At 35.2% G+C, this 72,089-nt stretch overlaps 2 protein-coding genes across 10 annotated transcripts; both read right to left on the bottom strand.

Annotated features, from left to right (window-relative positions):
• Nucleotides 1-25,628: 25,628 nt before the first annotated feature.
• Nucleotides 25,629-53,835, bottom strand: LOC114291564 (sterol 3-beta-glucosyltransferase UGT80A2). Of its 9 annotated transcripts, none has more exons than XM_082883440.1 (20): nt 53,573-53,835; nt 53,250-53,451; nt 51,493-51,996; nt 50,690-50,906; nt 50,485-50,556; nt 50,281-50,391; nt 49,931-50,122; nt 49,621-49,782; nt 42,889-43,131; nt 38,247-38,358; nt 36,488-36,658; nt 35,264-35,327; nt 35,000-35,057; nt 34,693-34,867; nt 32,240-32,370; nt 31,257-31,359; nt 31,048-31,124; nt 27,004-27,051; nt 26,531-26,680; nt 25,629-25,987 (listed from the first exon to the last, which is right to left on the bottom strand). In XM_082883440.1, the coding sequence occupies exons 4-20, from the start codon at nt 50,852-50,854 to the stop codon at nt 25,799-25,801; spliced, it is 2,223 nt and encodes a 740-aa protein (XP_082739566.1). In that variant the 5' UTR covers nt 50,855-50,906; nt 51,493-51,996; nt 53,250-53,451; nt 53,573-53,835; the 3' UTR covers nt 25,629-25,798. The 9 variants fall into 9 exon arrangements, 4 of the variants coding, with proteins under 4 accessions (XP_082739566.1, XP_082739567.1, XP_082739563.1 ...); XM_082883441.1 differs by having other exon boundaries at nt 51,493-51,552; nt 53,573-53,787; XR_014338193.1 differs by lacking the exon at nt 51,493-51,996 and having other exon boundaries at nt 26,946-27,051; nt 53,573-53,822.
• LOC114297335 (uncharacterized) lies at nt 40,999-41,879 on the bottom strand. Its single transcript, XM_082883445.1, has one exon. It carries the CDS (start codon nt 41,390-41,392, stop codon nt 41,042-41,044), a length of 351 nt encoding a protein of 116 aa, XP_082739571.1. The 5' UTR covers nt 41,393-41,879; the 3' UTR covers nt 40,999-41,041.
• Nucleotides 53,836-72,089: the final 18,254 nt, after the last annotated feature.

Below are 72,089 nucleotides of genomic sequence, written 5' to 3'. Positions count from 1 at the left end.
CAATTGTGTAATAAGTGTGTGTGAGTATGTGTATGTCTTCCAACCCCACTTCTTTCTTCCCTTTTATTTACCAGCTTTCGATGGTTAATATTAGAACATATTTAAATTAGCATACCTTAAGTTATGCATGCGTGCATTCATACATTTGTCTTGCATGCATCGGACTCGGCGCACCATACTAACTGCATTTGTGTTTCAATTTCAAATTGAATACGTGTTAGTTGTAGCATTTCACATGTCATTTTAGAATAGTGGTAAAAACCATCTTTTCTAAAGCCCACTTGAGGGTGGCAAAACCTGCATTTTAGCCTGCTTACGAGTAGCAAACTGCTTTAAAAAACAAACATGAAATGTTTTGTTCTAACTCAAGCGATTCAGTCTATACTTGTATGTTGTGCGCATCACATAGTAAATTTAGGCTAATACTTGTATGTTGTGCGCATCACATAGATTTGGACTTTTTGGTTCAGATTAAGAACCGTGACAATTTGAGAGTACTGAACTGTAATGAGCCCAAAACGAACAGAACGGGACTCATTCTCCCGGGGTGTTCGGGGACATCTACACCTGTGATATTATTTTATCTTATTCATTTCATGCAATCCTGAGTACCCGTGACTTTGTGTACCTGTGATGTAGTCACGGACGCGGTTGTCAGATAAAATCTTAATTGTAGGTCGTCCTTTTCACAATGCAGTCCTTTCATATTCAAGCAGTGAGTTGTCAAATTAATCAGTAATGCAGTGAGTTGTCACATCGCCACATTAAAACAGTAAGTAGTCACTTTGAACTGACGATTTTAGTACAAATTGGTGTTTTCAAAACATTATAAATTAAATCATAAAATGAAACAGCGGCTTTAATTTTCTTTGTTTTAAAGTAATACTGTTCATAAACAACTATGAAGCAGAGTGCAAGTAAATACACAACCTTCCAACTCACTTCGACCTACAAAACTACCGTTGATTTTTTCACCAAAACAATGTTCAAAACACAAACAAAACAAAATAATAAAATGGCCACCTGATATGTAAAGAAGATTGGCACTGCAGCCTATATTTTATCTTATTTTCACTTAACGAAACTTCTCAGTCATCCCCTTTTCTCCTCTTTGCATTTTTTGCTTCTTTTTGTACTCGGTAAATTACATTTCACTCCTTTATATAATTGTTTATCAACACTATTGCCATGTGGTCGTATTATGTGACTTAGATGAATTCTGAAATGTGAGGAAAAAACAAAGCATCTAAGTCGCGCTGCAATAGTCACATGCATCACTACATGTGAGGAAAAAAGTCACAAAGTATATAATTTACAAAGTCAGAAAGTCACATGCATCACTGCATCACTGAATCACTACATGAAGTCACATGCATCACTGTATCACTGCACAAAATCACATGCATCACATGCAGTGAGGAAAAAAAGTCACATGCATCACTGTATCGCTACAAAAGACACATAGCATCTGAGGAAAAAACAAAGCATACAATTTATTATGTCTGTTAAAGTCTTTGCATCACGGATGAATGTTGGACGTATTACTGCGCCGAGTTACAATTTATTATCGTACCATAGCTATTGTGCCCATGTGAATTTCTGCAATTCATAATGGGATGGGGGTGTGTCAGAACAAAACAACAAAACAATTAGACCCTTTGTGTTTAAAAAGCTACCCTATACAATTCCAAATAGATTCATAAACCTTGAAGATAAAATATTATAGAGTTATAATGTATTGAAGATTAATTTGTATTAGAGTTAGAATGAATGGGTTTTTTTGATGTATAGAACTTGAAAGTGTTACAGATAAAAGCTAGCCTTGTATGCAGACAAGAACAACACCGACTTAAATCAACACATAGTTAACTTCAAATTAAATTGGTCAAATTTCTTCAATTAAATTAAATGAAATATGTAAAGTGAAAAGTGAAATTAAATATATTGTCAAGGCAAAATAAATTGAATTACATTTGTAAGCGAAAAAATGATGGTCTCATTTCTAAGCGGATTTGAACTTTGCTTAAAAGTCGAAATTAAATTTCTTAAATTTCAGATATGCACTGAGTAGTAAATAAAAGTCGAAGTGACAACTCGTATAAAGTTGATGCATAGTTGTTCAGGTCATAAAAGTTGACGTGACAACTCTGATGCATAGTTCTTTACAATAAGTTCAAACATACAGCTACCATGCGTATATGTGGTATAAATATCGCATCATACCACAACAAAAGTTTTATAACTATTTCGAGCGATATCATCATGAGATATACGGTGGTTGATCTATATTCAGCAATGGATCACTATTGGGTTGCAGATGGAGATGAATTTCAATACCCATTAAATCCAAATTTGCGTTATTCACATGCCGCCATCAATACCATAAGAGCTGAGTGGGAATTTTGCATAACTCGAGCAAACGTTCTCGTTGAGCTATGTCGTGAAGTTAATATTAAATTTTCTCGCCGATTAGCCATGCGTATGCCAACTGACATTCCACAGTTGTTGCAAAGGGCATTGCATCGTATCCGCGATGAAGTTAATCGCATGACTTAACGTTTGCAAGGGTCCAAACTAATGAAGACCGCAAATGAGCGTGCCGAAGATGGGTTAATGGATGATGCACACCAGTACTTCGCCTGGAGCATGGATGTTATGTATGAATCTGATATTGAAATGTCAGATGATGATGATAATGAATGAAATTGTTTGGATGAATGACCAAACCATTTATCTTGTAATGGATTTGTAATGCTTATCCACGACTTATCAATGAAGGGAGAAATTTTAATAGTTTTTGAATAGTTCTTGTAATTCTACAAATAACAAATACCTTTGCTTTCTTTCCGTTATTGTTATTCTGAAGAACGCTACTTGAACTAGGCTTTCATGATTTCATGCATTATTGATGTGGAATATAATGATGATATTGAATGAACTTGGTTGCATGTATGACCAAACGTTTTCATTCAGTATAATGGCTTTGCAATGCTTATACATGAGTTATCAATAGGAAGAGAAATTCGTAACGAATCTTGACATGTGTACTTATCAATGTAGTGATTTCATAAATTTCAGGTTCATATAACAAATAGTTGAAATACATCCGTAAGCTAGACGAACAACGACATTGTCTTACACTCCAGTAACGAAGATACAACACAACATAGAACATTGTTTACGACATTATTTCGCTCAATCACTGTCAATTCTCTGTTGCTTGCTTCTGCCATTTCAATGCAGTAAGTTGTCACATCGCCACAGTAAACTGTTTTCTAGTGGTTGCTTTTTTAATACAGTAAGAAGTCACATCAAACTGACGATTTCAGTACAAATTGGTGTTTGCAAAAAATTATAAATTAAATCATAAAATGAATCAGAGGCTTTAATTTTCTTTGTGTTAAAACAATACTGTTCATAAATAACTATGAAACGGAGTGCAAGTAAATACCCCCAAATGTCTTGAAATGCCCACGAGTTAAGTTACATGAGATAAAATCGAAATTATTTTCTCAGTTGCAGACAGCACTGTGAAACACACCCACAGTGAAGTACCTAGATGTAGAACATATACCTCAGTCAAAAACTTATGTTGCTTGGGGTTGTTCGAATACTGAGGGGAGTAAAGTTGAAATACAATCTCAAACCGGGCATGAGAATGAGTCACCCACAATCAAGTAAGAAGATGTTGAGCATGTACCTCAGTCAAAAACTTTTGTTGCTTGGGGTTCTTCGAATACTGAGGGGAGTAAAGTTGAAATACAATCTCAAACCGAGCATGAGAATGAGTCACCCACTAATATTAGGAGTTGTAATAAAATAGACAGTCCAATGGTAGCAACGAGTTGGTTGTTGACAAAAATCAGATTTTGGGGAACGACACAACGTCAAAGGCAAATGGTTGAGGGTCCAATATAGAGAGTTGGGGTTCTTTGAGTGAAGAGGGCTACAGTGATGATACGAATGAAGGAATGTGTGGTTGGCAAATTAAAGAATTTGGGTGCTAGAGAAACTATTTATTATTACAGAATTTGGGTCCAGTTGGTGGGTTAATCTATTCTATTATTGTGTTTTTGTTTTCTTAATGTTGTATGTGTGTGTGCGCGCACATTGTTTAAAAAAATCAATGTTCTTCAAATTTTTATTATATTATCAAGTTTTGTACCTTTTTTTTTTTTTTTTTTTTGGGTAGTCTTATGTAATTTGAAATTTGTGTGTTTGTATTTAAAAAAAAATGTTCTTAAATTTATCATTATGTTATCAAATTCTTTGGGAAAAAAGGTACAGAATAATAAATAAAATTATATAGTTTTATTTATTTTGTGTTTTTTGTAAAGAAATGATTATTTAGTTTAAAAAAAATTATTTAAAAAAAACACTGTATAAAAAATTATATAGTTTATTATTGTAAAACGAAAATCCACATGGTACCAAATGCAGCACAACTTGAATCTCTTATGTATATAACCACCCTGTTTAAATCCATTGTGACATCATGATTTCAATATTTGAAGTATTTAGGAAATCATCAAAATAAGTAAGAATCAAAAATTGTAAAATTATATTTTCGAATAAATAAGTATGGCACATTTACATCCTCTGTACAAGTTTGATTTACAAAAACTATAAATAAAAAAAAGTATACACTCCATATCACACCCGCTAATGCCCTAGCCTGCCCCCAGTCCTATAACCCCAACCGTGGACCTCCCTCCTCGGTCTCCTACGGTAGACTTTGTGAATATCTGGCTCCCCCAATCGTAAATGCGTATCCATTGGCACTCCCTCCCTTGCATGTGGCCCTCCACTGATTGCCTGTGGAGCCTGTGAGTGTAACCCTCCCTCTCTTGCATGTGCTGCCCCTGATCCTGTCTCTGGCCGAAGATCGGATACTGCCGTGAGCTGTGAAACTCCCTCATCTGGTGCAACTGTATCACGATTTGCAACTGGACCTCGACCTCGACCTCTGCCTCTGCTCGCACCCCGACCTCAGCCGTGATGTCTGCCATGACCATAACCTCGGCCTCTCCCTCACGCTCTTGGGGGGGGGGCTCAATATGGGCCTTATTCTCAACGTGGAAGATGTCAATGAGAACTGCATCATGTGTACTCATGGTCGCGGTCGAACTAGTCCCCACAAAAGTAGTTGTATGTAGTGTGGGACTATGTGATGTACATGTATCAACCCCAACACTACAAACACCTGAACTGTCTGGTGGTGGTAACTAGGTGGGTGGGGTAACAACGTCATGCATGTATCGGGGCGGTGTCCAATCAGGGTCAGCTACATAAGGTATGCCAGTACACTGGGTAGGATGTACGTGGAGGCAATCTGGACATATGTGTGGGGTAGTATGTGGTGGGGTGACAGATGTCCAAGGAGCTGATGTGGCCAGCGCTGAAGTGGAAGGCGCTGACGTGGACGACGCTGATGTGTCTGGAGCAGCTGCTGCACTGTGTACACCGTAGTGGCCAAAATGCAGACGATCTCCCCGATGGGCAAGCTGGATCGCCTCGTACAATAAGTCTCGAATCTCTGCAACGGCCTACAACGCATGCTATCTATCACGTCTGAAAAGGGCGTCCTCAGCCAAGTGATATGACCTCCCAACTCCAACCACCTGAACAAAAATTCGGACATATTAGGCTATAGTTGACTCAAAGTAAATCAATTATGATCTTAATAATTATCTGACACATACTATGATACTCACCAATGCCTCAAGATAATGGTCAACTCCCTGATATCCGGACTCAGACAGGTGGCTCAGATTACCGACTAGTAGGCGTGTATGTTGCCGATACCACAACATGTAAGGGTCGGAAGAGGGAAGCACCTCATCGCTCCAGTCAGCCTGTACAATACAGTCTCGACGGGCATCCCATAACTATATATATCGCATATAAAACAGACTCCAGTCAGTGCTAGCTTGGCCATGCCTATCAGTGACGTGTAACAGCCACTCGGTATCGAACCGATCCGGCACGGACTGGACCCGACCAAACTATCGAAGGACACGATAGGGGAGATGCCACTCAACCACGTCAAAACAAATAAGTGGCACTCTCGCCATATATATCTCCTGACCTAGTCGACAGTAGTCGGGGAGCGTACTGAGGACCCCAGCATAAGGCTGCTAGATAAACTACAATAACGACAAGTATATTAAAATTCGCTCATGAACTCAAAACATATACAATGAACAAGACAACTAAAATTGAGAGCAAAATTTCATACCTCACCCTCGATCATCTAATCGAGCTGATCTCTATAAACTACGACTACGTGGGTCGAGACGACCTCATGGCCCAAGTCAACCCTCCACCGGCTACCTCGCGGTCTGGGTGGCAACTACATGTCTCCCTCACCCATGGGAAGCTCACCAGGACTAACCACTTGCTGCCTAGACGGGCAATGCGAATCAATCTCTCTCATGCCCAAGTCTGCAATACAATAGTTTGAGCGCAATTACAATACTAATATATGTCATACAATATGAATTAACATGTAACAAAATTCTTACTAACCTGTAGCAAGACAAGTGGTCCTCCGATCTACTTTGCACCTACCTGAGCTGCTCGACATAGCATCCTATACAAGCATGCCAAAGCCGCGCTACCCCAGCTATACTGGCCAATCTCGTCAATGTCTCTCAGCAGTGGCAAGTACATCAGCTTGAGCAGGTTCTGTGACTTATCAGGGAGAAGTACCCCTCAATAAGCCACATAATATATGCTCGGGCATACTGCTGTACCAACTTATCTGGAGCATGATCTTTATCTGGAGCATGATCTGGAAGAGGACCAAACTGCTCGGCCAGCCACCTCACCCTCAATCTACCTGCCTGTAAGTCTGCAGGTGTAAGTGCTACTCCCAATAGCTCAACACATAGGGCTATCCACTGCTCCCTCGTCAATGATGGGTCAACTCCAGTAACTGCTCACCCATCAATTAGTAGACCATATAGGACAGATACGTCCTGCAATGTGACGGTGGCCTCCCCGATCAGGAAATGGAATGTATGAGTCTCTGTGCGCCACCTCTCGACGAGAGCAGTGATGAGTGGGTGGTCCAGTCGAATATGCCCGATACGATACACACCATAGAATCCCGCGCGTAGTATATACTGCAAGACTCTATGGTCCAACGAATGCTCCCACAATCCAGAATCTGCCCGGTGGCAGGTCAACACGGTGCGTGCCTCGTCCTACATAACAGAATGACTAGTTTAAATAATAGCATTATCACGTAATATAAAACAAAATGCAGGGTATTTTAATTGTAAGCGTAAAGTCCAACAAACGTTATTGCATACCAGACGCTCCCATATACTGTCAGCCCGATGTGGCTGACTGAACAGTGGGACCTCCTCAGGTACATGTGCCATGAAGCTTGTACAAGTGAAATACTAGATCATAACAATAAAAATCTCATTTAATCATAACAGAAAAACTGTAATTATTCCATAAATTACAATTTGTAAAATAAAAGTATACTCAGCTATTTCAAAATTTAAATTTGTGTGATACTATATATGGAAGCAATTCACTAAAATGTAATTAATTTTTATTTCAAAAACCTCTATTGGTTAACTATAATTTAGCTATAACAATTAAACTCTAATTAATTCCATACATGACGACTTCAAAAAAAAAAATGTGCTCGGTTATTTTAAAATTATAAATTTCTGTGCCACTAACATGGAAGCAATTCACTAAAATCTAATTATAATCATAAAAAAAATCTAATTATTCCATAATTTATGATTTTTAAATATATATATATATATATTTGTATTTTAAGATTTAAAACTATGTGTCATTAAATATGATAAAAATTCAACAGAACCTACCGTTATGTATGCTAAAACTAATATAGAAATCTTTTCGAAAATAATTTTAGGGCCTCAGTTACATAAGCTTAATAATGACCATGAACATAGTGTATTAACATGTGGATAGTTTTCCTACATAAATATTTGCCAAAAAATTGAATGAGAATTTTTTTTTTCCAATAATAGGTTGATGATTACATTCATGGCATATTTTACAAAACTTAATTATTAATTTTGTAATGCTAGAAGTTTGAATAAATTATAAAATTTTTAAATTACATAAATTTATTCATAAATTTTAAATGTGAACAATGGTTGCAACATTCGAAAATACTAAATTTTTTCATATATGTAACGCCCTAAAAATTAACCCATTATATATATCATTGACATTCATTATTTAAAGAAGATAATCTATTAATTCATTCATCAGAGTATTACAAAATAAAGCATAACATGTATCATCGAATAAAATGCCCTACAGGCTTACATCTTTCCAAGCCAACACTTGGATACCAAAAAAATATGAGTTCTAACTCAATACAATAAAAGCCCTAGGCTTGAATGTTTACATGTACTTATAATTTAAGACAGTCAACTAAAAGTAGTCTTCGGATTCCAAGTCCTTCCAAGCTAAGTCCTTGGAGGTAGCTTATCCCCTGAACCTGAAAATGATGTTCCCATAAAGGGTGAGCCACAGCCCAGTAGAAATATACTAAACCACATATAAGCAATGAATAAAGCAATGGCATTCAACAGATGGTTAACCAAGATAGTCCTTTACTTCATTTTACAGTCTTATAACACTATTGTCTAAAACTCATTTTACCTTCCAATTTTATCAACATGGCTCAGAACCTGGCCAAACTTACAACAGTGAATTACATATATCATATTCACATTCTTCCATTATCAACAAACAAATGAGACTCAAGCTCAAATCAAAACACTTCATACTTCCAGATTGATACACATTTTGGTGCTGTATCAATAAAACACTTCTATAAATAAGCACACATAAAAGTGATGCTAATGGAGTCCATCCCCTATCTCCTCCCAAACAAATATCCGGTTTAGAGGTCCATCCCCTATCTTCCCCTAAACCGTGGAGTACATCCCCTATCTCCTCCCACACACAAACAATGTATGCAAATGCAATGCTCAATCAATACACGTATTTTCTGTATCAATGCCACAGTCAAAATTAATGACTTAACCAATGTGATTAGTTTCAGTTATTCCTAATTCACATGCAATATCTACAACAATCACGACTATCCTCCACCGATAGCCCAAAACAGTTATTTCTAAACTGAAAATAACCATGTCAACAATTCAATAGACAAATGATACAAATTATCCAATTATGCCAATTAATCAATGAGTTTCCCAATTCCATGAATTTAACCATCTTTTCCCAATTCCATGAATTACTTATACAAATCAATTCAATAATTCAACTAGGTTTTTTCCCAAAATTTATCAAAGTATTCCCAACACATTAAAATACCAAAACTTAGAACGTAACCTATAAAATGGAGTAGGAAATCCCGACCTCGAAGAGAGTAACCCGAATGGAGAAGATGGAGATGAATGCCCAAATACAAAAGTGCTCCAAATTGCCAAAAGTTCAGATTAAATGGAAGCCCTCAACTCCCTCTATCTTTTTAATAAAGCAACTAGGGTTGAAACACTCTCTAAACAGATCAAACCTAAGAGAGAAGGTGAGTAGGGAGAGAGAGAGGTCGAACCTGGGGTTTTGAATCAAATGAATATGAAAAAGACTGATCAAATCCCGCTGTTGTGTATTTAAACTGGACAGGCTCGCTCGAGCGAAGACTTGGTCGCTCGAGCGACCAGACACAAAGAAACTACGCTCGAGCCAAGGAAGCCTTGCTCGAGCCAACAACTCAAAAGCTCGCTCGAGCGAAAGAAAGCTCGGTCGAGCGAAGAACTCAAACCCTCAGGTCTGAACCCAGACACACGCTCGAGCGAAAGAACTATAGCTCGAGCGAAGGATGAACTAACTCGCTCGAGCGAAGAAAAGCTCGCTCGAGCCAAGAATGCACAGCTACAGGTCCAAATCAAACACTACCTCTCGCTCGAGCGAACAACACCTCGCTCGAGCGAAGAACCAAAAACCTGGACAGCAACTCTTGGTTTCTAAACCCAACCAACCTGAAACAAACCTGCCCAACACATCCTATAATTCCAAATGAGAAAATAAGGAATAACAACAACAACCATTATACAAAGACAGAATCTACGGAACAATCCGGATATAATAATGAAATGGGAAAAGACCGGGGTCGCTATAATATATATTAAATTTTCAAATGGTAGAAGAACTATGTGATTATATAACGATCCCGGTTCTTCCTCCTTTGGTTGTTGTATCAGGACTTGGTTTCGTGGGTGTCGGTTGTTGTTTATATCTTGTTTCCATCCTTCAATACCTTGTATTTGAGTTATAGGATGTTTTGGGCAGGATTGTTACAAGTTGGGTGTGATTAGGAGCAAATGGTTGCTGCCCAGAATTTTGGTTCTTCACTCGAGTGAGGCTTTTGTCGCTCGAGCGAGCTCTGTGTTTTAGCTTCTTCGCTCGAGCCAGGGTTTCTTCGCTCGAGCGTGCGTCTGCGTCTGCATCTGGGTTTGGACCTGAGAATTGCATTTCTTGGCTCGAGCGAGTGAGCGAGCTGTATGTTTTGGGTTTCTTCGCTCGAGCGAGCATTCTTTCGCTCGAACGTGCTTCTGGGTTGCAGGCCTGAAGCTTCAAATTATTGGCTCAAGCGAGGCTTTCTACGCTCGAGCGAGGTTTCCTTGTGTCTGGTTGCTCGAGCGACCATTCCTTCAGTCGAACGATCTTTGTATATATCAGTTGGCAGTAGTGAGATTACACTTCACTTTTTCATCTCTTTTCATTTCAAACCCTAGATCCGGCAACACTCACTCTCTCTATAGACCTTCTCTCTAGGGTTTCATCTAGTTCTCGAGTGTTTCTATACACCTTCTCTCTAGGGTTTCATCTAGTTCTCGAGTGTTTCTACCCTAGTCTCTTTGTAAGAAAGATAGAGGGTGGTGTGGGCTTTCTTTTAATCTGAAAATTTGTGGATTTGGAGCACTTTGTATTTTCACCATCTTCTCCTTTGGCTTCTAATTTCGAGGTAGGGATACCCTACTCCATCTTATGAGTTTTTACATAAACTTTGGTTATTTTGATTTAATTGGTATTGTTGGGTAATATTGAGAAAGTTAGGGTTTATTATGTAATTTATAAAAGAAGGGTTTTCAAATATTAAAACCCATGTATATGTGAGGCATTGGAAAATGGAATTATTGTTGTTAGATTGGTGAAATCGAACCTTAGGGTTGATATTGAGAAAAGTGGAATAATGTCCTAACTATTGTAATAAATTAATTTGTATAATTAATTTGGGAAAATGTGAAAATATGAAATTGAGTTGATAATAATGAAATTGGGAAATCATGGGAATGAATGGTGTAGTTGGATAAATTAATCACTCGCCTATGAAAAATGTCGATAATATATCTATTTGATGCATTTATTTCCTATTTAGAAATAACTGCTTTAGGCTATCGGTGGAGGATAGTCTTGATTGTTGTAGACACTGTATGTTGATTAGGAAAAACTGAAACTAATCACATTGAATATGTCATTGAATATGACGATCGGAATACTACATCGAATATATGCATTGATTGATCCTTGTATATGATGAGTGTTTATATACATGGTATGTGTGTATTGTGTGGAAGGAGATAGGGGATGTACTCCATGGTTTGAGGGGAGATAGGAGATGGACTCTCAAACCTGTTTGGGAGGAGATAGGGGATAGACTCCATTAGTACAGCAAATATGTGTACTTATTGAAGTGTGGAAGTGTTTCATTATGAGTTGTTATCTCATGTGAATTGTGAAATATGGAAGCGTTATAATATGAGTTATACTCTCATTGAATTGTTTGGCCAAGTTCTGAGCCAGGATTATGAATCGAAATTGTGTAAATAAAGAAATATGAAATGAAACATGGACTTTGTGTCATGGAATTGGATTATGTGGTAAATTGGTTTATAAGGGTTCACCATCTGTCGAATGCTATTGTTTTAGTTAATTCTCATATTTGGTTTAGTATATCTCTACTGGGCATTGGCTCACCCTATATGGGACATCATTTTTAGGTTTAGGTGATATTTTACCTCCAAGGACATAGTTTGGGAGGTTCTGGGAGTTGAAGACTCTCTTTGGTTATTTTGGGTTATTTTGATATTACATGTAAATTCAAGCCAAGGGCTTAAAGTGTATTTGAGTTAGTACTCTCTTTTGTAACCAAGTGTTGGCTTGAAAAATTGTAAACCCATAGGGCATTTACTTTTGTTGTCAACATGTAATACTTTTGTACTTAACTACTTTGATGAATGGAAAGATGTTTTATTCTCTTATATCCATGCATGTCAAGAATGTTGGGTTTTATGTATTATTTTGAGGGTGTGACAGATTAAGTATAGAATTTTGTAATACACATTTTCAATCAAGTAATAGTAAAAAACTTAGGCCTATATGGTACAGTTAAATGTTTTTGCATACATATTTAGTTTAATTTATTTGCTTAGTATGTTAGTTGTAATTTTTTTTAGTATAAAACAATTACAATATATAAAGACTTAAAAATTAGAAATGATCTATTACAAATAAAAAATGATCTATTTAAATGTACGACCCCATTTACAAATAAAGAATTACAAAATAAAGAATTAAATGATCTATTACAAATAAAGAATTTAAAAATGATATATTATAATATGTAAGTATTACATAGTCTTCATCGACCAAGTCGCGGCAGACATGTTCGCCTGTCATGACCTGTCTGCTGGCACTCACTGCAACGAGCGGTCAAACGCTTATCTGATATATCCATCTCATTCGGAATACGAGACATAGATGTACGAACTCGTTTTACTTCTCGCTGACGAAGTACATTAGGTATTAAGGTCCACTACGGATCATCCCAATAATCTTGATGCGGTATTTGATTGAATTTAGTTTCTCAAACCCTCTTGTATACAAGAAGCCTATATACTGGATCAACGTACTCAAATGGATTGTCACCGCATTCAGACATTACAGCGAGCATATGGGAACATGGATAGTGTCTTATCTCATGTTTCCCACAACTGCACGTGGGTTGATTCATCCGCACAATTTGTGTATTGCGACCTCATTCATGGCGAAAAGATGTTTGCACCTCAAATACGCGGCGGGGTCTATCAGACAATATTGATACAAACTAATCAAGTTCATGTTTTTAGGTGTAATTAACCTAACAACATAATAAGAACAATTTAGTTCACATTACAAATTAACCTATCATACGATATCAACTGGAAAGTATTTCCCCTTGCGATGCCCTCCTCGATAGTTTTTTGCATCTCTCTAGGGTATTAGAACTCATTCTGTACATCTGTTTTAGCTTGGGCTTCCATCTCGTCAAAATATTTTACGAGTCGTCGAGATGTAAATTCAACTATAGCTGAGATAGGTAAGTTCATTGCACCTTTCAAGACGCTATTGAAGCACTCTGCATCATTGCTGGTCAGTACCCCCCACCGATATCCACCATCATACGCAAGGGCCCACTCCACAGGATTCATCTTGTGGACCCAATCGATGGCATCTTGGTTAATAGCCTGTATCTATTCTAGTAAGCATTTTACTTTCATCGTTGATGAGCACTCCCTACTTTCCATAGAAGTTGTTTCAGCTCCTTATTTTTGAACTTTGTGTTAAAGTTATTACAAACATGTCGAAGGCAGTGCCGATGATATCCAACAAATTAGAGCGAGGGATTTAGCCAATGCCGCCTCACAGCAGCTAAAATACTCTCAGCTCGATCAGATATCAAGGTCACTCTCTGTCGGTCGATGACAATATGTTCCTTGATATTTGAAATGAAGAACGACCAAGACTCTAAACTCTCCTTATCGACAATAGCGAATGCAAGCGGTAATACTTTTCCATTGGCAATGACAATCGTTCCTACAAGCAACACACCAGTGTATTTACCGTATAAGAATGTACCATCTATGGTTATAACAGGCCTACAATATCTGAAGCCATCGATGACGGGTTTGAAAGACCAGAAAACAAAATGGAAGACGGGCATAATGGTTGTACCTCCGGTATATCTATGCTTCCATTGAACAATGGTGCCAGGATTAGATGTCTGTAATGCATGCATGAATTTAGGTAATTGCCTATATAATTCATCCCAATCCCCGAATACCATTCTAATTGTTTTTGCCCTTGCATGCCACGCCTTCTTGTATGATATACTATAGTTCATGGTCTTTTTGATATCTTCGATGACATTCTTAATTGGCATATCAGGTTCATTTTGCATACGACAATCAAATATGAGTTGGATTATTTTGGTGTGAACACTATAAACAAACAAATATGTATATATATGTAAACATTTATTTTTTATACTCACCGCAACTTGTCCCAAAAGATAAGAAGCAATGTAACTGGAGCTAATATTAGTGTGATCCCTGTTCATTCGTGGGTATAAACAATGGTGAGGACCCCTGTACTGCTTTATTTCAAAAAGGCCATGTTTCCAAGTAAGAGATGCACGCAACCACCATCTGCAATCGTGCTTGCAAGCAGACACCCAAAGGTCTCGCTTGGAGGTTACGACTTTATACTCTCGATTATTTGTTGCATGGTACAATTTCACAGTATGTAGAAGTCGCTTCTTATCAACGAAAACCATCCCTTTGTCCAACTCTAGATTTTCAACGTTCCAGATCTGGTTACGGGGAACAACATCACGGTTACTCATGTCAAAATCACTGCCCATGTGAATGTTCTCATAGAAAGGGATTTCAGGTCTAGGTGGAATGGGGGCATTTTCAAGGTCAACGAGAGCGCCGACATCATCTTCTTCACCATCATCATCTGATCCGCCCAATAAATTTTCTTTATCTCACATTTCATTCTCATCATCGTCTAGGGCGACATCAGAACTGAACATGTCACTGTCAGCAAACTGCACATAGTTCACTGTTTCAGCCATATTACCAGCAACTTCAACTAGAGTGGTATGATGGCTGCAGGTGGGCACATCTTTTGTGTTATTGTGAAATTCATAATCATATCCACCACGTGAATTTGATTCTACACCATGGCCCTCAAATGTCTGTTGTGTGTAGCCCACTGCATAACATTGATCTAATTCATACATAGGAGACTGAAACGCTGTGGTGTCAATCCCATGTGTCAGCAATGTAGTGAATGGACGAGAATCCATCTGTGTCATATTCGGGACATTGTGTACAACCTCTTTTTCAATGTACACTTCCAAACAATTTGGTGGTTAGAAACTTGCACCGATACTTAATACGGTGTTCAACGCCTCATCATCATTGATCGGTAATATCTTGTATTTGCTGAGTGCTTGCCACTAGCGATAAGGATATCTACATTTGAAGGTTAACTGGACACTTTTCCCGTAACTTGCCACCTTGGACATGAACATCTCCTCCAAATTGCTAAGCGTGGTGCCAAGTTGCACCCCATATATCCCTTTCGGCTCAGCATCATATGAGACACTTTCATCGGGATCCCGAATTATGTTTTCCCCCAGTAGAAAATAATAGGAACAATCTCCATATACTTGTTTCAATGAAACAAAAAAAATTAAAATAGTAACAATATACTTATATCGGATTTTACTTCTAAAATAATTATATGAATTTTAACTCATTCAATTACAATTACTTGTTAGACAAGCACTTTATTTAAGTAATTAGCAATTGTAATCCAACAATCATTATTGATTTTTTAATTAAAATATGAGTTAAAATAATGATTATGTTTTAGATTTTTTAGCTTTTTAAGAAAAAAGCTTGCAACACATAAAGATTAACATCATGCTCTTGTGTTCTGCTTTTTCCATTATTTATTACGATTAACATCATGCTGTTGTGCACAGTAAATGTAAAATTTTCTTTTTCCATGTTTCTTCTTCTTTGTTTTGGTAATATTTCAGTGTTGATTTGATTTTTGTAAATTCACCTGCTTTCATTTTTGTGTTGGTTATTTGAATTTGTTTAGGCAGATACTTGGTGAAAGGAAGTTGTGGGAGTTAAAAGACAATTTATATTTTCCTATAAGTGACATTTATATCATAAGTGACATTTTCATATAAAAAGCAGTCCTCTCATTTTTATCAATTTATATTTTCCAGGGTAGAAGGAACTCTAGAGGTGAAACATAATTTCAATACAACTAAACATTACTTCAATTTATATTTTCTCGCATTTTTATTTTTGTCTCTATTTGTTTATTATTGTTTATTTTCTCATTTTTGCTCACTTATTTTTATTCATATAAAACAACGGCTGAGGTTTCATCTCCACATGGACTTTTTTTTACTTCCTATGTGGAGACTCGTATCTTTTCTGCGTGAAGGTTCTTTTTCTCCATTTAGGATTTATTTTATATTTTGTACTCAGATTTATTTTATTACATGAGTTATTGTTAGATGTATAATATATTAAATCTTGTGTTTTGTCATACAAAAAATAAATATAAAAATAAACAATTCAGACTTGTACTAAAATTTAAATTTCATATTATAATTTTGACAGAAATAGACATGCAATGTATTCTATTATATAAATGAAAGATGTCACATTTAAAAAAAAAAAAGCAAAAAAAAAAAAAAAAAAGAAGAAGAAGAATGCGCCCTACATACAATCACTATCACATTTAATATTTGCTTAAGGATTGATCAGAAACTATCTACAAATTTAAATATAAAATTATAAATTCATAACATTTACACCTACTTCTGAGTTACATGAATTAGGTATATTTAACATGTGGATAGAAAACTGGTATACTACCAAAAAAAAACTCTTTTTTTGTCCACTTGAAGAACTTTTATGGTAAGAGCTCATAACTTAATTGAGTTTTGAATAGAGATGGTAATTTTTCCCAATATCACTTCAATGAGAAAATAGGGTGGGGATGGGAAAATTATATTTTCACACACTTAATAACTAAACAACTCTTACATCATAATCAAAATAATGTTATAATTGACCTCACAATATGTTATAACTAATCACATTTTGTCATAATTCAGCTAAGTTTTTGTTCGGAAGATCTTTTATTAATTTTGGATAAATTTTACAAGAGATTTCTAATTTTTTATGATAAAAAAATTAATTATTAAAAGTGTATTATGCTATTCTATGATACAAATACAATGACGAATCTATGGTGTGTGATAAAAAAAAAACATAATTTTTTCCAGCAACTTTTTTAATATCGTCAACAATTTTCACTTTGTCCTTATTACCAAACAAGATTTTACCTTGAATGTAATACTTTATACTCCTTTGAAATAAACTTTTCACCAATTGTCTCTACTATTTAAGGATGAAATTAGACATTTGGTAATGAATTACTATCTTGTCAAGACCAAAATTTTATTTTTAAAAAGGTATACCATTTAGCATTAAATTATTTGGTTCTTAAAATTACATTTATTATTGGCATGAAATTTTTACATTACAGTGTATACTAAATATATTTTTATTTTCATTTTTGCCAACAAATGAACATAAACATGTTTAAAATATTGGACAAATTCCAAAAAAAAAAACTCCAGAGTTTTACGTATTTTTTAATTTAAACTCGAAAGTTTTAATTTCATCAATTTAAATTTTGAACTTCATTCTGTGTCACAACCTACACTCATGTCCATCTCAATTTCTTTGTTTAACAATTTTTTTTTTTTTAAATACATGTGGCAATATATTATTTACTCTTTTAACTTCTTCTAAAACCACTATTAAACTTGACCATACTAGATCATAAACTATCATAACCATTCATTTAAATATTACCATACACCTCACACAGTGGATAAACTCTCTCTCCTTTCCCATCTCTTTCGCCATTGAAACCTACTTGTTTCCTGCTACAGCATAACGACATCAAAACCCACGCTGCCTCTACAATCATCCTCCCCTCCCTCTTGCCCCATAACCCATCGCAGGACTTTTCCCAAATTAAGGCAAAATAGCAACTTATTTATCAAAGTAGGCCTAGTTTGGACGAAATTCCCAAACTAAGGAAATTTTATTTATACATAAAGCATGGTTAGAAACCACACTTTTAAGTAAATTTTTTTTTCTTCAAAAAACATGGTTGCAAACCACGCTTTTACTGTTGACCAAAGAAAGCGTGGATGATAACCACGTTTTTAACCATAATGTAAAAACGTGTTATCAAAACTTTTTTATTTCCACATATTACTTTCTCAAGATGAATATAATAATCTAAGCTGCTAAGTTATACCAACTTTTTTGTATTTGATCGTTCATTTTTTAAAGAAAAAATCGGTGATAAATTTAATTATTAGGTTTAGTGTATTTTTTTTATTGGTGAGAGGTCCACAATTTATAAAATAGTTTGGTCATTTCTTACAGGCATATAATACTCAACGAGTTTTACACATTTAACGATTTGGATTATCGAAACGGGACTCGTGGCGGGCCCCCACGAGCCCAACAGTACCCTCCAGTATCGGATTGGAGGGAAGGTTAGCCCATTCTATTTCCACATATTACTTTCTCAATACACACATTATAAAAATATAAATTCTCAGTACACATCTCTATATTTCAATATTACCCTCATTTTCAATTTTAAAACCCTAAGGTTATGTCTCGTTTCAATTTTTGAATCAATTTTTTGAAATTTTTATGAGAAAAATATAAATTAATTAGACAAAAATAAATACCAAAAAAATATTTTTTAATTTTAAAATTTTTTTTGCCCCTAAAAAGATGAAACCATACTGAAATAAGGAAAAAAGTACATATATTTTTATTTTTGAAAACATATTCTAAAATTATACTAACTAGAGTCTAATTTTTTTTCTCATTTATCCACTCATCTTTTACTGTCGTTGCCGCCACTTTCAACCCTCCATCGCCACCGCCATCATCGCCACTTCTAACTCATTCCCCTCCATCCTAGACTTCCATAGTCAACATTGAGTGATTCGTGGTGAGAGACTTGTGGGAGTGTATGGTTCATGGTGGAAAGTGATCGCAGGCGGATAAGAAAAGAGACAACGAGAGGGGATAGCGAATGAGAGAGGTGGCGCTGGCGATAGAAGATGGTTGTGACATTTTAGAAATAAGGTTTGAGTTGAAAAAGATGAGGTTATTATGATATTTTTATTCTAGGATAAAATTATATTAATGAAAATTTTCATTAAATATGTGAACTGATGGGAATTAGTGTCTGGAAATAGAATTATCCGTATTTGAGCGTCTGAACTTTTGACCAAACAAAATTAGGATTTGGATTTATGGACCGAATGCCTTTTTTTCTAATGATTTTTGTGCTTACATATTAGGGATTTTTTTTTTTAAGGTTCTTGATATTAAGTTTTCATAAAATAAAAGATATACAATATTTTTCTAGTAGTTAAGGTCCTTCAACATTTCTATAGAGAAAATTTTACTCAAAAAATTTTTACTCGACTTAGAAAAATTTTGCTCCAACTCAGAGAAATTTCAATTTTCACATAAAAATTTATCTGTGATCATACCAAAGAAATTTTGAAATTTCTCTGAGTCAGGGTCAAAATTTCTCTGAGTCGAATGAAATTTCTCTAAGTGGGGCAAAAATTTTCTGAGTCGAATTTTTTCTGTGAAAATGTTGAGAGACCTTAGCTAATAAAAAAAAAACATCTTGGACCTCTCCTATTACACAAAGTTGGAGAGGGATGTTTCACTCATTTTCCCTACATTTTTTATACGTGAAATTTTGGAATTTTTGTTTTTATGCTTGATTTTTTGTGTCATTTTATTTTACAAATATCAATCTTATTTTTTTTTACGAAAATGCTATAAAATTTTAAAGGTTTATTATGAAATTTTATTATTTTGTGTATGTGTTTTTTTTTTTGTATATATATATATATTTCTAGAGGTAAACGAATTATTTGTTGATTTTTGGAATTCATTTGAAATATTTTATGTTAATTTCTGATATTTTTGTTGAGGGGAGATGAAAATAATGGTAAGATAAACTTATTACTTCACATAAAAAAATATATATATATATATATATTAGAAATTGAATATATTGTGTTTGCTTGTCTTTACAAACATCACAAGTTGTCTTGACAAATGTTGAGAAGTTTAACTAGTATCACATATGTCCACACCTCTTTTATAAAGTCGATGTGAGACAGACAGTTGTTATTAAAATAAGTCTTATAATTGACACACTAGATCGAACTAAAATTGTCCAATTAAAATTTTTTAATTAGGGTTTTAGGTTTTTTTATTTTTATTTTTTTTAAAGAATTGTTTTGTTTTCTAAAATATGGTTTAGATTTTTTTGCATCTTTGATGGTGCCCAATGATGGAATTCATTTTGTTGAGATATTGCTTAGATTTTTGTAACAAGAAAATATATTATATACAACTCGGCAAAGTTTGTCTTTTTCAACGTCATCTTTGATTGCAATTTATTTGTGTACACCGGATCATTAAGCCTGTCCAAAGATGCTTTTACTACTGTAAAAATTCATACACATTTGTGTTTTTTTTTTTTTTTTCATAAAAAAATAAAGATATTAAGGCCAACTTTAACGCTGTACTTGGTTGGAAAATTTAAAAATAAAAATGGTAAGTGAAATGAGAATAAAATATACTTATATTTTACATAGTTTTACACACTCTTTTTCTTTTATTTTTCAAATCCCTTACTAAATTTCTCAACCAAATACAACATAAATGGTTATGCTGTGTGAATCAAATGACGATTAAACATAAGAGTTTTTATCATGAGACAATTTTTAAGTGACTTATATTTGACGTGCACAAATCACTCTAATTTAATTTAACTTAATTGTTATGTAGATAATTGCAGAGTTTATATTATTATGATGCTCGAAAGAGTTTTTTTCAACAGTTTTTTTTTTCCCTTCTAACCAGAGTTTATATTATTTATTTTAACATTTTTTTTGGTCTAATCATCATTAAACAGTTGATCCAAACACTACAAATGATGAGAATTCGGATCCATTATGCTTTGTATTAGATGATAGAGTTGGCCTGGGCTTTTCCCAAATTAAGACAAAATAACAATTTATTTTTCAAATTAGGTCTAGTTTAGACGGAATTCTCAAACTAAGGTAAAATGTTATTACAAATCACGCTTTCACCGTTTTTGTGGCCCTCCTGCTGAAAATTTGTAAAATCGTAAAAACGTGGTTACAAACCACGCGTTTAAAGAAATTTGATTTATACATAAAGCGTTGTTAGGAATCACGCTTTTAAGTAAAATTTGTTTTTTTCAAAAAACGTGATTGTGAACCACGCTTTTACTGTTGCTATTAGCGTTTTCAAAACACGTTTTTAATAAAAAAAAAAATCAAAACCAGCACTCACACTCTTCTTTCTCACACTCACACACTCACATCAAACATATATAATTTTTGATATATATAAATTTTATTTTATAAAATTGAGACCAATATTAAATATATATATATATATATATAATAATTTATAATAGCAAATAATAATCGACTAATAATTTTTATAAATATAAATAATTTTTATCTTTCGAATGGTTAGAAATAATTTTTTACAAATTAAATTAAAACAACTGTACGTATGTATATAACTTGTCCAAAAGTTAAAATGATAATTGCTTTTTACCCTTAAATGATAATTATTTTTTATTTTTTATTTCTTAACCAAATTAATTTTTAATTTTTTAAAAAAAATTTCTAAAAATCAAACCATACATAGCATAAAAATCTTTTGATAAGTCATTTCTTATGTTGGTAACTTATTTAATTATTTGTTAATTTTATGACATTTTTACCATCTGAGGCATGTTTCGTAACCATTTCGTTTTCAGTTTTTAATTTATATTTACAAAAAATTTAAAAACTATCATAAAAATTTGTTTGATAATTTTTTTGGTTTATAAATGATTGTCTCAATTTGTAAATTTGAAGAAAAAACGTAAATTCAAAAAATAAGTTTACGTTAGTTTTTAAACAAAAATTTAAAAATTTTACTAACAAAATTTTTTTTCATTTTATTTTTTTTTTCAAATAACTTTTTTTTTCAATTAATTTTTTTTTCCAATTAAATTTTTTTTTTCAATGAATTTTTTTTTCCAGCTAATACTAACCGAGGGGTAATTGGTAATGCTACTTTAAACTAGGGAGTGGATTGTAATTTCTAAAATGTGAGGGGTGCTAATGTAATTTACCCAATGAGGGCAAAATTGATATTTAAAAAAATTAAATTTCTGGAGAAAATCTGTAATGAAACTTTAAACCTCAGGAGAGAGATGTAATTTTCAAAAGGTGAGGGGGAAACTGTAATAAACATAAACCTCAGAGGGTGTTAGTGTAATTTACCTAAATAAAAAAAATAAATTTTAAGAATTAAAGTAAAAAAGTAATCATTTTATATAATTGATTATTATTTACCATTATAAATTATTATTATATATATATATATATATATATTTAATATTGGTCTCAATTTTATAAAATAAAATTTGCATATATTAAAAATTATATATGTTTGATGTGAGCGTTGTGGGTGTGTGTCTCAGTGAGAGAGAGAGAGAGAGAGAGAGAGAGAAAGAGAAGAGTGTGAGTGCTGGTTTTGATTTTTTTTTATTGAAAACATGTTTTGAAAACACGTTTTTACATTGTGGCCTAACAATGCTAATAGCAACAATAAAAACGTGGTTCGCAACCACGTTTTCTGAAAAAAAAACAAATTTTACTTAAAAGCGTGATTCCTAACAACACTTTATGCATAAATCAAATTTCCTTAAACGCGTGGTTTGTTGTAACTACGCTTTTACGATTTTACAAATTTTTTGCGAGAGGGCCACAAAAACGGTGAAAGCATGGTTTATAATAGCGTTTTAACTTAGTTTGGAAATTCCATCCAAACTAGGCCTAGTTTGGAAAATAAATTGCTATTTTGCCTTAATTTGGGAAAAACCGCAGAGTTGGGACTTTTCCCAAATTAAGCTAAATTAGTAACTTAATTCCCAAACTAGGCCTAGTTTGGACGGAATTTCCAAACTAGGCTAAAGCGCTATTACAAATCATACTTTCACTGTTCTTAGGACCCTCTCGCGAAAAATTAGTGAAGTAGTAAAACCGTGGTTACAAACTACGTTTTTGAAGAATTTTTTTTTTTCTTCATAAAACGTGGTTTCAAACCACAATTTATAATTTTTTTGAGAAAACGTGATTTGGAATCACGCTTTAAATGCAGCACTCACTCTTCTCTTCTTATGCTCTTCTCTCTCTCTCTCTCTCTCTCTCTCACACACACACACAAACACTCATTACACACGCACACCAAACCAATATAATATTTAATATATGTAAATTTTATTTTATAGAATTAAGACCAATATTATATATATATATATAATAATTTATAATAGCAAATAATAATCAACTATATGAAATTAAGACCAATATTTTCAAATAATTTTTTTTTCAATTAATCTTTTATTTCAATTATATTTTTTTCTCAATTAAATTTTTTTTCAAATAATTTTTTTTTTCAATTAATTTTTTTTCAATTAATCTTTTATTTCAATTAAATTTTTTTCAATTTTTTTTCCCAATTAAATTTTTTTTCAATTAATTTTTTTAAAATTAAATTATTTTCAATTATTTTTTTAATTTTTTTTTCAATTATAATATGTGTGATCCCATTGTCATAAATAATAAAAATAAATATAAATATTTTAGGCCTGAATAAACATATTTTTTATTTTATGTTTTTAAATTTTTTTAAACATTTTGTTCAAACCAAACGCGTTTATAATTTATGTTTTTCTAAAAATAAACAAAAACTAGTTTATAAAATTTTTATGAACATAAACAAAAAAACGTAAACGTTACCAAACGCTACCTTAGTGTTTAGGGTTAAAATTTATTTATTTTAAGGTTTAGGATTTATAGTTTAATTCTTAAAATTTATTTTTTTTATAAAATTGAAGTTAAAATAAATTTTGAGAATTAAATTATAAATCCTAAACCCTAAAATAAAAATAAATAAATTTTAAGAATTAAACCCTAAACCCTAAAATAAAAATAATAAATTTTATCCCTAAACACTAAGGTAGCGTTTGGTAACGTTTACGTTTTTTGTTTAAGTTTACAAAAAATTTATAAACTGGTTTTTGTTTATTTTTAGAAAAACATAAATTACAAACGCGTTTGATTTGAACAAAATGTTTAAAAAAATTTAAAAACATAAAATAAAAAATATGTTTGTTCAGGCCTATAATATTTATATTTATTTTTATTATTTATAACAATGGATCACACATATTATAATTGAAAAAAAAAATTAATTTTAAAAAAATTATTTGAAAAAAAAATTATTTGAAAAAAAATTTAATTGGGAAAAAAATATTTGAAAAAAATTTAATTGAAATAAAAGATTAATTGAAAAAAAAATTATTTGAAAATATTGGTCTTCATTTCATATAGTTGATTATTATTTGCTATTATAAATTATTATTATATATATTTAATATTGATCTTAATTTTATAAAATAAAATATATATATATTAAATATGATATTGGTTTGGTGTGTATGGGGTTTGGTGTGTGTGTGTGTGTGTGATGAGTGTTTGTGTTTGTGTTTGTGTGTGTGTGAGAGAGAGAGAGAGAGAGAAAAGAGCATAAGAAAAGAAGATTGAGTGCTGCATTGAAAGCGTGATTCCAAATCACGTTTTCTCAAAAAATTTACAAATCGTGATTTGGAACCATGTTTTATGAAGAAAAAAAAAATTCTTTTAAAACGTGATTTGTAACCACGCTTTTTTAATTAAAAGTATTTTTTGCAGGAAGATCCTAGGAATAGTGAAAGCGTGATTTGTAATAGCACTTTAACCTAATTTAAAAATTCTGTCCAAACTAGACCTAATTTGAAAATTAAATTACTAATTTAGCTTAATTTGAGAAACCCACCACGCGCGCGCAGAGTTAGCCTTTTGAAGTTCTCAAAAAAAAAAAAAAAAAAAATCAGATTGATGGACTTTAATTTTTTCCGACTATATGATGTAAGCAAAACCATAGTGTTGTGATTATTATACTCAAAAACATATATATACAAACATGTAAGTGACAAAAAAATATATATGATGCTTCAATATATGTACATATATATGTTACATATACGTATTTAAGCAATATGCAATTTGAACCCGATCCAACAACAACTCACCCAACAGTGGCCCTTTAGGGTTGATTTCCCTTGCTTTTCATTTATGTTCAAAATACAAAAATACCTCTTATATACATAACAAAGAGTCATTAAGATTAATTAGGATTTACTTCATTTTCTCCCTTTTCCTTCCTTCCCACTAGAGCGGATCCTAAGTGTACAAACTACCGAATTTTCTTAATTTTCTTGTACATTTCATAAAATTAAATTCCTAAACCTAAACTTGGATCCTAAATGTCGAAGAGCTGAACAAACTATCACACTTGTTTTTTTTTTTTAATAATACTGTTTTCCTTTTTCTCCAGAAAAGAAAAAAAAAAAAAAAAAAAAAAAAAAAAAACTACCACACTTAATTTTCTTAATTTCTTATACATTTCATGAAAAACTTTGACTAGTAATAGTATGTTTAACTTCATACTTCTCGAGGTTCAAGCCAGCCATTGATGAAACAACGATGCAAAGAGGGTAATATATCTTAAAATCTTATATTTGTCATTACAAAAACAAAAACAAAACATACTCACACAACCACCAATGAACTCAGAGGATAAGCCAGGAGAGAACAAAAAAATAATAAAAAAAAATTTCAGGCAGCAGCCTTCATCTTTTACTACAAAAAGCAAAATACAGATGAATACATATATTCAAGAAAGACAGCACTAGATCGAGGATGTGATGGAGGATCAGGCTTAGGCTCAAGGCATTCACGAGGAAAATGTTTATAGAAGGCATTTACTGCACCTGTCGCCCCATCCTCATTTTCCATGGCCTTTGCCAATTCGATAGCATGTTGTTTCACCTGCACACACAACATAAGCTACCTTTATCAACTTTTCCGTTAACAAATATGCTATGAGCAACCAAAACTATGACACTTGAAATCCTGACCACCATACAACATGAAAATGTGTAACAAACCTGCACTTGCTCATCAATCCCACAAGCTTGATGTTAAATTCAAAAATTTCAAAAGAAAGTCTCTCTGTCTCCTAAACGTTTGTCACCCCCTCACAATACAAAAGGGTTTTCGAGTAATTAAGTGATATTCCTCGTTTCGTGACATCCAAAAACACTAACATAATTGTAAATTAGTTTCACTTTATTTTTTTACGTCTTGAGAATAATATTGCAGAATTGGAATTTTCTAATTATCAACTTCAATTTCTCCAGGGCCAAGTAGTTAGTTTCGTATTTATGGATAGCTAGCTACACAACTTCAGTGTTCACCAAGGGCACAAGCTGCATACCATTAACATACAACAATAATAACAGCCAGAACAATGCTAGTGAGAATGATTACAATAAAAAAAAATGTGATGATTTGAAAGGAACAAATGATTACCATAGGATCCAGCATGAAATGTATTGCATTAACTAACTTTTCAAGTGAGAACTCCTCAATAGGGATGGGTGGAGGACCTATTCCCCTGGCATGAACCCGCTCTCCCCAAAATGGTTGGTCCCCAAAGAAAGGAACAACAGTTGTTGGGCACTGAATTCAAATGAAAAGATGCGCACACAAGATGAGCAAGGGAAATAATCAAAAGACAATAACAGTTCGTCTAGATAGATGTGGATTTCAAATCAAGGGATGAGGTTAAAAATATTGAAGAGTTAGCTATTATTAGTGAACAGAAAAATTATAGGAGATAAATTATAGAAGATAAAACTATCTAATTCAATCTTGAAATTCATAATTAAACCATCAAATCTAAATTTGAATTCTTATCCTCGAATGATTAATGTCAAATCCATACATTTCAAATCCACATCCATCCAAACACCCTAAGTCCCGCAGAAGGAACAGTTAGCTACCGCAGCTTTAAGACCAGCAGCAGTTGTTCCTGCCCCCCCATGATGCACCTGGAAAAAGCTCAACAGAATGTCATGCTGCATTTGATAGTGGGAGCAAAGGCAACAAAATTTGAGAAAATAAAAAAAAGAGTAATTGAAGTACTGAACCACAGTAATAAATGAAATTTGTTCTACAATATCCCTTTCTATCAAGTACTAATGTAAACACTTCTCTTTACAGCTTACAACGATGAGATTTTAATTCCTGTTTCAATAAGATCTTTGTTTTTTTTTTTTGTCACAAGCTAATCAGCATGTGTCGTTCACATATATAGGTTCTCACAGTAAATCTGAGCAAGTCAAAAGTAAACAGCATCAACAATGTAAACCAATGCAAATAAGTGAATCCAATATATATAGTTTCCTCAACAATTTGTTAATAACACTAGTTTAGATTTGTGTATTAAATAATTTACTTAAAATTCAATTGAATGAATTAATGTATCACAACGATAAGCATTAGGGAAATGATCTACAACTTGGTGAACAACAATGCAACTGCCAAACATGCTCAGATATTCAAGTTTGATCATGAACAAAACATTATGTTGGACTGGAGCTAAACTCCACCACCCCCCCCCCCCCCCCCCCAAAAAAAAAAAAAAAAAGGAAAAAGGAAAAGATATATACTGCTGTGATGCCGAGTATGGGCTTCACCACATGCCATTTCATTCCCTTGGATACAATAAATTCTCTCTACATTAGTACTTAATATCTTTGCTTGATTGCTTATATCAATTCATGGAAATTTATTTAATTTTGAGAATAGATTATTAGTCAACATAGTTTAGTAAGACTTCTAATTTTTTTTTTTCTCTCTAGGTGAATGTCCTTCTAACATGTTGGACACATATCTCTTACCTTTACCCAAGTGTAGATTGCCTGACACAGGAACCTCATACATTTAGAACAGTCCATGCAACATTGATCACCATACTACTAAGATGCATTACACATCTCATCTCCTAATGCAGATTAAATGCTTCAAAAAAATTCCTGGTTAACTCTAAATAAATAATCCATTTATAATTACCCCAAATTATGTAATAGTAATTAACATTGACAACATAAAACAAGGGGAAGGAGTCTCAAATTATCAAGTTTAGCTCATCTAAACAAAATACCTCTGGTATCAATGAAGCAAGGTGAAAAATCTCTCAAATCCAACTCGTCTAAACACAATACCTTCCAAGTATTTTAAAATTATCAATGGAAAATTTCAATTTCAACAATAGAAAATTTAATTACATAATTAGATTCTCTTTTCACCGACAAAACAACAAAAAATAATCATCCCTCACAAATGACGGTGGATACTCTTTTTAATATGGTTTTAGTGAGTAGGACCCTAACACGTAGGTGGGAGCTTTCATGTATGCAGGCATGAAAAACTTATGATGACTCCTAGAAAGGAGCCAGACCCCAAGATGTCTCACCCAAAAAAGTGATGTCTGGTATGTCCAAGTCCATAAGTAGTGACTGACCTGTAGAACACAGAGATAATCCTCTAACTAAAGAGTTCAAGAGATTTTGTGGGTTTACAGGGGCAATGGAGATAACTTATGGCCTGTCGGTCCAGGTGTTAGAAGTGGACTAGGTACAGAGCTAACCTCCTTTTTTCTCAGACAAAATGGTTGCCTCAAATACATCTTTGCAAACTTGACAGCAAGCTTTTACTGCTTTACCAAGCAATCGTCCCTAAAAGGACTGAGTTTATGATATAAAATGAAATCTATATGTGAATATCAATCAAAAAATTGCGTCCAAATGCACAACAGAAATATGAAATTAAACACCAACGTTCTTTTAGCCCGAGAAATCACTATGCAATATTTGGTCTTCGCATAACGCACTTCAAGTTTTGTAGTAGTGTAAGTATACTTGCTGTTAAGAAGCACGGACACGGACACGGACACGGACACGGACACAGACATAGACATAGACGCGAACACGTGACATGGTGATTTAAAAAAATGGGGACACAGACACCGGGGAGACGACAACACAATATTTTTTCATATATTTTTATTTGTTATGTAGATTAATATTTACATCCACAAACAATCAAAATTAACAAAAAATAACACTAATTCTATATAAAAAAACTTTTAAATTAACACATATTGTTTATATATTTTCATGAATGATAAGTATTTAAATTTAAGAAAAAGTAATAAATTTTCAACTTCCAACATTCATCAAAATGATGGAAAAGACAAGTTGGCATGCTCCCAAAGTGTCCCCCACGTGTCCCCCACATGTCCCTTGAAAATAAATTAATTAAATAAGAGGGACACGCAACCCAGCGTGTCCCATACATGTCCCTGCTGTTTCAGCATGTTCTCGTCATGTCCACATGTCCAAGACGGCTACAGGACTTGTTTTGAATCGTCAGTGCTTTATAGCTCGCTGTGAATCTGATTTGTCAGTCTTCCCATAGCAAAAAGCCAGAATGTAACAAGTTGCAGGAAGAAAAGTAGCAAACAAAGGACCAATTTTTGCTATTCTCTAAGGCTTACAAATCATCAAAGGCACACATGAAACATATAGGAGAATTGTTGCACCAAAGAAGACCTGTGAGCAAAGTTCATAAAAGCAAATGCGTAACACGAGGCATTTTACCCCTCATGAGGCGAGGCGTAATCCTTAGGGCTTCAAGGCAAAAGCATTTCAAATTTTAAATTTTAATATTTAATGAATAAATTAAATATTTTAAAATGGTAAAATAAACAAATAACTAAATATAAAGTTGTAGATACTTTTCTCTGTAAGGCATTAAACTTTTCACTGCAAAAAATGAAGTTTGGCTTCACTGAAAGTGAAATTGATATCCTTAGTTTTAGTGATTGAGCTTCTCACTTAAGAATTAATTATGTTTTTTCTTTATTGGTCATTTACTTAATTTTTTCTTTAGAATATAGTCGCAATATGGTTTATATATATATATATATATATAAACAATCTGCTACACTAAGTTTAACAAAAGCCCAAGGCAACCTCTTCGCATGCGTATTTCTCATATGCTTATGTGTAGAAGGCATACAAGGTGCACCTAAGGTGCATGTTTCAAACTATTATGTATAAACTTTTGGGGAGTAAAGCCTAAAAATCAAAGCATTGATGCGTTTTACCTTAGCCTCAAGGTGAGGCAAGCATCGAACCGAGTCCCTAGCATCGTTTTACCTTAGCCTCAAGGTAAGGCGAGCATCGAGCCGAGTCCCTAGCGTGTCCCCGAAGTGTCCCCCGTGTCCCTTGAAAATAGATTAATCAAATAAGCGGGACATGCAACCCAGCGTGTCCCATACGTGTCCCTGCTGTGTCAATGTGTTCTTGTCTTGTTCACGTGTCCGACACGGCTACGACACTTATTTTGAATTGTCAGTGCTTCATAGCTCGCTGTGAATCTGATTTGTCAGTCTTCCCATAGCAAAAAAGCCAAAATGTAACAGGTTGTGGGAAGAAAGGTAGCAAACAAAGGACCAATTTTTGGTATGCTCTAAGGCTTATAAATCATCAAAGGTACACATGAAACATCCTCTTTGTTAATGCCTTAGGTGATAAGAGAATAGTTGCACCAAAGAAGACCTCTGAGCCATATCAAAGCACTCATAATTCCAGCATGGAAAAAGAAAAACCATGCACTGGAAACATGATTTTTCTGTATTCATTTTCTGAACTGTCTGTTTATTACCCAAAGTTGACAAACAGAGTAGTAACTTAAAGACTGGGTGGCGGAGGCTAGCAGCTGTGCTGATGATGGCAATAAGTCAAAAGCATTCATGTCCTCCCCTCATCAGAACAACCAGTATTGTTTTCTAAAATAATCAACCCTTTTGAGAAAAAGGAAAAAAAAAAAAAAAAAAAGTGTGCCATCACCTTAATATAACTGTTGATTGTCTATGCTGTATTCATGTAATCTAGGCAACCACATGAAATCAGGAAGACACTAATATTGTATCATTTTAACTTTAACATAAATCAATGAGAAAACTACTGAAGTCTTACCACAGCAGCACATCGTAAGAATAACCAGTCATGAGGGCAATTGTCCAATAAGTACACAAAGTCCTTTGGTTCTGCCACTGATAAAAGAAAATTAAATACATACCATCCATTCCTGTAACTTGAACAGCTACAGATGCAAAATTCTAGGAAGCAGATAACTTGGTGACATAAAACTCCATAGTAAACGAACGCAAGGAACCCAGACTTACAGTTCCCTAGGCCACCCCAGCCTTTGTTAATGATGCCTCTTTGACCAGTCAATTGAAGAGCTTTAACAATTATGTTGGTCATTTCCTCTGGTTCCTGAACAGGCTGTAACAAGTTCATAAAATAGACATAAATACAGATAACAAATATATATATATCTACTACTGCTGTTGATAATCCTTGCCCACCGACCAGTTTCAATAGGTGGTGGTGATTCCAATCTTCCCATTGCTCTTAGAAAAGAGGTTAAGACTAGTATTCAACACCCTGTATCTAAATTTGTTCCCTATGATTCATTGTCTCTTTCATATTATGCCTTTGTTTTGTCCTTGTCCTATGTGTGTACACTGTAGGGTTAGAAGGGAGCTAATGATCAATGGAAAGAGGCTATGGTAGAAGAAGTAAAAGCTTTGAGCAAGAATGATACGTGGAAGTTGGTTTTGTTGGGGAATTGGGGAGCTCACGAATGCGCGACAATACAAGCCCAATCTGTCCGGGAGAAACTCCAGAGTCTACACTCGCAACCCTAGGGCCCAACATACATTGTTTGGAACTCATACTCACTTTGTAAGTAGTGAGCCCATCCAATGAATATTAAGACCCACCGCTTTTTACTCTTTATCTTATGTGAGACTCAACTTTCGCACATACTCCAACAATCTCCCTTTGATCTTTAAAAAATTCATTGAATACAAAAAAATACAAAAAATTCAATATATTTTCGTATTTTGTTGTATACACTGATTTTTTAATTTTTTTAATACTTTTTAAATGTATTTATATTAAGTGGATAGTTTTAAAAAAAAAATGATTAAAATGTTAAAAAAATTCTCTAAAAATAAAAAATACTGATTAAAAATTCAGAAAAACTATTTTTGAAAATTCCAAACCAAACATAATGTCAAAATCCGGAACCTCAGGAGAGGTCCCTCCAATTTTCTTAAAATAGTAATTATAGGAAGAATGAGCTCTGGATGGAACTCACAAGGCTACCGAATCCAATGTAGATAGGCGCTCTACCATTTTCCAGCCATTGCACAAGTGAATCTGGAGGTACATAATTTGAGGCAAGGTCCAAGAAACAAAACCCAACCACATCAATCTTAGGTCCCCAATCTGCAGGCCGAGAAAAAAAACTATACATTAAAATGCAATTCTTACAGCAAAGTTTAGTAGTTTCTTTTCCTAGTTTTAGTTAGTGTAGGATATCTCCAAGTTCTATATAAATAAGTCTAATGCTTCTAATTCAATATTGATGAAGAGTATAAGAAGCTCGAGGAAGGCTAAATTCAAAGAAGTGATGATATTTGGACATTGGCATGATTTCAAAGAGAAATAAATAGGAATCTTATAAAATTATGTTTCTTATGTTATTAGAATATTATTTTGTGATTATTTTTATGTTTTCTGGGTTAGGAGTATTTTCGTAATTTGCAAAATTTCTGAATATGAATTGTATTGATTGCCCATGGGTCATCTTGTGGGTCAAGTTATTTAATTAATCTTTGTTTTGTTTCTTATTTGGTTTTAGATTAGTTTTGGAAGTCAAAGATATTGTAGTAGTTTCTTTTTTTGGTTATATAGTTGGTTTAAAAAATCTCCTAGTTTTATATAAAGCCGTGTAATACTTATAATTTGATAGAGTTAATATTTTAGAGAATTTCAAGAGCTTTTGAAACTTCTTTATGGATTGTGTGATGCAATCAAACCCTAGGTGTGATACCTAAGTAATTCTAGGAGTGATTCTTAGACCTATCTTCTTTCTGTTTCTTTGTTTCAATTTACTATTCTCGGATTACGATTCACAGTACTCTAAAAGTACACTTTTCAACCTCAAAACCCTATCCAATCACCCCCAAACCAACCCTTCCCCTACCTATTAGCCTTCAATTTAACCCTTAAAACTCTAAATTACTCACTGTTTCGGCTGTCAAATAACCTCTGCTTGCAAAATCCAGCTCTGTCCTACATCAGATATATTCTGAAGAATTTTGTGAAGCTTTTGAAGCTCTTCTATGGATTGTGTGATGCAACCCTAACCTTACGTGTAAATGCCTATGGGATTCTAGGAGTAATTCCTAGTTTCTTCTTCTTCCTCTTCTTTTCTTTTGAATTTTGTTCACTTAATCTTCAATCAGCTGATCCATTCAAGCTTTTTTTTTGTTTGTAATAGACCCTATTCAGCAAGGTCAGTCCTCTCCCTCTAGATAATTTAAAGCCTAGCCCCTTTGAAACCCTGAAATATCAATATACTGTCCGCAAGTTACTGCTCAATGCTCCTGAACAGCCTTAATTTTTCCATCAAAATCTTTTTCTCTTCAGTCCAAACCTTCAGTAACCAACCCCTAACACAACCCTAGGCCATGTTTCTCACTAAATCAAACCATAACAGCAAAATTAACTCAAATTACATTTATAGGTGCTGCATCATGGAGCTGATTACAAAGTTATGTTTCAACATCTTATATGTGGTCAATATTACTTTCCTGCCAATGTTTCTTATTTCCTTATTTGGTTTCTTATTTTTAGTAGGAGAATCTCAAAAACTTGTACGTATGAATGTATATGAGAACTTGAAAGTGTGTTTGTGTCATTTTGCTCAACCCTTGTGAGGGTGAGCCCTTTTTTCTACTTTGAGGGTTTAAAAAAAGAAAAAAGAAAAAAGAAAAAAAGTGAACTTAATAATTCCCCTGTTACTATTCAACACCCTCAAAGAGACTATTTCAGCCCAAAAATCCCAGTTTATCAAATATTCAATGGTCCTAAATCCTTCCCTTACCTTTTGACTTTCAAATCCATCTCAAAAATCAATTATAAATGCTCTCCAAAATTTCCAACAACTTGCCACTTTAAAAATCCAATCTAATTTCAGCCCCACGTCATCTACTAACCTCAAAACCTTTCCACTACCTATTATAGGACTCTATCTACACACTTTCCTTTTCCCAACCCAACCATAAAGCTAATCATAAGCAGCTTTTTGTTTAGTTCTTTTTACCAATGAAGCTTGATCTATCAATATGTAACATGTTCACACATAACAACATTAATAAATGTAGAATGAAACATTTTGCATTCAGAACTGGTTGAATATGAGGTTACAAACTAAAAAAGGTAGTAGTAGTGGTAGTAACACCAGTAGTAGTAGAAGAAGAAGAAGAAGAAGCAACAAACATGGAAGATATATTTAATTAAAATAAAAAAAAAGAAGAAAATAAAGAAAAATGAAAAAGAAAAAGAACAAGAATAATATGAGCTAAAAGAAAAAAATAGCAACTATTGCTATACCAAAGTATCTCTAGCATCAAATGTAACAAAAACAACTCCAGAAATTTGCCACCGGACAGAAACTAATAAATAACTCCAAATACATGTGCAGACTTGACACTACATTACTCCTTCAATAAACAGCAATATAATGGATAACACGGAAATGACCTTTCGGTTTGGGAACAAGATGAGGACTCCAAAGATAACCATAAGGCAAATCTGGAGAACTATAAGAACCACTTAAATATGTCACAGGTCTCAGCTTCAATTTTTTCTTCCTAAACTCATTTATAATGTCCCATATTCCAAGCCAAATTAGTGCATCAACAATTTGATATGATAGCTGCAAAAAACATTAATCTTCATTTAGAAATGGAAACAAATAATAGAAGCATTCTTTTGAAATTAATTGAGACCCAATAGATTATTAAGACAAATGCAAAAACAAAAAAAAAATGTAGAAGAACAGGCTTACTCTATATCCAACTTCTTGTTTGACACGAGAAAAAGGATGTGGAAACTCGCTGGTAGGCCTGGAAAAAAAAATGTTAAATAAACACGCCTACTTAACTCAGTAGTGCACAGAATGTACGCCTAAAATTATATAGAGATTAATTTACGACATTGGAATAAGTAGGAAACTTAAAACAACAGTACAGATTTGTCAAATTAACATTTTAAGCATTTAACCAACTCCCCCTCCCCACCCCAAAAAAAAAAAAAAAAGTAAAAAGCTTACGTCCATGGCATTGTGAAAAATATATGGAGTGGTACTTTTAGTGCCTCTGCAACATGTGTATGTCCTGAAGAAGTATTTTTTCACATGAGGAATCAGTTGAAATAAATTTTATCAACACTTCAGATTATGAAAATCGACAGATTATTCAGCACAAGAAAAACAAAAAACAAAAACTGTAACAAGAAATAACAGCTTATAGATGTTACAAGTCTACATTAAAAAGGAATTTAGGATTGTGAACTTATATGTCTATCATTGAAAAGGAATAACAGCTTATAGATGTTATATGTCTATCAGTGCTTTTACCAACACTGTTCTCGGGTTAAGATCTGGCTGCACACAGGTTAAAACAACAAAGAAAAGTTCAAGTCCAAGTTTAGAAAAGAAATCAAACCCTACGAATTCCTAGTCTTCAGCTTCACCTTCAAAAGGGTCATGCTTGGACACACAATCTCAAATTCTCCAAAGGTAAATTACAAAGGTATTTATAGGCCATTGAACTTTTCCTACAATTACCAAGACTTGTAACTTCAAATTAAAGAACTACAACTTTTGACTGCGGAAAGACTTTTCTAGGCCTAAGACGATTTTTTATAAAGATTCAATAACAGAACTTGCTGAAGAAAAGACCAATAAACTGTGTCTGCACCCATTTCTAACAAATCTATCAGTTACCAGAAAACCCTCAACTTGTAAAACCTAGTAAAACATAAACAAAATTTAACCCCATGAGGTCTGACATGGGCCGTGTAAAATTTCCAATACGCCCTTGTTATTATTTGCATCAAAATCTCATGGTTCATTAAGTTGACAACACTAAGTTCTGTCAAAGGTTTTTGTACTTGAAATATACCTACCTCTTACTCCAAAGGTTTCAGTTGTATACAAGATTGGCTAGTAGCATCCATATTTTTCGACATTCACATATATGCTATATAAGCTCCCTTCCACTTTCTCATTATTTCCAAAAACTATATAACATAAAAGAATCAATAATATGATATTCAAACTCAAACTAAAACCTTAAAAAAAAAATCCCTTTTTTTTTTGTTGGTAATCTTAAATATTTTTCATATCAGACACCCTGCCCATTTGTCCTGTATTGTTACATCCTGCTCGTATGTTAATATAGTTTAAGTAGACACATAAACAACAAAAAGGTTCAAGTTGACATTATAGTGACATGACAGTAACACAAAAATGAAACAAGTAATTAGAGGTTACCATATGCAGGGGGATTGGCAATTATTGCATCCACTTTAAATGGAACTCTAGTATCCGGATCAGGATATGTGCATGCAGGAAGTAAGGAGAATATGATTTCCTTTATTTGATTTCGCTGAATGGGTATTTCTGAAGGTCCAGATGGCAAGAACCCTTTATTTTTTACCATGACTGCACAAAGAATACAGATTAAAGAAATAAATGACTGAAGGGGCACTTGGAGATGCAGTACCAGATGATTTCATGTCTAGTTATCTGTTGTTACATCTACCTTTCAACTTTTACTCAAAATGCAATCTACGTCAACTTTTACCTTCTTAAAAAAGCTTCCACTTTTTAATTGGTCATTAGTTACTCAAGGAGATGGAAGTAGTCCTGCCGGAGATACCCACCCACTAATACCTCTAGACAAGGTTTTCTATTCAATAATGTTTCTCTTATCGACAAGTATAATAGAGAAGATTCATTCATTTCAAAAAGCCCACAAATTTAAGCAGCGCATTGCAAGCAAAATATAAGAACTATAAATTCCATACAAAAAACTGAAACTAAAACCTCCATATCTAATAAATCAAGTTCTGAACTGGTTAACTTTATAAGCCAATCTCTCAGGACAAGGAGATCAAGAATGTAACCTTCATCACGTGAAACAGTTCAAAGGGCATGAACAAGCAAAAAGAAAAACAACAAAAATTTAAGACAAAAGGCTTAGTTTGGTTTAGTTTGATAATAAAAATTTTAAATATATATATTGCTTATATCATGGGCATGCCAATAAAAGAATAACAAAATAAAAAATAATATGAAAAACTTTCTTGAAGCAAAAGATTATAAGCACAGGTATCAGGCTTGGACTTAACATTCCGCAGCAATTAATTCAATAGCAGATGTAGACCAATCACTGGTCTTCAAATTGTACAATGTGATTGCAGTGTATACATAGAGGAGTAGGTTCATGGTAAAAACTTCCTACACCATAACCTCCCGTAAGTAATTTTGACATAACTATATTCTTGCCACAGCTGGTTACAATTTACTTATTATTGTACTTTCTCTATTGTCGATTTTGTGTATGCCATGCAGTAAAAATGATCAGAACCATGTCATCTGTCTTCATTCAATACAGAAACGCATGTTTGCATTAAGTATTGAACAATGTAATATCACAATTTGGCAAGTGTAATTAAAAAAAAAACTTGAGGTTGAAATATTATTTTTTGTAACATCAATATTTAGAGGCAAAATCTTAGACCACAAGCTTAAAGCATATACAGAAAAAAATGGAGACAACCCTTCTGACTTCACGCTTCACTATACATACATCATATTCATATTCATATAGTGAAAAAGAAAATATAGGCTAAATGCATTAGTATTTTGATAGAAAGTATCTCCAAAATGATACAGCAATCAAAACAAACTTTGTTACAAAATTTATGAGGAGTAAATTATCCCCTTTCATTCTTGAGATGCCAAACGTAGCAAAATTTCTGAGAGCTTCCACAAACATTACATCTGGAGTCCATTTATTTCAAAGACCAAAAAAAGTTGTACACATCCTTTCCTACCAATTTAAAGAATCTCACCCCTTCTTTGGAGCTCCATAAATGAAAAGGGTTTGGTTGCTCCTAGATAACTGTGCAAAGAATATACTTTTTCAGGCTAATATAAAATGGAATGACCAGATAACAGGCTCTTGGAATCAAGGCTTTAAGAATGATGTTGAGAGTATGAAATTAGATCTGCTCAGATTACTTACAACCAACAAGAACTTTTGGATCTCCACCAAGAGGAAAAAATTCCAATCCAGCAGCCAACACAAACTCCTTGAAATTAGAGTGAGTCGCTAGTCGCACCCTATGACCAAATTCCTGCAAGAAATATCCATTTCTAATATCTCATATTGCTGAAAAACTATGGTTTTGAATTGTGCAACCACGAATGACATATGGTTAATCTGCATGCATTTAACACAATGAACCATCCTTGAGATTCAATGAATTTACATCAACATTTGACAAAATCTGTAGCAACAAAGAGATTACAGATATGCAAGTACTAGTTTTCCAATTCATGCTTGGAATTGAAATGCCATCTTGAAGCATCCAACATTGATTATGCTATAATGGCTCTTGGAAAAAAATGACAAAGTGCTACAGTACATTTCTTTAAATATACTTTATAGAAGATGCAAACCCAATGACAACAATGGTCAAAAAATAAATGTGTGAGTTGGACTACACCAACAACCCCTGTATTATGCCCAAAACTTTGCTCTATCTTGTTGGAGATAAGATTATATTGTCAAAGACATCAGAATATATAGAAGATATTAGAATATATGGAGATTCCATGGTTTGTGCTTATTATGATTTTTTGTATCTTTGATTTATTTCTGTAAAAAATATATTGATATAGAGAAAGGAGAGAATAAATTGTATGTATTATTGATTGATATATATTGATGTACATTACAATGATTCATGATTCCTATATATAGAAGAGGGTGAGTGTGTAGTAGGTAAGGAGTAGGTGAAGTGGAGGTGGTAGTGGTGTAGTGGGTTAGGTTTAGTGGAGTAGGTGAGGTGGTAGTGGTGTAGTGGGTTAGGTTTAGTGGAGTAGGTTTAAGTGGGTGAAGGTTTAGTGGAGTAGGTAGATTTTAACAGCCCCCCGCAAACTCAAGGGGGATAGGAACTAACCAACTTGAGTTTGGAGAGAGTAACAAAACAAGAAAATACATAAAAATAAAAGAGGATAGGAGACACTGTATGGTCGTGTCAGACCATTGGTGAAGAGGACACTGGATGGTGGTGTCATAACGGTGTAGAGGACACTGTATGGTGGTGTCATAACGGTGTAGAGGACACTGTATGGTGGTGTCATAACGGTGTAGAGGACACTGGATGGTGGTGTCATAACGTTGTAGAGGACACTGTATGGGGGTGTCATAACGTTGTAGAGGACACTGTATGGTGGTGTCATAACGGTGTAGAGGACACTGGATGGCGGTGTCAGACCGATGTAGAAGACAGTTTATGGGGTCATGTCGGACCGTTGTAGCAGACAATGTTGTGACAGTTTACGGAGTCTTGCTGGACCCTTGTAGAAACTAACCGGAATCAATGTCGGGACAGTTTACAGAGTCTTGTCGGACCCATGAAGGAGCTAACCGGAATCAATGTCGGGACAGTTTACTGAGTCTTGTCGGACCCATGAAGGAGCTAACCGGAATCAATGTCGGGACAGTTTACAGAGTCTTGTCGGACCCATAAAGGAGTCGCACCCTCAAAAGGTGTGCCAAATCTTTCAAAAGGCGTGCCCAATCCATAAAAAGGCGTGCCATCAAAAGTTGCGCCCTCAAAAGGCGCGCCCACTTCATCAAAAGTCGTGCCCGACAGAAAGCGTCGAGCCATCAAAAGGTGAGCCGGAGACGCGGCGAGGCACGTGAGCGACAGAGCGGCATGTCGGCCGCGTCGTCTGTGTCAATATAAACCAATGCGGAGGCGGAGGAAACCAAACCAGACTGAAACCTCTGAACTTGTTATTCTGAAACAATCTGTAAATACTCTATATCCAACCCTTATCGGAAACACTCAGCAACCCAAAAAACATGGCCTCTTCTTCCCGTTCAGCTACCCAGAATATGGCCTCTTCATCCCGTGGTCTACTCACTCTCTTTCCCGACCTCAATGAGTCAACAAGAGAGAGAACTGGTGCGGTGGCCAGTGAACCTCAACCAAACACCTCTGTGTTTGCTCCGTTGAACTTTCCGATGCGGTCGGTGGAGCATAAAATGGCGGTGCAAACTGATATTGAGGCCAATCAGTATACTCTGAAGTCATGTGTGGAAACCATGACTGCGGTCACAAACTTGTCGCACCGGCTGCAGAGCAGGACAAATGAGGTGCAACAGTTAAACTCCCAGCTGGCTCTGCTCCAACACATGTATAAGGATGCGCGAGCAGAGATAAGTGTGCTGAAGGCAGAAAACAAGGAGCTGAAGCGGAAGGCCACCGTGATGTTCCGATTCGGAGGTCCGCCATATGCTGCAGTGGAGGAGCAGGGAATAGTGATCGTGCCCAGTGGAGTGGGAAACACGGAGGCAACACCGTCAAGGGCTGCCCAGGACGGAGGCAAAAAGAAGAGACCTGCAGTAGAGTAGAGGAGAAAAAATTCGGCCTGTGGATGAGGTTGTTGTGTTTTTTTTTTTATTTTATTTTATTTTATTTTATTTTATTTTATTTTATTTTATTTTTTTTTTGCTGATGTAAAAGTGTGACCGGGGTTGATCCCCTGATATGAATAAAATGACAAGGTTGTGGAATGTTGTTGGTGTTATTTGGTGGTGTTGTTTTGTTGAATAAGAAAAATAAAATAAAAGAAAACAATGGATAAAGAAAAGAGAGAAAAAAATATATATATATTGGGGGATGGGTGATAAGAAAAACAGCGGTGTGTTTTGGAAAGAGCGTGCAGAAATTTAGTGGTCGCCTATTCAGATATTAGAATACGAACCACTAGTTCTCACAACATCAAAAGACCAACAGTGGCCTCTCATTCATTTGCAGCTGCATCCTCTGATGGAGTGTTCTCTCCTTCACCATCTGACGGACCACAAGGCGATTTCCGGTATCGGGTTTGCTGTTGTGTTGGCTGCAGTTTAGGTTGAAGTGCCTTGAGTGGTCCTTTGGGCTTCTCTCCACCTTGCTTCCCCAGAGCCCAATCAGCAGAGTCAAAGTAAGCACGTTCATGGTCCTTACAAATAAGTGGTGGTTTCTTGGGCCCATACTTGCTCTTAACAGCTTCCTCCTCCTGTTGGGGTGATGGCATGGCCTTTTCAGAGTCCTCTGGGACATCTTCATCCACACCTTCATGCTCTTTGACATCTTCCTCCTTGCCTGACATAGTGTTCTTGCATCAATCCAATGTACAGCAGCGGTAAAAACAAGCTCTCGAGAGAAAGGAGAGAGAGCTTAGAGATCTCTTCTTGCAGAGTTACGGCTGTGGAGAGTGGAAGGTATGTGTAGAAAATAAGCGGAATAGATTGAGGTCCGGCGGACGGCTAAGGTGAGGTTGCCGCCCGCCGGTGAAGCGAAAAATACTAGGTTCTAAACCTGCTCTGATACCATGTAAAAAATATATTGATATAGAGAAAGGAGAGAATAAATTGTATGTATTATTGATTGATATATATTGATGTACATTACAATGATTCATGATTCCTATATATAGAAGAGGGTGAGTGTGTAGTAGGTAAGGAGTAGGTGAAGTGGAGGTGGTAGTGGTGTAGTGGGTTAGGTTTAGTGGAGTAGGTGAGGTGGTAGTGGTGTAGTGGGTTAGGTTTAGTGGAGTAGGTTTAAGTGGGTGAAGGTTTAGTGGAGTAGGTAGATTTTAACAATTTCAATTCCTAAACTAAAGGGATTTGATTGTATCTCCTACTCTGTATATATGGTGCATCATGTAAACAAGAGTATAAAATTAAGTGAATGAAAGATGTAGCCCCCTAGGGCTTTGTGTGTGTGGATGTAGGCCAATATTGGCCGAACCACATCAAACTTTTGTGTTGTTTCTTTTCTCTTTCCTTTCTCTATTTTTTCTCCATATTCCTTATTGCCTTAATTACAAAATTCAACTTATCTAACCCTAGTAAACCACAACAGATTTCGAAGATGGAGTACTTATAATACTCTTAGAAATATGTTGATAATACCTGGTTTAACTTCTCTATACTATCTGCTAGAGACTATGCCACGCTGAGCTTGCAGCATTGCCGATGGGTCTTGGAAAAGGCCATGTAAGAAGATGGAAAAACATTGATTCAGAAAGAGACACTTGGGTTTCATCTGGGTCGAGTGGAAAAGAAGTCCATAGGCTTCTGGAAGTAGTTGCATAGGGTTTGTGAGAAAGTATGAACATTGATAAGTGATAGTTTCTTCCATTTATTATATCTACGGGTTTGCTAATGAATATTATGACTTCCAGTCTTCCAGAGTGTGTGCTGCCACATCTATAGAAGAGCCATTTATCTTATTTAATCTTGAGATGGTCAGGTCATCATTTCAATTTTCTATCTCTTCTAAAGAGGACTCCAAGTCCTTCCCCACGTTTCTCTTTAAATGGCTCAATGAATTTCTGTTTTCCATTTTTTTCTTCTTCAAAAAGAGGTGTTTCCAAATCCATGTGTGTATGAACAATCCCAAATATCAATGAAGCAAAAAATCAAGAAACAACAGGAATGAAGATAGCCTTTTAAATACAGTGATGTGATCATCTTCCATCACATAAACAACCTATACTGATTCTCAAAGTGAAACATTCTAAAGAAATAAATAGAAAAATAAAATATATACATATATGAACATATATAACCATGCTTCTCCAAACAGTAAAACATGTTTAACCTGTAAACGTTTGCCAATGGCAACAAATGGCTGTACATCCCCCCGTGTTCCAACAATAAGCATAACAATTTGCAGTGGAGGTAGATCTGGAATGACTATTGCATCAACAGGTTCATCACCAGTAGTTCCATTATAAACGACTCCAGTTCCAAAATCAATGCTTTTGGGTTTAATATCTCCTGGAACTTCAAACTGCACAGTTCCATCATTTTTAACTGTAGCAAGTCGATTCACCCACTTGAGCTGCATGTTTAATGGCTAATTATAAATCTGAGACAACTGATTAAAAGAAAACATGAACTAATAGACTATAAATTTCTATAAGATATTAGGTCAACTCACAAAAATGATCAAAACAACCAAAGTAAAATTACCACCAACACGCAAACTCCCTGAAAATAAAAACATGAAAACAGTTGAATTGGAAAGTACAAAAAATTAGGGACACAATTAGATGAGAAAGAGGAAAAAAAAAAAAGAAGAGAAGTGAAGAAAATTAGACAAATAGGTTTTGGGTGTATAACAAACCCTCCATCTTAGCAGATATTTATATTAAAATTAAAACAATAGAATATGACAATACAAAAAAAGTACCCTCAACATAACATAATCAAAATATAACATAAAATACTCTATTATTTGAACACTCCCCCTCAACCTTGAGCATACAGATCAAAAATACCCAACTTCGGAAACAAACGTTGAAAAGATGACCAAGTTAACGGTTTTGTGAGAATATCACCTAACTAATCATCAAAACAAACAGAAGCCGTCACAAGCTATTTCCGTAATAATAAAACCCGAAAAAATGACAATTAATCTCAATATGTTTGGTTAGCTCATTAAAAACAAGATTATTAGCAATAAAAATAGTAGCTTGATAGTCACAACACATGCACAAGGAGTTGGAACATCAATACCAAACTATGTAGAAGAGAGTGAACCAATAACATCTTAGAAACAATATAAGCCATAGCTCTATTACCGACAATTTTGTGCGTCTTGGAAGTGTGGCTCTCTCTCTCTCTCTCTCTCATGAGCCAGAAGTACACCCCAAGGAACCTCTAAGGACACTCGCCTGACGTTGATTCAATGATTCTTATTGCCTCAAAATGGCGAAACAAAATACCTGCTCAGAAGTGGCTCTAATTAGCCTACCTCTCATTTGCCATCCATCCCTAACTTACATTCCTCTATGTTTTGAGGGGGGACTAGTGTCCCTCCTTAAGGTCATCCCTCTACTAAAAGTCGCAGGAAGATAGGCGGGTAATTTTTTCTATTACGCGGAGGTCATACTTGGCCTTGGCCCTCAGCACTAAAACAAGAAGACAACATTCTATTTTTTATTGTGCCAAGTAACAAAGTTACCTCTGACAAAGGTACAATAGCTAGAAATAGAACATCAATTAGTAGGAACTTCCAGACCATTCATTGTCTACTCTAGTGGGAGGGAGTGAACAGACCGACCGCTTTCCTCTTATATGTCTCTTTTCCTTTCTATTTCGAGTAGATTTTATGATCACTAAATCTAGTCACAGACAAGGAAGTCGAAGGTTGATGCAGCAATCCCAACCAGGTGCATTCTTATGGTAAAGCAAGATACAACAAACAGCTTCAAAATGAGGACAACAAGGAGTGTACATATATTGGATGACCACACAAACAACATAAGTAATGTCTGAACGAGTGACAATGAGATAAATCAACTTCCTAACCAAATAGCAGTAATGACCTACATCAGAAAATAATTCCCCCTGATCACCCGTCAAGATTAATAATTGAATCCACGAGACCGAGCATCCAAGAGACCATTCTCACAAAGGAGATCAAGCACATATTTCCTTTAAGATAAAGAGATGCCCTGTGAAAAACGAGCAACCTCAATGCACTTTTTATATCAAGCTGGTATAAGGACCAAGAATGAATAATACAACAAAAAATAGAATCCAAACAGAGTTAAGACCGTCCACAAAGGAGAATGTATCCAAATAATCAACACCATATGTCTATGTACTCTTAGCAAGCAGTCGTGCCTTAAGAGGCTTAACAAAACCATCAAGAAAATACTTAATAGTATAACCCCAACAACATCCAATGATTTGTTTGCCATGAGGAAGAGGACCCAAGTCTGATTCTTGAGAAAGGCACTCATTACCTCATCCATAGCATGTTCCCATCCAAGCACAAAAATTTACTGCTTATAAAATGAGGTAATAGAAATAAAGAACAAGTTTTGAACAAAGCAAAGTGAAGCACGAGTATAAGGGAAAAAATGGGCGATAGGATGTTGAGTGAAAGTACATTTATCTAGCCGCAAAGCAAGAGGAAAATCAGCAAAATCCGAAATGGTAGAGGAAGGAGCAAAACCTCTAATAGAGATGGTACATCCAGACCATAAGAAACGACACGCCGATCTTGAGAGTGCTGATAAACCTGCAAAGGAGGTGGAGACAGCGCCAAAGATAGCACAAGAGTGGAAGAGAAATACCGGAGTGATGCAAAATGCACCAAAATAGTGGGAGAGGGGAAAAGAAGGCTCCTCATGACAAAAAATGAGATCAGAAAACGATTGTTGCCCAGGTGAAGAAAAAAAGGATGTGGACTCAAAAAAGGTAACATCAACACTGACAAGGTAACAATAAGACTCGAGAAGATTAATCGAAAACCTATCTGTGTACACGAGTACCTTAAAAAAAACACTTGCAAGCCCAGGGAGAAAACTCATTCTGACCACAAGCAAGGATATGGAAAAAAGCCACACAACTGAAAATATGAGGAAGTGGAAATGGAGAATGGTCAAGATATAAAGAGAAAAAATAGATTATTCAAAACAATTGATGGCATACGATTAATCAAATAACAGGCAATGAGCACAACATAATATCACCCCTGAAATGTTTGGATACCTCACTACATCCTTACCAAAAAAATAAATAAAATTTATCAATAAACCTACCACCACTACCACCTCACCTACTCCACTAAACCTAACCCACTACACCTACACCTACACCTACATCTATATAAGGAACCATTTGTAATAGACAGTATACATCAATTTCATAAATCAATAATACAATCATTTCTCTTTATACATTAAATTTCTACATGGTATCAGAGCAAGGTTGAGAACCTAGTAATTCCGCTTCACCGGCGGGCGGCAGCCTCGCCTTGGCCGCCCGCCGGACCTCTACACATACATTCACTCCGCTGCCACAAATTATTTGATCTTCTTGTTGCTGCTGCTAACAAATTCCATGTCCACCGCCAACGACCAGCGCCGAGTCTCTCTTCAATCTCTGCATCTTCTTCACCCCCTTTGCCATCTGTGGCTTCTGGCCAACTGGAAAATGGCCCATTGCATGACATGTCTTCTCTTATGCAACAATTACCCTTCAAGAGAGGGTTGTCAAAGCACTTTCAGGGAAAGTCACAGTCATTCACTTCTCTGGCAAATGTGAGGTGCTTGGAGGATCTTGCAAAACCAGAGAACCCTTACAATAAGAGGTTAAAGACTTGCAAAAGCTATGGAGGATTATTAGACAGCCACAGATCATCAAGTCACCTTCACCTTTCCCGGACTTTTCTTTCCTCTGTTTCCAAGTTTATCATAAAGCATAAAGACACAGGAGGGACTTGACCCTCTTCTCTCTCTCTCCACTTTATCACATGGGTTTTGTCCCCTCTTTTCGTTTCTTTTTATTTTACTATTATCTACCCACTCTTCTTTTCTTTAAACATAAAACCCTCTCTCTCCTCATTCATTTTATTATTATTATTATGCACATACTCAGAATCCAAAACCCCACACACACATATATATTTTGCTTTCTTTTCATTAGTTTATACATTTTGTTTCCTTTTCACCATTTTTCCGTAAGAGAGAGAGAAAGGGGCACACCCAATTCACTTTTCTTTTTTAATCACACCCATCCACCGCCCAAATTTTATTTTTTATTATAAAACTTAATTGGTGCTCTCAATTCGCCCTGTTCCCCACTCCATCCTTTATTATTTTTATTCATTATTATATATTCATCATCACCATGCTTATCATTTCATCACCATCTCCATATTTTTTTTTTTATTATTCGATTCCAAAAAAAAAATAAAAATAATAAAAAAATAAAAATAAAAAAAAAAAAAAATCATCATTCCACAAACTTGTTGTTTCTTCATGTCGGGGATCAACCCCGATCAGAATTTTACAGCAAAAAAAAAAAAAAAAAACGCAAATCCAACACCCACGACAACAACGGCTTTGTTTTCTTTTCTGCAAACAACCACATCCACAGGCGGGATTTTTCTTCTCTTCGCCTATTCCGCCGGTCTTTTCTTCTTGCCTCCGTCCTGGGCGGCCCTTGACGGTGTTGCCTCCGTGTTTCCCACTCCACTGGGCACGATCACTACTCCCTGCTCCTCCACTGCAGCATATGGCGGACCACAAAATCGGAACATCACGGTGGCCTTCCGCTTCAGCTCCTTGTTTTCTGCCTTTAGCACACTAATCTCTGCTCGCGCATCCTTATACATGCGTTGAAGCAGAGCCAGTTGGGCGTTTAACTGCTGCACCTCATTTGTCCTACTCTGCAGCCGGTTCGACAAGTTTGTGACCGCCGTCATGGTTTCTACACATGACTTCAAAGTATACTGATTGGCCTCCACATCCGACTGTACTGCCATTCTTTGCTCCACAGACCGCATCGGAAAGTTCAACGGAGCAAACTCCGGGGCGCTTGGTTGAGGTTCCAGTGCCACCGCACCAGTTATCTCTCTTGTTGACTCATTGAGGTCGGGAAAGAGAGTGAGTAGACCACGGGATGGAGATGCCGTATTCTGGGTAGCTGAACGGGAAGAAGAGGCCATTGTTCAGATGTTTCAGAGAAGGGTTGGATACAAAATCTTTACCGCGTGTTTCAGAATGACAATGCTCAGAGAGTTTCAGACTAGTTTCCACAGCCTCCGCAATGGTTTATATCGACACTGACGAAGCGGCCGACACGCGCATTGTCGATCACGTGCATCGCCGCGTGTCTGGCGCGTCTTTTGATGGCTCGTCTTTTGATGAATTGGGCACGCCTTTTGATGGCACGCCTTTTGACAAAAATGGGCACACCTTTTGAGGGTGCGACTTTTTAGGGGTCCGACATGACCCTATAAACTGTCCCGACATTAATTCCGGTTAGCTCCTTTATGGGTCCGACAAGACTCTGTAAGCTGTCCCGACATAGATTCCGGTTAGTTTCTACAAGGGTCCGACAAGACTCTGTAAACTGTCTCGACATTGATTCCGGTTAGTTTCTACAAAGGTCCGACAAGACTTTGTAAACTGTCCCGACATTGATTCCGGTTAGTTTCTACAAGGGTCCAGCAAGACTCCGTAAACTGTCACAACAACTGTCACAACATTGTCTGCTACAACGGTCCGACATGACCCCATAAACTGTCTTCTACAACGGTCCGACATGACCCCATAAACTGTCTTCTACATCGGTCTGACACCCCCATACAGTGTCCTCTACAACGTTATGACACCACCATCCAGTGTCTTCACCAATGGTCTGACACGACCATACAGTGTCTCCTATCCTTTTTTATTTTTATGTATTTTCTTGTTTTGTTCCTCTCTCCAAACTCAAGTTGGTTAGTTTCTATCCTCCTTGAGTTTGCGGGGGGCTGTTAAAATTTATCAATAAACCTACCACCACTACCACCTCACCTACTCCACTAAACCTAACCCACTACACCTACACCTACACCTACATCTATATAAGGAACCATTTGTAATAGACAGTATACATCAATTTCATAAATCAATAATACAATCATTTCTCTTTATACATTAAATTTCTACAAATAAAATGCTTGAACTCTCTTTCTACTTTAATTTTTAATTCCCCCCCCCCCCCCCGGGGGGGTAAAAATCACAACCACAAACTCGATATAGGAGCATTTCATAATTTTTTATTTTAAAAAAGAAAAACAAGATAAAAAAATAAAAAATAAAAAGAACAATTTTAAACATGCTCAAGTAACCAGAAATTCAAGCTAATCAAAACAAGCACAATGCTGTTGGATGGCAGATTATGGCAAAGCAGGATGTATCTTTACTCAGATGAAGCACATATAATTGATTCAATATTCACAGCCTTACAAGCCTATAAAATGTAAGTAAAAGAATGTTAGTAGCAAATTTTGCAGGCTTAAAGGATCTAAAATTGAAGAAAAATTACATATTATTGCAGATTGCAAGCTCCAATATAAAATAAAATTGCACTTATGGTTTTTTACTTCATATTGTCAATGCTTATTACTTAAAAATATGTTGATGCACATGCACAAGCACACGCACATAACCCATAATTGTTTATCTCAAAACAGTAGCCAGTTAACTACTATCCAATTTGAAATGCCAAAACTAGTCATCCTACAATAGTGGTATGTATAATAGACCCAAAAACGAACCCTAGTATGGGTGGCTTCTAGCAAATCTTCAATCATAGATATTTCCATGTATATCAAACAACAAGGGGCTGGGTCAACTATTCAATCAAATGATATTGATCATGTTTCCCATCTCTTCTCAAGAAACAAGTGGGCTATTTCTTTACAAAATTGTGCTCAATTTCATATGTGGCACATATGTATATGACAATTATACACAAAGGAAGAACAAAACACTACAACCATACAAGTTTATCATACTCCCACAACTGACATTGAAATGTTCACCTTACACATTGCAATCAGATCATCAAGTGTTTCATTGATCAGCTTGAGTGCAGCAGTGACCCTTTTTTGCTGTGGTGATATGTCTTTGAATATGGGAATATCCCAGTATGGAAGTGGTGCAACACTTCGATCTTCTGCTTCTCGCAAGACAGTGTATACAGCCTGGCCAAACCAAAATATAAAACATAAATGCATGGTTTGTTAGCTTTAAGTGAAAAAACATTAGCTGAACATCAGAAAATAACTGACACTTCAAAAACAAGAAGGAAGTTCAATAAAATAAAGAGAATATAGACGTAAAAGACAATACCTCAACTATCCCAGTATCATTTGTTAACGAATCAAAATCATAATTAAATAATGCTTTTCCGATAATATCCAATGTCAAAGGAGAGAAAAGTGATTCCATCTCTACGTCTTCCCCGTTGGATGCGGCAGCATCAAGATTTTGGCACAGTCTATCTGTAGCTTTTCCAAATAAGCTAATCATTGCTGCAACACACTAGAATTGGAAATTGCAAAAGGACAAGAACAGTACAAAATGACAAGATTTTATCTTTGGATAGAAGCTGGGGCAATAAAACAGGTAAAACTTAAGGAATTTATACCAAGAACAAAACAAAAGGGAACCACAGCAAACCTATGAAGCCATCGTGATACCTTTTGATGCAATGCTGGGACTATAGCACGTCGTCTAACACGCCATATCTCCCCAGCAGCTGGGAGAAGACCCTTTCCCATCACAAATTCTAAAATTTCTGCCAGAATACCCTGAAGACCGAGGAGATAGAAAGACAATTCAAAAATTGACAGCAGAGTCCTGATTGTTAAATACATAAAGATTTGGCAACCCTGTTGCTTTACCTTTGAATAAGCCTTTGAGTTGTCCCTTAATATATGTTTCGCGATGGAAGGATCAGAAACTATCAAAAAGGACTGCAGCAAACGTTTAAAAATGACTAATCAAACACTTGTACCAGACAGACACTTTTGCTCCTAAAGTTTCATAAGATTTAATTATTCTCATTGCAAAATGGGAAAGGACACAAACAAATAAGAAGAATCACACCTTGGGCCCAAATGTCAACCTGAAGATTCCACCATAGGTGAGGAAAAGCTCATAAAGGGGAACAAAGAAGGCCTCGCTCCGAATGGCACTAATTGCACCCTTTGCCTCAGGAATCTTAGGATAGTCTTTGGGAGCATCAATCCATTTAAATAGGAACTCAAGCATGCCACTAGAAATGCCCAGCTTTGACAAACAGCTCTTTATAAGAGATGGAAAACTTACTCCAAAGCAAAACACAAATGAAACGAGAAACTCAATAAGAAACTAAAAACCAAGTACATGCATTTTCACAAAATATAAAAAATAAGAAAGGGCATTAGAAGATTTTTAAAAATAAAAAATAAAATAAAAATAAAAAATTGTACACACTTGAAAAAATAACGGGTATGTTTGGTTTGGCTTTGTAGAATGATTTGGGAAAATTTTTCTAAAAAACTTGTTTGGTTTGTAATTTTTCCAAACCAATTTTCAAAATTACTCTCTCTCTCTTATACATCAATCAATCACTTTTTCTCTCTCCTCTCTCCTTCTCAATTAGTTTTTCTCTCACACACATCTACTCAATTACAACAAACTATCAAATCATTCCAAACTCCCAAACTACTTTCAAAATACACAACCAAACAAACCAAAAATATTTCTAAACTCTCACCCTAAAACAGTTTTTAAAAACTACTCTCTCAAAACCAAACCAAACATACCCAACAATTTTAAAACACCCTGGTGATACTTTACATAGACAAACCAAAGAACAACAATGGCCTCCTTTAATTGTGCCGTTTAACACCAAAATTTAACTATACCTGGATGATTCTTTTACTTCAATCAATGAAAGACAAACCAATCATCCAGAGAAGCATGACCTGTTGGACAATTTTCAAAAATATTCAAGGTTTTCAAATGGGTTTTGTTGAAAGCGAATGAAAGGATGTTCATTTGTCCCACATTGGACATAAAGGAAACCAACTATGGGTATATAACTACAAGAAAAGGGGAAGAAAAAAAAAAGAGTGGTATCCTAATAAATCAAATGTGTTTGATTCGGTACATTATGGCAGTGCAATGCACCACCTCTGCACATGCAACGGGGTGAGGGCATTGTGTGATTCAGGGAACTTTCAAACGCACTTTGCACATATGCATTGTCACTAGCAGTGTAGAAGCCTTTAGTTTTGGCTACGTAAACCGATCAGACGATTGAAACTTGATCAGAATGATAAAACCTGAACGATGTAATCTGGCCTGTTAGATCCGCTCGCAAAAGTTGGTAAGGGTCATGCCTTATTGCTTGTGATAGGGTGTGAAATCTGGATTGAAGAATTTGAACATTATAAAAGGGACGCGATCCAATGGCTACTGAAGCATGACTCAACAAAAGTATCTGTTCATGAGCATTCATGAATTTGTCTAGAAATAGAGTTACAGAACTCTATTTTGAATATCAATTTTTTTTGTGCTTTCTATAACCAAATTTCCCAACAGCTTAAGCTTTTAAAAAATGGGCCCAACAATGTATATCATGCTATCCAACACCCTCTCTCTCACGTGGAATTCCGTCTCGCACGTGGAGAGACAAAAGAAAGAAATAACCAAATAGTGAAGAAGAAACCAAATGGGGGACAAAACACCAAAAAGCCAACAGAGAGAACCCAAGATCTCCTCAACATAAGCCTTTGACATCATGTAGGTCACCAATTTTCCCAAAAGCTTAAGCTATTAAGAAAAAGACCCAATAAAGTACACCAAGCTATCCACCACTTTCATCATATTCTTCTTTGTCAGTTGGCTTTATCAGTTTATACAACAAGAGAGTTCTAGGTTTGATCAGAGCATACATATTCTGAATCAAACTCCATCGATAAAGTTGCATTGCATAGTTTTCACAACTTGGTTGAGTACTCGTTGTTCAATCCTAAAGGGGGGAAATATTGCCTACAACACAGCGCCTTATACTTTCTAGTTCTTCCATTCTTCCTACTTTATAATTTAAATTCCCACATGACCTGCTATAATTGTACACAAGCTAAGGCTAAACATATATATAGCTTCTTTAACTTTCAAGGTAACCATTGTCAACAATGTCAATTACATAGCAATGCAGGAAAAAGAAAAGTGCCATATTTTTCCCCTTTTTATTTATTTAATTAATTAAAATATACTTTCACCTTGGATTCTCATATAGAAAAAAGAATTAACCCAGCACCAATATAATAGTCTGAAATGGGAACTTCCTAGACGTCTCTCTATGCTAATTTAAGCATGAAAATAATAGGGGTCTTTTCTTTTTTCTTTTTTCTTTTTTCCCCTTTCTTTCCTTTTATGCGGGTACAAGTTGTTTGGTGAAAACTCATGGAGTTGCTTATACCGCTACATCCACCGAATTTTGCTCCGCCCGAATTGAATATCTTACTGTAAGATATTCAATTCGGGCAACTCGTACAGAGCAAAATTGGTGGATCAAACATTATTCTAATTTTTTTTGCCTTTTTTTTTTTTTTTTTTGAAATCTGCATTAGAGTGTTCAGTGCAGCTTATGGAAAGCAAGGAAAAGGCAACATACGCAGATTGCTCCACAGTGAATTCTCCAGAAGCGATGCGAGCGGACAACTCAGCAGGGCGCTTCTCTTCGAGTATGCAGTCAACAGTCTTGACGCCTTTATCGATTGAATCGGAGGAGGAGGAGGTGGAGGAGGAGGAGGAGGGTTCAAGCCCATTTGAAGAAGACGACGACGAGCATTTTATGACAGAGCATCGAGAAGTTCCTGCAACCAATTTCAATGTCATGCGGTGAAATTGACGATAATTGTTCAAAACAATAATAATAAAATTAATGCATACACACACACAAACACATATATGCAAAAAATCAAGAGAAAGACAAACCAAGGATGGGTTTGAATTCGAGCCTGCTGGTTTGGATAGATGAGGGGACTTGAAAGAGAGGAACAAAGGCAGCCATTTTGAGAGAGACAGAGAGATTGATGATAATGGAGTGAGAAAGGGCTGTTAACAAATTGAGCAAGGATCCTATAGTGATTTTTCCCTTAGAAAAATTTCACTCTAGATCCTTGGTGTAACAAATTATGCTATTTGGGGTTGCGTTGGTGTGAGAAAGGGTTGGGGTCTTTTCCCAAACTAAACCTCTTTTGGGCCATTTCCTTAAATAAGTTAAAACATTAAATCAATTCTCAAACTAAATCTAGTTTTGAACAAGTTTTTAAAATAGACTAAATCGCGGTTGTGAATCACGATTTCAACATATATGCGCCTGTCTCGCATAGATGGGAAATCTTAAAATCGTGGTTACAAAACGCGTTTTTGATTAAGAAATCGCGGTTATAAAACGCGCTTTTAATTAAATTTTTTTCTTCTGAAATCGCTCTTATGAACCACGATTTTATCCAAAAAAAATTTTCTTCTAAACTCGCCACGTTTTTATCCAAAAAAAAATTTCTTCTAAACTCGCGATTATGAATCACGATTTTGGCCAAAATATTTTTAAACACAAATTCATTCCGACACTATGACACACATATATTTATTTAAATTTATTCTGACACTATGACAAACGTTTTCAACACGTTTTCTGTCTCTCTCACACTATGTCACACATATATATTTTGTAATAAAATTGAGACTAATATTATTTTAATATATAATTTATAATATAAATAAATTTTATTTTATAAAATTGAGACTAATATTAAATATATAATAATAATAATTTATAATAGCAAATAATAATTAATTATATAATTTTTGTAAATATAAATCATTTCTATATAATTTTAGAAATATTTTTTTACAAATTAAATTGAAACAACCATACATACGTATGTATATAACCTGTCCAAAAGTTAAAATGATAATTATTTTTTACCCTTAAATAATTTTTATTTTTTATTTTTTATTTCTTAACCAAATTAATTTTTAATTTTAAAAAAAAAATCTAAAAATCAAACCATACATAACCTAAAAATCTTTTGATAAGTCATTTTTTACGTTGGTAACTTATTTAATTATTTATTAATTTTACGACATTTTTACCATCTGAGGCATGTTTGGTAACCATTTCGTTTTCAGTTTTCAATTTATATTTACAAAAATTTAAAAAAACTGTCATAAAACTTGTTTGATAATTTTTTAGTTTATAAATGGTTGTCTCAATTTGTAAATTTGAGGAAAAAATGTAAATTCAAAAAATTAGTTTTTTTGAAAAAAAAAATAGTTTTTTATTAAAAAAATTATTGAGACAACAAACGTAATTATTTACAAACCAACGTAAACTCATTTTTTGAATGTAAATTCAAAAAATTAATTGAAAAAAAAATTAATTGAAGAAAAATTTTGTTAGTAAAATTTACCAATTTTTTGAATTTACGTTTTTTTCTCAAATTTACAAATTGAGACAACTATTTATAAACTAAAAAAATTATCAAACAAGTTTTTATGATAATTTTTTAAAATTTTTGTAAATATAAATTGAAAAGTGAAAACGAAATCGTTACCAAACCTGCCTCAGATGGTAAAAATGTCGTAAAATTAACAAATAATTAAATAAGTTACTAATGTAAAAAATGACTTATCAAAAGATTTTTAGGTTATGTATGGTTTGATTTTTAGAATTTTTTTTTTAAAATTAAAAATTAATTTGGTTATGAAATAAAAAATAAAAAATAAATATTATTTAAGGGTAAAAAATAATTATCATTTTAACTTTTGGACAGGTTATATACATACGTATGTATGGTTATTTCAATTTAATTTGTAAAAAATTATTTCTAAAATTATATAAAAATGATTTATATTTACAAAAATTATATAATTGATTATTATTTGCTATTATAAAAAATTATTATATATATTTAATATTAGTCTCAATTTTATAAAATAAAAATTATTTATATTATAAATTATATATTAAAATAATATTAGTCTCAATTTTATTACAAAATATATATGTGTGGCATAGTGTGAGAGAGACAAAAAAACGTGTTGAAAATGTTTGTCATAGTGTCAGAATGAATTTGAATAAATATATATGTGTGTCATAGTGTCAAAATGAATTTGTGTTGAAAATATTTTGGCCAAAATCATGATTCAAAACCGCGAGTTTAGAAGAATTTTTTTTTGGATAAAAGCGTGGTTCAGAACAGCTAGTTCAGAAGAAAATTTTTTTTGGATAAAATCGTGGTTCATAACAGCGATTTCAGAAGAAAAAAAATTAATTAAAAGCGCGTTTTGTAACCGCGATTTCTTAATTAAAAGCGTGTTTTGTAACCACGATTTTAAGATTTCCTATCTACGCAAGATAGGCGCATATATGTTGAATCGTGGTTCACAACCGCGATTTAGCCTATTTTGGGAATTTTTTCAAAACTAGGCTTAGTTTGGGAATTGATTTAGTGTTTTGGCTTATTTAGGGAAATGCCCCCTCTTTTGCCTCCTACTTCCCAAATTAGACCTAGTTTTGACGAATTTTTCAAACTAAGCTAAAGCGCTATTACAAATCGCACTTTAACTGTTTGGAGGCCAAAATTTGATGAATAGTGAAGGTGCTATTGTGAATTGCGATTTTACTTAAGAAAACGCTGTTTCGAATAGCGATTTTAACCTCAATTTTTTCTCCCGTATAAAACGCTATTCCGAATAGCGCTTTATTTGTGGATTGGTTTTGTAAAGAAAACACTATTACAAATAGCGAGTTTACTTGTGAAGAAAACGCTATTGCAAATAGCGAGTTTACTTGTAAATAAAACGCTATTTAGAATAGCGTTTACACTGTTAAACTGCAATTGAGAACGCTTTCAGTGTTCATTTCTTTCTTGGTAAGCAGATTATTGTTTAATATTTTGTTTTTTTTCCTGTTGTCATTGTTTTGGTGATAATGTGATTTATAAAATTTTATTGGCTTTAAAGCCATTGTCATGTTAAAATTTGTTTTTGTTTTTTTTGTTTTTATTTTGGTTTAGAAGGTGTAATTCTGAAATTTTACATAATATGAGAAAAACCTCTTTTCATATATTTATTTTACATAATATTTTTCATATATATAATTTTAAAATCATATTCATTTAGCCAATCATGTTCATTTACAAAAGTCATGGTTTCACTGTTCACTATTGTAAGCATGGATTGAAACCACACTTTCACTGTTCATTTAAATTAGATTTAATTTTTTTTTGTAAATAATTTTTTTCTGTTGTCATTGTTTCGGTGATAATGTAATTCATAAATTTTGTTTGGCTTTACTGAAACCGTTCTCATGTTAAATTTTTTATTTTTTCTTTTGTCTTTGTTTTGGTTTAGAAAATGTAATTCAAAATTTTTTTTGGTCTTTACTAAAGCTGTTTTCATGTAAATTTTTTTTGTTTATTATTTTGTGTTTGTTTTGGGTTAGAAGGTGATAATGTAATTAATAATTTTTTTTTTGCTTTACTAAAGTCGTTTTTCATGTAAAATTTTTTTTTTCTTTTGTCTTTGTTTTGAGTTAGAAGGCGTTATTCAGAAAATTATTTTGGCTTTACGAAAGCTGTTTTCATTTAAATATACATATATATTTATCATTTTGTCTTTGTTTTGGGTTAGAAGGTGAGAATGTAATTCAGAAAATCAGTTTAGTAAAACCGTTTTGTACCCGTTTTCATTAAAAAAATTTATTTTTTTGTTTCGTCTTTGTTATGGGTTAGAAGGTGATATGCATGCTCTACAGTCCGAAGCACACCCACACACTGTGCAGCTCGACGAGCAACGACGAAAGGTGAGACGCGAAGACCACCGCAGAGTAGGCCAAGAAGACGAAGGCCACAACGAGAGCTCCTAAAATAAATTTTGTCAACATTTTTGTAATAAATCTTAATATATAATATACGAAGTCACTAATTTACTAAATACTCATACAAGCATGAAAACAACATAACTAAAGTTGCAAATGTAATAGTTTTCAGTTACATAGATAGTACAGACATAATTCTCCCACAAAAATACATTCTGGACACCATGAAACTGAACACACATTACATACATCCTGGACATCCTGAACTGAACACACGATACATAAACATAACAGTTAGACAGACAAACACCTAATTCATGACCTAATATTGCATATTAATAGCCGCAACATTTGACAGACACAATACATAAACATAAACATAACAGTTATACTTACTCTAACACAGACATTACATATTAATGCATGACCTAATATTGCCGAAGTGTAGACATTAACACCTAATTCGCGCTTAAATCGGCAGGTGGCTCAGAGTCTGAATAATCCGAAAGCTCAGCGTTAGAGACAAGCTCAGGATCCTCCATCATACCGTTGATAGCCGCAACATTTGGTTCTGTTCTGTTCTTCTGGGCATCCTTCTTAACTATGTATAGCTGCATATCGCGGGTTAACCTACGGCGCATTTGAGAAATCTCACGTTGTAGTCTTTCACATAGTCGATCAACATTATCAGGATCTTCCTTTTGGATCTCAACAGAACGTGTTTTTGGCACCTTCAGTCGATTTTCCCGACATAATCTTTCTATTTGCACTCGCTCTATAAATAGTGTGGGCCACTTCAGAAGTCTAGCGTTTGCTAAACCATATCCTGTTTGATTATCTGATGGATCCTCCACCAAACCACATGGATCTCGATAGTATTTTGGGCATGACAAAATGTCACTTCCCAAACCTATCATGATAAGCACAAGAGGCATCTAACAAAGGAAATAGTGTTTCATCTTCAGCATTGCCACTTCCCCTTCCCCCTCCTCGTCATGAACTGTCACCCCTTTGCAAGTTCCTACCACCTCTGCGATTTCCACTCCCTCCCATGAACCATGTAGCCATGCTAATTTTTTAAAACAAATAAATGATAATTTCGTAGAGCGAAATGAGTTGTAAAGTTGTGTCTTCACCTTTAGTCGTTTATATAGTTGGTTATGAACGGCTTTAGAAAGATGCGTCTGCATCACAATCCCACATATATGAACAAGGTATGAGTGTCACTAGACTGAAAAAACAGAGAAAAGCAAATATTGTGTACGAAGTCACGTGACTTGACAATTCATCTGCATATACGGACAAAATAATGGCATGCTCACTGTAAGGTAAAGCAGTGAATTCACTGTTGCCATGTGACTTTCTGAATTGAGAATCCCACATATATCAATAACAGATGAGTTGTCACTGTAATAAAAAAATCGAGCAGAAAATCGAGAAAACCAAAGCATGTGCACCAAGTCACATGACTTCACAATCCATCTACATATACGGACAAAATAAAGGCATGCTGACTGTAAGGTAAATCAGTGAATTCACTGTTGCCATGTGAGTTTCTGAATTGAGAATCCCACACATATCAATAAGAGATGAGTTGTCACTGTAATTAAAAAATTGAGCAAAAAATCAACTTGACCAAAGCCTGTGCACTAAGTCACATGACTTGACAATCCATCTGCATATACGGACAAAATAAGGGCATGCTCACTGTAAGGTAAAGCAGTGAATTCACTGTTGTCATGTGACTTTCTGAATTGAGAATCCCACATATATCAATAAGAGATGAGTTGTCACTGTAATTAAAAAATGGAGCAAAAAATCAACTTGACCAAAGCCTATGCACCAAGTCACATGACTTGACAATCCATCTGTATATACGGACAAAATAGGGGCATGCTGACTGTAAGGTAAATTAGTGAATTCACTGTTGCCATGTGAGTTTCTAAATTGAGAATCCCACATATATCAATAAGAGATGAGTTGTCACTGTAATAAAAAAATCGAGCAGAAAATCAACTTGACCAAAGCCTGTGCACCAAGTCACATGACTTGACAATCCATCTGCATATACGGACAAAATAAGGGCATGCTCACTGTAAGGTAAAGCAGTGAATTCACTGTTGCCATGTGACTTTCTGAATTGAGAATCCCACATATATCAATAACAGATGAGTTGTCACTGTAATAAAAAAATCGAGCAGAAAATCGAGAAAACCAAAGCATGTGCACCAAGTCACATGACTTCACAATCCATCTACATATACGGACAAAATAAAGGCATGCTGACTGTAAGGTAAATCAGTGAATTCACTGTTGCCATGTGAGTTTCTGAATTGAGAATCCCACACATATCAATAAGAGATGAGTTGTCACTGTAATTAAAAAATTGAGCAAAAAATCAACTTGACCAAAGCCTGTGCACTAAGTCACATGACTTGACAATCCATCTGCATATATGGACAAAATAAGGGCATGCTCACTGTAAGGTAAAGCAGTGAATTCACTGTTGTCATGTGACTTTCTGAATTGAGAATCCCACATATATCAATAAGAGATGAGTTGTCACTGTAATTAAAAAATGGAGCAAAAAATCAACTTGACCAAAGCCTATGCACCAAGTCACATGACTTGACAATCCATCTGTATATACGGACAAAATAGGGGCATGCTGACTGTAAGGTAAATTAGTGAATTCACTGTTGCCATGTGAGTTTCTAAATTGAGAATCCCACATATATCAATAAGAGATGAGTTGTCACTGTAATAAAAAAATCGAACAGAAAATCAACTTGACCAAAGCCTGTGCACCAAGTCACATGACTTGACAATCCATCTGCATATACGGACAAAATAAGGGCATGCTCACTGTAAGGTAAAACAGTGAATTCACAGTTGTCATGTGACTTTCTGAATTGAGAATCCCACATATATCAATAACAGATGAGTTGTCACTGTAATAAAAAAATCGAGCAGAAAATCAAGAAAACCAAAGCATGTGCACCAAGTCACATGACTTCACAATCCATCTACATATACGGACAAAATAAAGGCATGCTGACTGTAAGGTAAATCAGTGAATTCACTGTTGCCATGTGAGTTTCTGAATTGAGAATCCCACATATATCAATAAGAGATGAATTGTCACTGTAATAAAAAAATCGAGCAGAAAATCAACTTGACCAAAGCCTGTGCACCAAGTCACATGACTTGACAATCCATCTGCATATATGGACAAAATAAGGGCATGCTCACTGTAAGGTAAAGCAGTGAATTCACTGTTGTCATGTGACTTTCTGAATTGAGAATCCCACATATATCAATAACAGATGAGTTGTCACTGTAATTAAAAAATCGAGCAAAAAATCAACTTGACCAAAGCCTATGCACCAAGTCACATGACTTGACAATCCATCTGTATATACGGACAAAATAAGGGCATGCTCACTGTAAGGTAAATCAGTGAATTCACTGTTGCCATGTGAGTTTCTGAATTGAGAATCCCACATATATCAATAAGAGATGAGTTGTCACTGTAATTAAAAAATTGAGCAAAAAATCAACTTGACCAAAGCCTGTGCACCAAGTCACATGACTTGACAATCCATCTGCATATACGGACAAAATAAGGGCATGCTCACTGTAAGGTAAAACAGTGAATTCACCGTTGCCATGTGACTTTCTGAATTGAGAATCCCACATATATCAATAAGAGATAAGTTGTCACTGTGTATCAAATAATCGAGCAAAAAATCAACTTGACCAAAGCCTGTGCACCAAGTCCCATGACTTCACCATCCATCTACATATACGGACAAAATAAGGGCATGCTCACTGTAAGGTAAAGCAGTGAATTCACTGTTGCCATGTGACTTTCTGAATTGAGAATCCCACATATATCAATAAGAGATGAGTTGTCACTGTGTATCAAATAATCGAGCAAAATATCGAGAAAACCCAAGCATGTGCACCATGTCACATGACTTCGCAATGACAAGTCTCTCTACCATTTGACTACTCAATGTTTGAAAAAATGAAGCTTATGTAGGTAATGTTGTGTTTCACTTAGCTATGCATCATTCGTTGTTACGACCTACTATTTCTATCAACGGGAAAAGTATGACTATTTGAATTTCTGTTGTCATTTGGAATTATTTTAAAATCAACTTTTGAATATTCGATTTGTAATATTTTGGGAAACATTTACAATCTCAACTTTTGAAACCAACTTTAAAATAATGGTGGATCTTGTGAGTGAAACGTGGGTTACGTAGGAGTACTTGGCCACCAATGTTTTATGTCAACCCCCCATTCCTTACCAGAGTCATCATTTTTACTGGACTTCCAGGAATTAGAATGCGACTCTTTCTTCTTTCCTGATGGATATTGAAATTCTTTACGTAGAGGATCCGTATTTGACGAGGCCCAGTTACGAGAAGCTTTTCACCGACCTACCTCTTCTGTTTTATGTGTTATTGAAGGCGGTAGTTCGTTTCATCGAGTTTAGTTTTCTGTCAACCCCCCATTCCTTACCAGAGTCATCATTTGTACTGGACTTACAAGAATTGAAAGGTGACTCTTTCTTCTTTCCTGATGGAGATTGAAATTCTTAACGTAGAGGATCCCTATTTAACAAGGTGCAGTTAAGGGAAGCTTTTCACCGAGCTACCTATTCTGTTTTATGTGTTTTAATTATTCACATAATTGAACATGCATTAATCCATTCATTAATCCAGAACATTCATTAACTCATTGCAATTCAATAAAGAAAGTCCTGAACTAATAACTGTAAATTACAATAAATGTAGTTATTTCATAAACTTCAGGTTTCATAAAACAAATACTTGAAATACATCCGTACGTTAGATGAACAACAACATTGTCTTACATTCCAGTAACGAACATACGACACAACGTACATACAAACATATATGAAAGATAACGGTGTTTGATTTCTTATTCCTTATCTGACATGTAGTAGTCAGAGAGATATTTTTCATTGTTTAAGACATTATTTCGCTTAATCACTGTCAAATCTTTGTTGCTTGCTTCTGCCATTTCGGTGGCTAGCTGAAGCATGATATGTCGACATCTCCGCATCAACATTCTGTTGTTCTCCTTCTTAATTCTGCTAACTGCTTTTTCATAGTCACTCACATTTCGTCTAGCCATGGTCAATGAACGACGATGAGGTACCGGTGCCCCAAAGTTACGTAGATCATTATAAAATCCTTCTTGCTCCGTTACCCTAAACGCCCATTCTGCTCGGATACCAGCATAATAATCCTTCGGACGCAAGTACTTTTCGCTCTTGTAGTCATAGGTAAATGGAGGTAGCAACCACACTTTCGGATTTATTTGCCGGCGTGAACTTCCTGCACCTCTTGAAGACATTGTTAATAAAATAAAAAATTTAATAATAATAGTAATTGTAGATATATTACTATTGTTATGACTTCAACAAACATCATACTGGAGTATTTATAGACATCATAGTGGGGGTTAACTAGAGATGATCTGGTGACGATAATGCGTGCTAGGGCACTATAGATATCATAGTGGGGGTTAATTTTCGTATTTTTCTTTTATTGAATTTTTTTAATATGTTAAGCAATTTTTACTTTTTAGACACACCTAACATAAATACACTTAAAAAGTAAAAAAATTCTAAACAAAATCTTTTAAAAATTAACTAAATACCAAAAATATTAAAAAAAAAATACAAGCATTCAGTACATTTTTTGTATTTTCATGTATTTATTACTTTCTTGAAATATTTTTTCACAAATTTGTTACTTTTTGTTTTCAAATAACAATAAATTATGCAATTCATAAAAGTCAAAGTGACAACTCCTATCAAGTTGATGCATAGTTGTTCAGGTCATCAAAGTTGACGTGACAACTCTGATGCATAGTTGTCATAGTTGTTTACAATAATTTCATACATACAGCCACCATGTGTATATATGGTATAAATATCGCATCATACCACAACAAAAGTTTTACAGCTAGTTCGAGCGATATCATCATGAGATATACGGTGGTTAATCTATATTCAGCAATGGGTCGCTATTAGGTTGCGGATGGAGATGAATTTCAATACCCATTAAATCCAAATTTGCGTTACTCACGTGGCACCGTCAATACCATGAGAGCTGAGTTGGAATTTCGCATAACTCGAGCAAACATTCTCGTTGAGTTATGTCATAAAGTTAATATTAAATTTCCTCACCGGTTAGTCATGCGTATGCCAACTGACACTCCACAGTTGTTGCAAAGGGCATTGCATCGTATCCGCGACGAAGTTAATCGCATGACCCAACGTTTGCAAAGGTCCTCACTAATGAAGATCGCAAATGAGCATGCCAAAGATGGGTTAATGGATGATGCACACCAGTACTATGCGTGGAGCATGGATGTTATGTATGAATCTGATATTGAGATGTCAGATGATGATGATAATGAATGAAATTATTTGGATGAATGACCAAACCATTTATGTTGTAATGAATTTGTAATGCTTATCCACGACTTATCAATGAAGGGAGATATTTCAATTGTTTTTAGGCTTGAACAAACACATTTTTTAGGCATGAATAAACATATTTTTTATTTTATGTTTTTCTGGGTTGTTTAAACATTTTGTTCAAACCAAACGCGTTTGTAATTTATGTTTTTCTAAAAATAAAAAAAAATCAATTTTTAATTTTTTTGTAAACATAAACCAAAAACGTAAACATTACCAAACGCTACCTTATTTATTTTTATTTTAGGGTTTAGGATTTATAATTTAATTCTTCAAATTTATTTAAACTCCAATTTTATAAATGGTTGTCTCAATTTGTAAAATTGAGGAAAAATCGTAAATTACTATAAATAATGCACAGACTACGAATAATGAGAGAGAGGTAGAGATGTGAAAGAGATTTGTGTGATTCATCAATATAAGTAAGAATAAAAAATTGTGAAATTATAATTGCGAATAAATAAGTATGACACATTTACATCAGCTGTACAAGTTTGATTTACAAAAACTATAACAATTACCAAAAAAAAAAAAAAAAACTATACAGTCCATATCACAACCGCTAATGCCCTAACCTGCCCCCAGTCCCACAACCTCGACCGTGGACCTCCCTCCTCAGTCTCCTGCGGTAGACTCTCTGAATATTTGTCACTCCTCCCCTGCATGTGGCCCTCCACTGAATGCCTTTGGCGCCTGTGAGTGTGACCCCCCCTCTCCTGCATCTGCTGCCCCTGATCCTGTCTGTGCCTACAGATCGGATACTGCTGTGAGTTGTGAAACTCCCTCATCTGGTGCAACTGTGTCACGATCTGCAGCTGGACCTCGACCTCTGCCTCTGCCCGCACCTCGACCTCGGCCGCGACGTCCCCCATGACCATAACCTTGGCCTCTCCCTCGTGCTCTGAGGGGGCTCAATATCGGCCTCATCGTCAACGTGGGATATGTCAGTGAGAACTGCATCATGTGTACTCATGGGCGCGGTCGAAGTAGTCCCCAGAAAAGCAGGTGGTAACTCGGTCGGTGGGGTAACAACATCATGCATGAACCGGGGCGCGGTCGAAGTACTCCCCAGAAAAGTAGGTGGTAACTGGGTGGGTGGGGTAACAACATCATGCATGAACCTGGACGGTGTCTAATCAGGGTCGAGGTCAGGGTCAGGGTCAGCATGCTGGGTAAGATGTACGTGTGGGGAATCTGGAGAAATGTATGGGGTATCATGCGGTGGGATGACTGAAGTCCAATGACCTGCTGTGGCTGGCGCTGAAGTGGGAGGCACTGATGTGGACGAGACTGATGTGTCTGGAGCAGCTGCTGCACTGTGTACACCGTAGTCCCCAAAATGCAGACGATCTACCCGATGGACATGCTGGATCCCCTCGTATGATAACTCTTTGATCTCTGTAAGGGCCTGCAGACCAAGCTGTCCATCACGTCTAAAAAGGGCGTCCTCAGCCAAGTGATATGACCTCCCAACTCGAACCACCTGAATAAAAAATCAGATATATTAGGCTATAGTTGACTGAAAATAATCAATTATGATATTAACAATTATCTGACACATACTATGATACTCACCAATGCCTCGAGAGAAGGCCCAATTCCCTGATATTCGGCCTCAGACAGGTGGCTCGGATTACTGACAAGTAGGTGTGTGTGTCGTCGATACCACAACATGTAAGGGTTGGGAGAGGGGAGGACCCCATCGCTCCACTCAGCCTGTACAATAGTGTCGCGATGGGCATCCCACAACTGTATGTATCGCATATGATGCACACTCCAGTCAGTGTTGGGTCGGCCACGTCTATCAGTCGCATGCAACCGCCACTCGGTGTCACACCGATCCGGCACGGACTGGACCCGACCAAATTGTCGGAGGAAACGATCAGGGAGATGCCACTCAACTACGTCAAAACAAATGAGTGGCACTCTCGCCATCCATATCTCCTCACCTAGTCGGCAATAGTCTGGGAGCGTATCAAGGACCTCAGCATAAGGCTGCCAGATAAACTACAATAACGACAAGTTTATTAAAAATTGCTCATGAACATATACACTCCATATGACAATTAAAATTTAGGTATTTAAATTTGATACCTCGCCGTCTATCATCTGGTCAAGCTGGTCTCTATACATGACGACTACGTGGGTCGATACGACCTCGTGGCCCATGTCAACCCTCCACCGGCTACCTCGAGGTCCGGCCGGCAACTGCATGTCTCCCTGGCCGATAGGAACCTCACCAGGAGCAACCAGTTGCCGCCTAGATGGGGCAATGCGAATCAATCTCTCCCACGCCCAAATCTGCAATAGTTTGAACGCAATTACAATACTAATATATGCCATACAATATGAATTGACATGTAATAAAATTCTTACTAACCTGTAGCAAGACAAGGGGTCCTCCAATCTGATTCGCACCCACCTGAGCTGCTCGACATAGCATCCTATACAAGCATGCCAAAGCCACGGCGCCCCAGCTGTACTGGCCGATAACATCAATCTGATTCGCACCCACCTGAGCTGCTCGACATAGCATCCTATACAAGCATGCCAAAGCCGCGGCGCCCCAGCTGTACTGGCCGATAACATCAATGTCTCTCAATAGTGGCAAGTACATCAGCTTGAGCAGGTTCTGTGACTTATCAGGGAGAAGTACCCCCCCAATAAGCCACAGAATATATGCTCGGGCATGCTGATGTACTAACTCATCTGGAGCATGATCTGGAAGATGGCCCTGAAACTGCTCGGACAGCCACCTCACCCTCACTCTACCTGCCTATAAGTCTGCAGGTGTAGGTGCTACTCCCAATAACTCAACACATAGGGCTATCCACTGCTCCCTCGTCAATGATGGGTCAGGTCCAGTAACTGCTCACCCATCAATTTGTAGACCGTATAGGACAGATACGTCCTACAATGTGACGATGGCCTCACCGGTCGAGAAATGAAATGTATGAGTCTCTGTGCGCCACCTCTCGACGAGAGCAGTAATGAGTGGGTGGTCTAGTCTGATATGGCCTATACGATATACACCATAGAATCCCGCGCGTAGTAGACACTACAAGACTCTATAATCTAATGGATGCTTCCACAGGCTGGAATCTCCCCGCCGGCATGCCACCACGGTGCGTGCCTGGTCCTGCATAACAGAATGAGTAGTTTAAATTATAGCATTATCACGTAATATAAAACAAAATGCAGGGTATTTTCATTGTAAGCGTAAAGTCCAACAAACGTTATTGCATACCGGGTCCTCCCATATACTGTCAGCCCGATGTGGATGACTCAAAAGTGGGACCTCATCAGGTAGCTGTGCCATGAAGCTTGTACAGTTGAAAAACAAATACATTTTTAAAAACTGTATTGGTGAGCATGTAATTTAACTATAACAATTAAACTCAAATTATTCTGTACATGACGACTTGAAAAAGTATCAAATTTGTGTGGTTGATTATTTTAAAAGTATCAATTTGTGTGCCATTAACATGGAAGCAATTCACTAAAATCTAAATTTTGCATATTATGTGCCATTAAATATGATAAGCAATTCAACAGAACCTATCGTTATCTATGCTATAACTAATATAGAAATATTTTACAAAATCATTTTACGGTCTCAGTTACATAAGCTTAATAATGACCAGTAACATGTGGATAGTTTTCGTACATAAATATTTGCGAAAAAATGGAATGAGAATTTTTTTTCCAAACCTTCATTATTGATTTGGCATATTTGACAAAACTTCATTATTGATTTTGGCATATTTGACAAAATTTCATTACATTTATGGCATATTTGACAAAACTTCATTATTGATTTTGTAATGTTTTTTTTTTCCAATAAAGTATCAAATTTGTAAATTACGTACATCTAATTCAGAAATTGTAAATGTACAAAATGCTTGCATCAGTCGAAATATTAAAATCTTCAAATGGTAGAAGAACTATGTGATTTTAACTAAAATTTTGTAATAGACATTTTCAATCAAGTAGAGAATAAAAAACATAGGCCTATGTGGTATAGTTAAATGTTTTTGCATTGTCATTTAGTTTAATTTATTTGTTTAGTATGTTAGTTATAAATTTTGTCAAGGAAATCAAACAATTACAATATATAAATAATTACAAAATAGAAATGATCTATTACAAATAAAAAATGATCTATTTAAATGTACGACCCCGTTTCCAAATAATGAATTACAAAAGAAAAGAAAATGATCTATTACAAATAAAGAATTAAAAAATGATCTATTTAAATGTACGACTCCGTTTCCAAATAATGAATTACAAAAGAAAAGAAAATGATCTATTACAAATAAAGAATTAAAAAATGATCTATTACAATATGTAAGTATTACATAGTCTTCATCGACCAAGTCGCGCCGGACATGTTCGCCTGTCATGACCTGTCTGCTGGCACTCACTGCAACGAGCGGTCAAACGCCTATCTGATATGTCCATCTCATTCGGAATACGAGACATAGATGCACGACCCCGTTTTACTTCTCGCAGACGCAGTACATTAGGCATTAAGGTCCACTGCGGATTAGCCCAATAATCTTGATGCGGTATTAGATTGAATTTAGTTTCCCAAACCCTCATGTATATAGGAAGCCTATATAGTAGATCAACGTACTCGAATGGATTGTCACTGCATTTAGACATTACAGCGAGCATATGAGAACATGGATAGTGTCGTATCTCATATTTCCCACAACTACATGTGGGTTGATTCATCCGCACAATTTGTGTATTGCGACTTCGTCCATGGCGAAAAGATGCTTGCACCTCAAACACGCGGTGTGGCCTATCAAAAAATTGTAATAGAAATTAATCAAGTTCATGTTTTTAGGTGCACTTAACTTGACAACATAATAACAACAATTTAGTTTATATTACAAACTAACCTGTCATATGATATCAACCTGAAAGTATTTGCCCTTGCGATGCCATCCTCAATAGTTTTTTGCATCTCTCTAGGGTATTGGAACTCATTTCGTACATCTATTTCAGCTTGGGCTCCCATCTTGTCAAAATATTTTACGAGCCGCCGAAATGTAAATTCAACCATAGCTGAGATAGGTAAGTTCCTTGCACCTTTCAAGATGTTATTGAAGCACTCTGCATCATTGCTGGTCAATACCCCCCACCGATGTCCACCGTCATACGAAAGGGCCCACTCTTCAGGATTCATCTTGTAAACCCAATTGATGGCTTCTTGGTCAATAGCCTGTATTTGTTGTAAGTAACAATTACATTTCCGTCGTTGATGAGCACTCCCTGCTTTCCATAGAAGTTGTTTCAGCTCCTTATTTTTGAACTTAGTGTTAAAGTTACTACAAACATGTCGAAGGCAGTGCCGATGATATCCAGCAAATTGGAGCGAGGGATTCAGCCAATGCCGCCTCACAGCAGCTAAAATACTCTAAGCTCGATCAGATATCAAAGTCACTCCCTGTCGGTCCATGACAATATGTTCCTTGATATTTGAAATGAAGAACGACCAAGACTCCAAACTCTTCCTATCGACAACAGCGAATGTAAGCGGTAATATTTTGCCATTGGCAGTGACAATCGTTGCTACAAGTAACACACCAGTGTATTTCCCGTATAAGAATGTACCATCTATGGTTATAACAGACCTACAATGTCTGAATCCATCGATGACGGGTTTGAAAGACCAGAAAACAAAGTGGAAGACGGGCATAATGGTTGTATTTCCGGTATATCTATGCTTCCATCGCACTATGGTGCCAGGATTAGATGTTTGTAATGCATACATGAATTTAGGCAACATCCTATATGATTCATCCCAATTCCCAAATACCATTCTAATTGCATTTGCCCTTGCATGCCACGCCTTCTTGTATGATATACTATAGTTCATGGTCTTTTTTATATCTTCGATGACATTCTTAATGGGCATATCAGGTTCATTCTGCATACGACAATACCTATGAGTCAGATTATTTTTGAGTGAACACTTTAAACAAACAAATATGTATATAAATGTAAACATTTATTTTGTATACTCACCGCAACTTGTCCCAAAAGATAAGAAGCAATGTAACTGGAGCTAATATTTTTGTGGTCCCTGTTCATTCGTGGGTATAAACAATGGTGAGGACCCCTGTACTGCATTATTTCAAAAAGATCATGTATCCTACTAAGAGATGCACGCAACCACCATCTACAATCGTGCTTGCAAGCACACACCCAAACGTCTCGCTTGGAGGTTATGACTTTATACTCTCGATTATTTGTTGCATAGTACAATTTCACAGCATGTACGGGTTGCTTCTTATCAACGAAAACCATCCCTTTGTCCAACTCTGGATTTTCAGCATTCCAGATTCGGTTACGGGGAACGACATCACGGTTACTAATGTCAAAATCACCACCCATGTGAATGTTGTCATAGAAAGGGATTTCAAGTCTAGGTGGAATGGGGGCATTCTGAATATCAACGGGAGCATCAGCATCATCTTCATCATCATCATCATCATCTGATCCGCCCAATAAATTTTCTTCATCACACATTTCATTCTCATCATTGTTTAGGGCGACATCAGGACCGTACATGTCATTGTCAGCAAACTGTATAGAATTAACCGTTTCAGCCATATTACCAACAACTTCAACTGGAGTGGTATGATGGCTGTAGGTGGGCACATCTTCAGTGTTATTGTGAAATTCAGTCTCGTATCCACCACGTGAACTTGATTCTCCACTATGGCCATGAAATGTCTGTTGTGTGTAGCTAGCTGCATAACATTCATTTGATTTATACATAGGAGACTGAAACGCTGTCGTGTCAATCCCATGTGTCAGCAATGTAGTGAACGGATGAGGATCCATCTGTGTTATATTCGGAAGATTGTGTATAACCTCTTTCTCAATGTACACTTCCAAACAATTTGGTGGTTGGAAACTTCCACCGATACTTAATACGGTGTTCAACGCCTCATCGTCATTTATCGGTAATATTTTGTATTTGCTGGTTACTTGCCACTGGCGATAAGGATATCTACATTTGAAAATCAATCGGACTGTTTCCCCGTAACTTGCTACCTTGGGCATAAACATCTCCTCCAAATTGCCAAGTGTGGTGCCAAGTTGCACCCCATATATCCCTTTCGGCTCAGCATCATATGACACACCTTCATCGGGATCCCGAATTATGTTTCCCCCCCAGTAGAAGATAATTGAAACAGTTGCCATATACTTGCTTCAATGAAACAATAAACATTAAAATATCAACAATATATATATATATATCGAATTCTACTTCTAAAATAAACATTAAAAGAAGAACAATAAATTTTCAAGAAGTCACATTTATATCATAAGTGACATTTTCCTATCAAAATCAACCCTATCATTTTTTGTCAATTTATATTTTCCAAGGTTGAAGGAACTGTAGAGGTGAAACATTAATTCAATTTAGATTTTGTCAGCTGTATATTTGTGTCTCAATTTGATTATTACTGTTTATTTTCTCATTTTTCTCACTTATTTTTATTCGTATAAAACAACAACTGAGATTTCATCTCTACGTGGAGTTTTTATTTACTTCCTATGTGAAGACTCTTACCTTCTCTACGTGATTGTTCTTTGTTGTCATTGCTCTCTTGTCTTAATTTAAAAAAAACATCACAACAAGTATACTTCTTGTCTTAATTCTTTTGAATTAGTGGCGAAAAATAAATTTTGAATCACATTGCAGCAATAACTTCATGCATATATTTGTGAAGACTTTTTTTTTTTTTCCTTCTTACCTACGAAATTGCTATGGACTATTAATTAAAATAGTTTAAGACTCTTTTCATGCATATATTATAACTAGTCTAATAATGACTTCTAATTATATAAATAAAAATAAAAATTATTAAAACATAATGTTTAGATTTTCCTTTTCAATGGTGGTGGACAGTCACAAAGCGGAAGTGGCGATAAGTCACTTCGTTCAATACCCATTAGAGAGAATTAAATTGAAGTTGATGGTTAAATGTATGGACTAAATTTTGGATAGTTATCCATGTGAATCTATCGGGCCATCCGTACCAATTATTTGGTATTACGAAACACAGGCTTACCTATCA

This window comes from Camellia sinensis, chromosome 8, assembly GCF_055761805.1.
Source record: "Camellia sinensis isolate YWXY chromosome 8, ASM5576180v1, whole genome shotgun sequence".
NCBI classification, from domain to species: domain Eukaryota; kingdom Viridiplantae; phylum Streptophyta; class Magnoliopsida; order Ericales; family Theaceae; genus Camellia; species Camellia sinensis.
Note: the sequence above shows the minus strand (reverse complement) of the source record. Positions and strands in the feature narration are given on the sequence as shown.

Bases quoted from the DNA above. Each gene is read 5' to 3' on its own strand.
- LOC114297335 (XM_082883445.1), bottom strand. From the start codon at position 41,392: ATGTCAGGCAAGGAGGAAGATGTCAAAGAGCATGAAGGTGTGGATGAA.
- LOC114291564 (XM_082883437.1), bottom strand. From the start codon at position 53,648: ATGGCTGCCTTTGTTCCTCTCTTTCAAGTCCCCTCATCTATCCAAACC. The intron at 50,392-50,484 runs GTAAAGCAACAG...CTCGGTCTTCAG, and splicing joins ACTCAAAGGCTTATTCAAAG to GGTATTCTGGCAGAAATTTT. The intron at 25,988-26,530 runs GTAATCATTTGT...TTGTGTGTGCAG, and splicing joins ATTTCATGCTGGATCCTATG to GTGAAACAACATGCTATCGA.